At 49.7% G+C, this 70,046-nt stretch overlaps 2 protein-coding genes and 1 long non-coding RNA gene across 3 annotated transcripts; 2 read left to right on the plus strand and 1 right to left on the minus strand.

Moving 5' to 3' along the window:
- Positions 1-19,087: 19,087 nt before the first annotated feature.
- PTPDC1 (protein tyrosine phosphatase domain containing 1) lies at positions 19,088-38,287 on the minus strand. The gene is made up of 10 exons (XM_059480172.1): positions 38,214-38,287; positions 28,832-28,924; positions 26,026-26,197; positions 25,218-25,298; positions 24,877-24,995; positions 24,017-24,154; positions 22,159-23,363; positions 21,278-21,463; positions 20,460-20,570; positions 19,088-19,649 (listed from the first exon to the last, which is right to left on the minus strand). Exons 2-10 carry the CDS (start codon positions 28,914-28,916, stop codon positions 19,533-19,535), a joined length of 2,214 nt encoding a protein of 737 aa, XP_059336155.1. The 5' UTR covers positions 28,917-28,924; positions 38,214-38,287; the 3' UTR covers positions 19,088-19,532.
- Positions 38,288-56,629: 18,342 nt separating this feature from the next.
- On the plus strand, positions 56,630-60,270 carry BARX1 (BARX homeobox 1). Its single transcript, XM_059480360.1, has 4 exons — positions 56,630-56,970; positions 58,982-59,267; positions 59,398-59,482; positions 59,826-60,270. Exons 1-4 carry the CDS (start codon positions 56,766-56,768, stop codon positions 59,988-59,990), a joined length of 741 nt encoding a protein of 246 aa, XP_059336343.1. The 5' UTR covers positions 56,630-56,765; the 3' UTR covers positions 59,991-60,270.
- Positions 60,271-61,102: 832 nt separating this feature from the next.
- On the plus strand, positions 61,103-63,074 carry LOC132078355 (uncharacterized). Its single transcript, XR_009419252.1, has 3 exons — positions 61,103-61,337; positions 61,872-61,974; positions 62,448-63,074. It is a non-coding gene; the product is annotated as an uncharacterized LOC132078355 (long non-coding RNA).
- The last annotated feature ends 6,972 nt before the right edge of the window (positions 63,075-70,046 follow it).

The raw sequence follows: 70,046 nt of genomic DNA on the forward strand, positions 1-70,046 counted from the left end.
ATCAAATTTCATATTTCTTCCCACACAGTACATTTTCCTGTTCATCAAGCACATTCCCAGATTCAAATTGTCGTAACACAATGGATTCACCTGGTGATACACTACAAAAATTGATTCTGTCTTTCCCCCAACCCACATTGTTTGGTTACATTGACTGCAAACGGGGATCGACATTGGTTCTACATTTCTTTTCAGCACTCAGTGTTGATGCTTGTCTGACTGCCCGTTCAGTATCCCAGCCTTCAGATCTAAACACAGGATCTCTTTGCCCAATCTGCACAATTTGACCCGAGTGCCGTTTATCAAACAGTACCTGCCAGATTCCCTTGATGCATTTCTCCAGGGCTTGGCATGCTAAGATCCCCTTGTCCCTTCCCTCAGTCGGGACCATCTGAGTGCACTTACTGCACTCATCCATGGAGCTCTGATTTCCCACATGGATCGGGGTCTCAATGTGCAGACTCTGTGTGCTGCACATGGCTAGGCTCAGGCCAATCAGGATTCCCACCAGGCGTACTCCTCTGCCTTTGCCTCCACCCCCTGGGGTGCCACCAGCGGCAAGGAAGACCATCTTTGCGGCAGCAGGAGTATTCTTCAGGGAACACATTCTCTGACCTAGCCACATTCCTCCTCTTAAAGGAGACCCACCTCAAGATCTTGACAGCATCTGAGCTGCATGGTACTTTGATTGACTTCCGACATTCCACATCCAATATTTCTGCCTTAGATTTGAGTTTTCCATGCACGCTGTTCTGGAAAACGTGGAACCACTCCTGTGAATCCAATTCGATAATTCCTAAATTTGCGTCTAGGGTTAGATTGCGGTCAGTCAGCTCAAGCTCCTCTTCCAGACACTGGGGGCACAATCCATTTGGTGTCTGCCCCCTCCTATAGTATACAAGAAAAACCCCTTGACAATATTCACACTTGAAGTGTACAAACGGATAGCATACACAGTCAGACAGTATACAACCTATCCGTTCACCATCGGTCATTTATGAGGACGTTGGAGTTTGATCTTTAGGTCGCCTGGAGAAGAGGTGATCGTCTACTCGGGAGCCTCCTCCTGATGCTCGACTTTCTTCACCGTGGACATGTGTGTCCAGCCTTTTTCTGCCATCTGAATGGCCATGTCTTTTGTCAGGACAAGAAAGGGGCCTTCCCAGTGAGGGGAGAGGGGTAAATATTTCCATACTTTAACAAGTACTCTGTCACCTGGCTGAATTTTGTGGATCGCAAATCCCAGAGGGGCACTCTGAGATACTATCCCCTGTTCTCTCAATTCCTGTAAGTTCCTGTTTATCGCTACTAAATACGGTTGAATTTGGCTGTCCTACAATCTGGGGTGTCCCACTGGTGTCCTGTGCTTATATGGCATTCCATATAGCATTTCAAAGGGTGAGAGCCCCGTTTCTGAATGAGGCATCGTCCTGATACTAAGCAAGGCCAGAGGGAGGCATTTCAGCCAGGTTATCCGAGTTTCTAAAATTAATTTAGAGAACTGCGCCTTCAAAGTCTGAGTCATCCTTTCAACTTGTCCCAAGCTCTGGGGATGCCACGGAGTGGTATTCCCACCAAATGCCCAGTGCCTCTGCCATCTGCTTAATAATTTTCGAAGTAAAATTAGTCCCTTGATCCAAGTCCATGTAATTCACCACCCCATATCGGGGCACAATTTCTTCCAGCAAATTCCTGGACACTGTCTGAGCTGTTGCCCTTGGACTGGGGGAAGTTTCCACCAAATGGGTCAATTTGTCAACTTTTACAAGCACAAATTTGAACCTTCTCAGCTGGGGCAATTCAGTAAAATCAACTTGAATTCTCTCCAAAGGTCAGTACCCAATGTGGCGACTCCCCAGGATTGCCTGTCTTGCCTTGATTTTGTTAATTTTCTGACAGATCAGGCATCCTTGTACCTCTTGTTTGGCCAATTTATAAATTCCTCTGCACCAGAAAAATTTCCAAAATTGTTCAGCCAGGGCCTGAACCCCCCAGTGTGTTTGCTGCTGCAGTCTCCTCAAAATTCTCCTGGTAAAACCTTCAGAGGCTAGTTCTCTCCCATCCAGTAGTTTCCACTTACCTTCCTCCAATTTTTCCCCAATCTTCTCAGAACTTTCAATCTCCTTCGGGGGGAGGATGGAGGAGGGTCATTTGGGACCTCGATCCCTTTGATCTCCGGGGTACTTACCATCATCAATGCTGCGGTTTTTGCCTCCTGGTCTGCCAAGTGGTTTTCCCAGGTCTGGAACTGCATCCCTGCCTGATGTCCCTTCACATGGACAACCGATATTTCCTCTGGCTCCATTATCACTTCCAGAATTTGCCGGATCAATTCCCTGTGCATCAGTTCCTGTCCCTGGGTGTTGATCGTCCCCCTTTCTTCTCAAATTTTCCCAAAGGTGTGAACCTTTCCAAAGACATACCTAGAGTCTGTAAAAATTGTTCCTTTCTTTCCCTTCAGTTCTTTCAAGGCTCTCGGAACTGCATACAATTCACAACCTGTGCTGACCAACCCACATTCAGGAGGCCTGCTTCTATCACTTTTCCTGTTTGCCTGTCAACGACTGCATATCGTGACTTCCTTTTCCCTTCAATCACTCTGCTTGAGCCATATACAAGCCCTTTTCCTCCTTCGTCTAATTCCTCTTCTTCCAAATCTGCTCTTTGTCTGCAATTCAACTGCTTCCACACAATCATGGACGAGTTTTTCCGAAGCTTCCCCAAACAAAAACTGAGCCAGGTTTTGCGTGGTTGATGTCCGCAATTCCAAGTCTGGTGAGTGAAATCAAAGTGGCTTCATACTTCAGCAATCTAGCATCCATGAGCCATTTATCTGCCTTTTGTTGTAGTATGCCCCGCACATTGTGCAGTGCAAATACTACCAAAGGTGCTCCAAAAGTTATTTTCTTGGCTTCCTCCAGCAACAATGCTACAGCTACCGTCACTTGCAAGCACGCAGGCCAGCCCCTGCTTACAGGGTCCAAAAGCCTAGACAAGTAAGCACCCGGTTTCCTGCCCCCTGCCCAGTCCTGTGTCAGCACACCATGTGCTGTGTGATTGCTCACATCCATAAACAACTGGAATGGCCGTCTCACATCGGGGAGCCTCAGCACTGGTACTGCTGTGAGCACTTCCTTGACTCCCCTAAATTCTTCCTCATCCTTTTCTGTCCATTTGATTCTGTGCGTGGTGAGATTTTCATACAAAAACTTCACCTTCTCACTCTATCCTTCGATCCACTGCCGACAATATCCCAACAACCCCAGAAGTTGCCTAACTTCTCTTTTTGTCCGTGGGGGTGGTAGGGCAATAATCCCCGCCACCCTTTCAGGATCCAACTTCTTTTTCCCTTTTGCTAACCAATGTCGCAAATATCTGACCTCTGGCTCTGTGAACTGCAACTTTGACTTAGACACCTTCAATCCTTTTTCCCCTAAAAAGTTCAAAAGTTCAATGGTACTCGTCCTCACATCCTCCTCCCTCAGACCTGCAATCAACAAATCATCTATGTATTGTAGCAATTGTGTTCCCTCTATTGGTACAAAATGACTCAGCACTTGCTCGAGTGCTTGCCCAAAAAGTTTGGAGAATCCACGAAGCCCTGAGGCAACGATGTCCATCTGAGCTGCTGCTTTCTGTTTGTTTCTGGGTCTTCCCACTGAAACGCAAAGTAATCTCTGCTGTCCTCTGCTAAAGGACAGGTCCAGAAAGCATCTTTCAAACTGATCACGCTGTATCATGTGTCCTCGGGAGAGATGTTATTCAGCAGGGTGTAAGGATTCGAGACTGTGGGGAACAGTGTCTTAGTCCTTTGATTCACAGCCCTTAAATCCTGCACTAGCCTGTGGCTACCATCCGCTTTTCACACTGCCAAAGTCGGGGTGTTGTGTTGGGGCATGCATGGCTCCAACGTTCCCTTTTTTATCAATTCATCAATCACCGGTTTCAGCCTCCTCCTCCCTTCCGTGGGGATGGGGTACTGTTTAACCCGAATGGAGTCTTCTGGCCTTTCAATTTCAACATGGATTGGCTCTATGTCCAACTTCCCGGCCTCCCCCTGGACATACCAAACCTGTGGATTAATCATCTCCTCATCCTGAGTGGTGAGTTTATACAATCTCACTTTGAGCTGGGAATCTTGCACTGCTAAACCCATTTCCAATGCCACCATCAAATACCACCCCACCAAATTCAAGTCTGCATCTTTTATCAGTAACATTTTTCCTTTACACTTTTTACTTTCTGTCTCTATGTCAACATTCTTTATGATCGGAACCTTAAAAGGTTCCCCTTTGCTCCAATTACCATCATTGCATCATCGCTTAGAGAGCACCCTCGCAGTAACTGCTGCACCGTGGTCCGTTCAGCCCCAGAATCTACTGAAAACCAAATTTCACGCCTGTGAGGTCCAACTTGCAATTTTATCAAGGCCTCCCTTGGTGTTCCAGACCCCAAACTGAGAAGCCCCTGACACCCCTAATCTTCCTGAAACATAGTTTGATCCTTGACCTTGTTGGGACAATTCCTCCGAATGTGCCCCTTTGGCTTGCAGTAGTAGCACTTGAAGTCCTTTTTCTGTTTGAACCTTTTCCTTGGGAAGGATTTTGTTTCTTCACCGGCGCTGTTTTTGCCAAGTCTCTGACCTCTTCCTGTTCTTGTGCCTCCCTCACTGCAGCCACTAGCACTTTCGCCTGAATCTTTTGCTTTTCTTTTTCTCTTCTAATGTAGATTTTTCTGGGCTTCTCAGAGCAATTCCTGCAGTTCCCTGTCCTGCCATTCATCTATCTTTTCCAATTTCTTCCTTATGTCTTCCCATGATTTCACCACAAATTGGGTCTTCAGCAACACCGCCCCAATTGGAGATTCGGGGTCCGTCCTGGAATACATTCTCAAGCTCTTTCGGAGCCTTTCCAGCCATTCCATGGGGGTTTCATCTTTTCCCTGGCATTCCCTGAGTACTTTGCTCATGTTTTGTCCCTTTGGCACTGCCTCCCTGATACCTTCTATTATCATATTTCTCAAGTTTATCCTTTTCTGCCTCCCTTCCTCCATTCCTCGCTCCCCCTGGGGATTCCTGTTCTCCCAATCCCTGATCACGGCTTGTCTGATCATTTCTCTTTCCTCATTGTTGAACAGTGACCTCAGGATCGCACTGAGATCCTTGTACGTGTAGGTGCTGGTTCCTAGAAATTCATCTAGTCGTTCTGCCACCCCCAAAGGATCATCCATCAACTTCCCCATCTCTTTCTTGAAAGCCCTCACGTCCCCGTTGTCGATTGGCGCATGTACGAAGCCAATAACCCCTGGAGCCGTCGGTACTTCCCGTAAAGGGAAGAGTCCAGGCTTTTCCTCGTCGTCATCACTATCTCCAGTGGTTGCCCTCCTCGTCCTCCACCTTGTTCAATGGGCTGGAGGAGAGTTTGCTTTCTTTAGGGAAATTATCTGTTTCTCCTTGATTTTGGGAAGGGTCAGTGGCTGGGACTGCTCGCATGGGAGAGGAGGCGCCAATACCTGCTCACATGGGAGAGAAGGTGCTGCGGCCAGCTCCAGTGGGAGCAGCGGTTCCGAAGCCTGTCCCTGTGGGATCGATGCCTCGGGAGGCAACGTGGGCACCTGAGGTACCTGGGCTGGCACGGGTTGGGGCGAAGGGACAAGGTAGGGTGGTGGAAGGTTTTCCAGCAGTTCCCACTCCTTGCCTTGGTTTGCCAAGCATCTGAGAGCTCTGATCGGGTGTAGACCCCAACAAGCGTATTTCCACATCTCAACATACTCAATTTCCTCAAAAGTGCCAAACACCGGCCAAACCACATATTTTGCAATCTCCTTTCCCCCCCACTTTTCCATACAAAAATGTATCATCTTTTCCTTGGACTTTCCCACCCTCCTGGAGCTGTCATCCCAGTGTTCTAATATTCATCTGTCCTGGTTTAGGGCAAAGTTGTTAAAGAATCTGCAAAGGAGGGCCCCTCCAGAAAGCAAAACCCACACGGCCCTTCCCCCAACCTGTACGGGAAAAAATTCCTTGGAGAGAGGTGGAAAGAACCCGTTTATTTCAGGCACAGCACCCCCCAGAACACAAAATGAACAATACCCGATGACACCGCTCTGGGAAAGATGACAAAATCAGAAAGTCTCTTTCGGGGGTGGTTGCTCTGTTCTCGGTCCCTCCGGCGCTGGGGCAGCTGCTGCAGGCCAAAACGGTGCAAACCTTCAGTGTTCCCAGGTCCCAGTCCAGAGCAGGTTCGAGATGGTCACAGAAACAAGAGAGGAGAAACAGTCCAGGAAGGAATGTGGACTATTTAGCTAGAGCTAGCTAATAAGCAGAGGCCAAAGCAGAGCAGAAGCGAGAGCAGAAAAGAGAGCAAGCAAAGCAGCAAGCTGAAAGCAAGAAGTGAAAAACAGCCCTGTGTACTGCTCGTCTCTGTGTCCCTGATAAGAGAAATCCAAACAAAACTTCCACTCTTCAGAGTCGGTCTTAAAGGCACAGAACAGATGAATGGGGATACAAACATCATAACATCACCCCAGGACACCATCCCAATGGGCTTCCCCTCAAAATTTCAGGCATAACCTTCCCGGGATCTTGGGGAGGTTTTTCCTGGGGCTTTTTCCAGCACTTACACTTTTTCAATCCCATTTTCCCAAAAACCCCATTCACTAATTTTCTCACCTTGTGTCCTTCAGCTGGGATTCTCGACGTAAGTCCCAAGTCTTTGTCCGATGTTGATTTCCTAAGTCTGTGAAACTCTACCAGTCTACTCAGCCATGTGGAGAACCCTTCTGCGGGTCTTTTGACTGGTATCAAGCTCTCTTACCTGATTCTCTAGATCAGAAGGCAGACCGGCTCCCAGAATATTTCGGGAACGTTCTTTCCCCTCCTGACCCCAACCATGATTGATCCCCTGAACTCACAATAAGTCCCAGGTCCCACGTGTGACAAGAAAAAGCACTTGCTTCCCCTTTCACCAACCACTTTACTTGCGGGAGAGGGGAACTGCAATTGTGGTATCCACACTTGCTTCATGATAAAATCACGTCTCGCACACGTTCAGTCACACTCCACTCAACCACATGGTACTCACGGTTCCTTTTCCCAGGTGGATTCCTTCTGCACGTCAATTTTCTGAGTGAAGAAAAAGCACCACGGCCTCGGAGATCCCTCTTCGATCGTTCCGATTTTCCAAGAGCTCTGGGCTCATTTTATCCATCTTTGGCTGTGGTTCTGGCTTCGGTTTGGTATTTGATTGGTATCACCGGCCAGAGGCTGTGTACAAATCACAAAAGGGACAGGACTGCTGTGGAACATGCCTTGAGCCGTTTCATTTTTCAGCATCAGTCTCATTACATGGTTATGACAATGGGAAGATGCCACCAGCTCACATCCCAGGCAGCAGACAAAGAACTTAATAATACAACTTACCTTACTGTATATGTTTTTTGACCAATCACACAAAGCAAAAGCATATTGACAGTAGTTCTATCCAACCACTATAAGCACACATACCTTTGGTTAAAACAATGCTTGCTTATTTCGAATACAATACCTACTTGTAAGCCTGAAAATACAATGCACAGAGCTCCATTATTAAGCTTAAACTTTCTAATATCTTGTTAGATAAACTTTTCTGTAGCTTCGAGAGTTATTCTAGACAAGCGTTAATACACAGACCATTGTTCTATTTGTCCTTGCCTTTCTACTTTGCAAATAATTTTTCTGCTGACCTATCTAGTGACTGCTGCTTAGGTCTAATCACAGTTCTACTGTCTCTGAGGCCTGCCTTTTGCAGCTTTCCCAAAAGCCTTTAATTTTTGTGGATTCCCACAGATTGGTTTCGTGAACTCCCAATCCCGTTACCCCGCTGAAATCAGCGGGGAGCCTCCTAACAGGAAAGGGGTGCCCGAACCCAAAATTCAAATCACATCAGTGTGGCCCTAATTGTTATAAATGATCAATTGAAAGTCAAATTATCAAAAAATGCGAAAATATTTATTTACCTTTTCCGCAACAAAAATACGGTCCTCAAAACCACCACAGCGAAAGAGACAGCGTTGAGCCTGGGTTCAGCGCTGGGTGAACCTGGATCTAACCTCTATCACATCAGATTCCCCCTTGTTCACAAGAGCCGCCTCTAGCAAGGATGTTTTATACTGTTTATTGTGCCAGAGGTGAAGGAGTTCAAGTTTCTTTTCTAACTCTGCATATTCATGGTTGGCTGTTTCACTGTGCAGAGCCGGATAAAGGCTGTCTCCTGGCTGATAGCCAGCGTTGATCGAGTTCAGGGAAGCCATGTATGCACATGCATGTTCCTGGCAAATCTGGCTATCTTGATGGATGTTATCAACAGGGCGATGATCACTCTTAGGCGGTTTCCATGGCTCAGGATGGCAGTGATCATCGCCCTGGATGTGTCTATTCTCAGGCTAAAATGCCGATTGTTATGCTGTCTCCTTCAGGAATTTCAGAGTTTGAATAGATGTCTGCTTCTTGGGTTCCCAGTGGTCAGAGACTGGTTTGGATTTCACAATCTTTAAAAAATACAATCTTTTATAACATGAATTATTTCTAACATATATTACATTGCTGATGGGATGTGCCTTGGCTTGTCTGGCCCCCGCAGCTGAACCAAATAGCAGCAACTGTGGTGTTCCACCCCAGAGACACTTTCGGCCAGCTGGATGTTGCAGCTGGGCACGTGGGGACAAGTCCAGACATGTCGGGACTCCAGTGCCAGCGGGATGGAACTTCCTCCCCTGGAGGGTCTGCTCCTCAGGCTTCCCTCTGCCAGAGACACTTTAAGGTGGTAGTGAAGGAGAGGAGTCGGTTCTGATGGAGGGTTTTAATCTAGAGCTTTATTCTGGCCCAAAGGCCACTGAATCCAGCAACTGCTCCAATGGAACTCCTGGACCACATGGTTACTCGCCCTTTTACCCGAGGCAGTGGAGGAGGGAAGGGATAGAGAGCCCACCAACCTGGGACAGGAGAGGAGATCTCAAGGGACAAATGACACATGGATGCATGGATGGCCCAATGCCCCCCCCCCCCACCAAGGTAGAGGGCATCTTTTAAATCTGCCAATCACTCAATGATATTCTGGAATTGCAGGATTGAGAGACAGTGCTCAGCAGGGGTAAGACTGGGGAAAGGAGGGATGATGGACACACCTGGGAGGGAATCTTCAGGGGAGAAAGCCGGGGTTTTGGGGTAAACCATGAAATCACACTGCAACACTCCTGGAGCACACTGTCTGTTATTTGCAGACTTCACTGCCCAGACCATGAATGCTCTCAGGGCCAATTGCTAAAGGACACAACTACCAAAATAGAGCTGCCACATAATCACCCCAGCACTAATCCAGCACTGCTTTGATGGTGCCCAGGAGCACAGAATGGCTTGGCTTGGAAGGGACAATTAAAGGCCATCTACTCCAATGCCCTGCAGTGAGCAGGAACACCTTTAAGTAGGTCAGGTTGCTGAGAGCATGAGCTTGAATGTCTGCAGGGATGGATATCCACCTCTCTGGGCAACCTGTGCCAGGCCTTCCAGACCTAGTGTAAAAAATGGGTTTCTTTTGTCCAGTCTGAATCGACCATCTTTTAGATTAAAACCATTCCCCCTAGGTCAGCTCACAAAAGGCTCTACTAAAAGTTCTGTCCCATCTCTTTTACAAGCCCCCTTAAGGTACTGAAACGCAACAATCAGGTCTCCCTGGAGTCTGCTCCCTTGCAGGCTGAACGCCACCAGCTCTCCCAGCCTGTCTCCAAAGCAGAAGGGCTCCAGCCCTCAGAGCAATTTGTCCCTCCTCTGGACTAGATCCAACAGGACCATGGCCTTCCTGTGTGGGGAGCCCAGAGATGGATGCAGTACTCTGTCGTGGTAGAGACGGAGACAGTACAAAGCAACACACTCCGTTTCCAGAAGGCTTCAAAACCTGTTTTTATTCTAGCATGCATGCTTGTTCTACATTCTTACAAAGCTCGTAAGTTTACATTTTACTCACTGGTCATGAGCGACAAGCAAAGTGCTTCTTGAAATAAGCAGTTACAAGTTTCACTTATTTATCCTTCTTTCTTTTTTGGTTTCTATGTCAACAACCTTGGTACTAAATTCTTTCAGGGATAAACATGGATTTTCATGTCAAACTTCTCAATGACTCACAGAGGTCGATGTAAAACCTCTTCCACTGTACTCCAGGTGGGGTCTCACAAGAGCAGAGGGGTGGAATCACCTCCTTCAAGCTGCTGGGCACTCTCCTTTGCATGCACATGGCTGGCTCATGTGCCGCCTCTCATCTAGCAGCACCCCATGTCCTTCTTGGCAGGGCTGCTCTCCATCCCTTCATGGCCCAGCCTGTGAGATCAGCTGGGCTGGGACTGTGTCACAGCCCTTGGACAGAGCAGCTGGGCAGGACGAGCTCCCTGCCAAAGAAAGCAGATCCCACTCCCCACACAACTCCACCCTGGCCATGCAGTCACAGCAGGCTCTGAGGTCACAGAGGTGGCAGAGCCCCGTGGTTGCACAGCAGCACAAGGAGCGAGCAGTCAGTGCTTGAGCACAACTGTTGCGGCAGCAGCAGCGGCGGTGGCAGCAGTGGTGCTGACATTGGGACAGCGGTGTCAGGACAGCGGTGGCAGCAAGAGCTGCGGGACTGGCAGAGGGCAAGGCAGCATGGCCCTTGCTCTGCGTCTCTTCCTCCTGCTCCTCCTGGCCGTGGCCCTGCCTGCCAGGGCTGCCCAGGCTGCTCCGCTGCAAGCGCGGCGAGCAGGTGAGCCGGCAGCCTGGCTCCTCTTTCCCGGTACAGCACTCCCTGCTCCCCGGGAAGCGCTGGGGATGGTTTTCCCCAGGCCTTGAGGGAGGGTTTCCTCTGGCGGAGGGAGAGAGCCCCCAGGGCCCTGGGCAGCCCCAGTTTCCTCTCCAGGCATGTGTCACAGGGCCTGCAAAGAGGGTGCAGAGTGACCAGGAGCCAGCCCAGAGCTCCCCAGGCCCCTGTGCAGTTTGGCCTTGTCCATTCACACCTGGCTCCCATAGCCTTAACCAAGCCCCTGGCAGTGCCCTGTTCCCAAAGGCAGAAGGGGATCCCAACACAACACGGAAATGGTTCTGACCAGTGCTCCCTTCTAGACTGGAAGCATGACACGGGTGTTTTGGAAGGCCTGATGAATCATGTTTTGAAGTTCTTGGAGGATGCTGGAGGCAAGTTCTCAGTGTGCCTTTCCCGAGACAATAAGCAATGTGACAAGAGCTCACTCATAAGCCATTTCCTTTAACACAATCTTAAGGTTCAAGGATTCTGAAAACCTTACCCGGCTCCTTCTGGAGCCCTGAGGGATCCCACAGGATCGCTCTCAGTGGGAGGAAGGAGCATTTTGCTGTCCATCCTCCTCTCGTGTGCAATGCCAGTGCGTCCTTCCGTGTGCGCTGTGCAGCCACAGAGAAGAGCAGAGAGGGGAGGGATCATGCCCAGGGCTGTGCCCCGGGGTTGAGCCTTGCCTGCAGCCTGAGGATCTCCTACAGTGCCATGGGAGCTGTTTTGTCCTGCCTTTCTTTGCAGCTGAACCAGTTGGTGAAGGTGATCTGGCTTCCCAAACCACATCCAGGACTGAGCCTCTGGGAGGTGGTGAGGGTAGGTCAAGGCCTTTTCCCTGGGGGAGCTGCCAGCTCAGAGCCCAAAGCTCGGCCAGGGAGGCATCGCTGCAGGTGCCAGGACAGAGCCATGCACGTGTGTGCCCTCGCCCTGCGCGATCCCCTCACCGCTCCTGCGGCTCAGTGGTGCCCGTGCAGCTGAGCAGAGATGGCAGAAGCTTCTGTGGCTGTTGTGTTACAGATGTGTCTGAAGGGAGGAGTTTTCCTGCCCCTGTGATCATTCCTACGCGGAAGCCAGGCTCCCATCGCAGGAGTGAGTAGCGTGTCCCTGCTGACCCCACAGGCTGAGCCCTGCTTTTGTGGCATCCAGTCATGGGAAATGGAGCTACTTTCTCTTAAGGTCCTCCAAGAAGGAAGAACAAACCTAGAGGCGAGACGAAATCCCTTGAGTCAAACAACGTCTTGAAACAAATAGTGGAGGAACTGCACAAAGGGAATGGTGAGAGCATTTCCCTCAGCCTTGTCCTGGGGCTCAGCAGCCCGGGGCTTTGGCTGCACATCTGGACACGCCGTGCCCGGCACAGCAGGAAGGGATCCATGGCAGCCTCGCTGCCCCGCTGCTGCTTCCACGCCCTGCAGGGCTGTTTGCCAGCCTGGCCTGGCTGCAGCTTCTCCCCAGCCTCTGCAGGAAGGCATTGGGCGTCAGCTCACAGGCAGATTAAACATCAACAGACCCTGAAATTCCCCACAATATCCTGGTCTCCACATTAGGAAAAGGAGGTGGTTTGCAGCAGGGAGTGATCTGACCCAGGCCCAATAACCTGGCCATTTTCCTGGTCTTTAACAAATATTGCCTCCTGTGGATGCCAGCACCCAAATAGCGAACAATTCCGTCTGATGCAGCTGTCTCCCTTCCTTTCTCAAGAGATGGACATAGAGGTTCTGTGGAAAGCAGCATTTCCTGAAGGAAGCAGTCGCTCTTCGTTGCCAGCCCCTGCCACAGGAAAGGAGGAGATGCCAGACACAGGCACAGGCACAGAAGGTAACTGCTGTGCCAGGCTCAGCCCTTGGCAGGGCTGTGTGGCAGCAGCTCTTCCCCAGGGCCTGCCCTGCACAGGCCCGGCAGCAGCCAAAGCTGGAGGTGCCTCTGGAGCTCGTTCACAGCCCCGGGGAAAGGGGACTCGTGCACCAACGTCCCTCCCGCTGCAGCTGCTCCGGAGCTGGCCCTGAGTGCCCAGAGGCCCAAGGCACAGGAGCCGCCCCGAGCGGGAGCCCTGCCGCGAGCCCAGGGCCAGAGCCAGCCTTGGCACACAAAGGAAACAGTTCTCATCTTGGTTTGCTTCCAGACTGGGATACTGGGACGGCTTATCCATTAACCTGGAGGTTTGAAATTGTGAAGCCCACTGAGGGTTCTGCAGGTGCGTTCTCACTGTCCCACCAAGGCGTAATCATTGACAAGCTGGCAAGAACCAGGTGACAGAAGCTTCTGTGGCTGTTCAGTTACAGATGTGACTGCAGGGACAACTTCACCAACTCCTGGGCTGCATAGTGAGCACCAAACCAGCTCCCATCACAGCGGTGAGTAGCGTGTCCCGGCTGGCCTCACAGGCTGAGCCCTGCTTTTGTGGCATCCATTCATGGGAAATGGAACTACTTTCTGTCAAGAATCCTCCAACAGTAAAGCCCAAACACACGACAGACAAATTCCAGAAGCCATTTGAAGTCATGTGGCAACTACTAAAGGAAGAGCTTCAGGGAGGACAAGGTGGGTGCATTCCCTCAGCCTTGTCCTGGGGCTCAGCAGCCCGGGGCTTTGGCTGCACATCTGGACACGCCATGCCCGGCACAGCAGGAAGGGATCCATGGCAGCCTTGCTGCCCCGCTGCTCCTTCCACATCCTGCAGGGCTGTTTGCCAGCCTGGCCTGGCTGCAGCTTCTCCCCAGCCTCTGCAGGAAGGCATTGGGCATCAGCTGCCACACAGCCCAAACCGCACCACTGGCCTCAGATCCCCTGCAACATCCCTGTCTCTGAGCTAATCAGGAGGCACAGCTATTTGGAGGAGGGAGTGTACTGGCCCAGCCCCAACAGCAGGGGCATTTTCCCAATCTTTACGCTGACTTTTACATGTGTTGCCTCCTGCCGATGTCACCTCCCCAATGGGGAATGTTGCCATCTGATCCAGCTTTGCCTCTTTCTTTTTCAAGTGATGGACCAAAAATCTGTGCAGAAGGAGCCACAACCCGGAGGAAGCAGTGGGTCGGTGTCAGGCTCTACTGCAGGAACAAATGTGATGCCAAGCACAGGTGAAAGATGGTAATTGCTGTGCCAGGCTCAGCAGGGCTCAGCCCTTGGCAGGGCTGTGTGGCAGCAGCTCTTCCCCCAGGGCCTGCCCTTGCACGGCCCGGCAGCAGCCAAAGCTGGAGGTGCCTCTGGAGCTCGTTCACGGCCCTGGGGAAAGGGGACTCGTGCACCAACGTCCCTCCCGCTGCAGCTGCTCCGGAGCTGGCCCTGAGTGCCCAGAGGCCCAAGGCAAAGGAGCAGCCCCGAGCGGGAGCCCTGCCGCGAGCCCAGGGCCAGAGCCAGCCTTGGCTCCCGACTGGGCAGGGGCTGCACTGGGTCCTGACAGGGCCTGACTCTGTGCCCTGGGGCTGGGGGAGCTGTCACGGGGCAGGGAGGGCCAGGGCTGGCAGTGGCTGCTCAGGGATGGCTTTGGCCCGTGTCCCTCCGAGCAGGGTCTGCCCAAGCAGCTGCGCTGCCCCCGGGCTCTCCTCCCGGTCTGCTGGGCTTTGTTGGGTGGCACAGCCTGTGCCAAGGGGTGGCAAGGTGCCTGCAGGCCCCAGCTCTGGGGGAAACAGAGAACGTCCTGCCCGCATCCGCCGTGCTGCCAGCTCAGCAGTGCAGCACAGCACAGGCTGACGCTCTCATTGCTCCCACAGGTGCAGCTGGAACCACAGCACATGTTCCTGATTCCCAGAAGGGCCCTGGAGGGGGTTTCTGTCAGGGAACAGGCTGCTGGCTGGGGTTACTGGCAGGCCTACTTCTTTTGGAGCTTGTCTTCATGTTGTGCTGCTTTGGAATCTGGTATTCCTGGAAGAGAAAACAGTGAGTGTTTTGTTGCTCTCCCCTTGAAACAGCTTCTTCTGAAAGTCTACTGCAGACAGGCAACATTCCCAGTGAGGCTGCGGTGTCGGTGTGGCCAGTCCATGATTGTCCAAAGAACTCTGCTGAGGGTTCTGCTGCTGCCCAGAGCTTTCAGTGGCCTCCTCATTGCTGGGCCTTGTCCTGGGGGGCCCGCTGGGGCTGCAGCCAGTGCTGGCTCCCACTGAGGCTGCCTGGCCAAGGGAAACCCCAGGGGCACAGGGCAGAGGCAAAGCACGGTGGGGAGCAGAAAGAGCAGGGACGAGATTGCCCTTGAAAGGCAGAGGCGCCAGGCCATGCCAGCTCTGGGCCCTGCTGTGCAGGAGGCTCCCTGTGTGCCACTGGCAGCTGGGGCCTCAGCCACGTCCTGTCTTCACAGGCAGGACCTCAAAGAAAAGTTGAAAGCTGGTGGCTGGTCACAAGACCTCTACAGCCCGAAGAGCAATAGCAGCAGCTCTGAATCTGACCAGTTTACATTTGTACCTGAAAGCTCTGTGGTGCTTTGAGGCCACAAGCCCAGCCCTCCATCCAGGGCCAAAGGTGAAAGCCCCAGGAAAGTATTTGGAAGTGCTCAACTGACTACGGACTGAGAGCATCCCGAATCAGTTCTTCTATTGCAATAAAGAGGTGGAGCTGTCACCCCAGTGTCCGGGTGGCAGCAGCAGCAAAGCCCAGGCGGCAGCAGCACTGGCTCAGCTCCGTGCCCAGGAGCAGCCGTGGATGGCCACGGTGTGGGCAGGCAGGAGCCAGGCAGGGGCTGCTGTGACCAGCGGCGGGGTCCCCAGGGCTGGGGGAGCCCATGCTGAGCGTCCCTGGGCTGAGGGCACATTTCCTTCCCCGGCATCATCTGGGCCTGCACCTCCTCCAGTGGCAAGCCCAGGAAAAGAGGGAAGCCATCAAGAGCATCTCCAGGGACATAGCCTGACCAGCAATTCCAGCAGGCAAAACAAAGCCCCACCCTAATTAACACACACTTGATGGAACCTAATTGATGGGCCATCACCAATGCAGGGTGCTGCACAGGGTCTGCTCCTCTGGACGAGGGCCAGAAGGGGAGGGAAGGGAAGGGCTGTGTGGCCTTGGGGCCCGATGGGGCTGATGAACAGCCCCAGAGGCACAACAGCCCAGCTGCAGCCACACTCCCTTTCCTGGTCAGAACCCTTGCCGTAGTTGCCCTGGCCTTCCCCGTAAGGCACCTGGGGGCTTTGGGGGCCCCCATAAGGCGCACGAGGGGCTGGGGTCCCTTGTGGGACACACAGGGATATTTTAGGCTCCCTCTGAGGCACGGAGGGCGCTGGGGTCCACTTCAAGTCACGCAAAGGATTTGGAGTTTTGTGTGAGGGATGCACGGAGTTAGGGATCTCTCCCAAGGTGTGCAGGGCGCTGGGGTCTCTGCTGAGGCACATGACGAGGTTTTGGGGTCTCACTTCTCATGCGGAGAGGGCTGTGGGCTCTCATAAGCGTCCCGGGGCTTTGCGCCCCTCCTGCTGCCCGCAGAGGGGCGGGAGTCTCTGCTGAGGCCCGCAGGGCTCGGGGCCCTCCCGCGCTCCCTCCCGAGGCCCCCCGGGCCCGTCCGGCTCGGGGCTGCCGCGGCCCTGGGGCAGCCGCCGTGCCGGGACGGCGCTGGCGACGAGCCGAGCCGGAGCTGCCCCGCCGGGTCGCGCTGCACGGGAACGGCACGGGCAGCGCTGCGCGCCGGGCAGGCGGCGCCACAGCCCCGGCCCTGCCTCCTTCGGGGCCGGGCACACACAGCCCCGCAGGCAGAGCGGCGGCTCCGGGCTCCGCTCGGCGCCCGAGGGGACGGAACCGATGCCACAGGAGCCTGGGGAGCCCCGCGCAGGGCCCTGGCGCTGCCCGCCCGCCTCTCCTGTGGCCATCCCGGGCGGCAGGGGCTCGCTCTGGGCGAGCTAACGGCTCCTGCCACTGCCCTGACAACGCTGAGGGGCCTTCGGGGCCGGGACTGCGCTTGCCAGGGAGACAATTCATAGGAGACTTGCTCAGGCCTTACACAAGATTTACTGCGAAACAACTTAAAATCCCAGGCTAAATCGTGTGCTTTAACGCCTGGGGATTTGCAGTCTCGTCCCGCGGCCACAGCAGCTGACGGGTGGAGACTACCAATCCCGCCACTCCCAGGTTTGCTGCCAGGACCCCGAGTTCTGGCTCCATCTGCGGCGCAGTGACGCAGGCGAGAGCAGCACTGCGAAGCACTGAGGCGAAGGAAGGAAGGACTGGACACACGTCGGGATGCCCAGCCGATCTACTGACACAGCCGGGGCCAGCACCGCTTTCAGAGAAAAATTGTTGGGGAGGCAATTATAAAGGCGAAGGGCGTGACACGAGGGGACACAAGGGACCAATGAACGAAGCCCAGGGGAGGAGCGAGGGACACAACCGAACCAATAGCAATGGCACTGGGGAGGGAGAAGGGTCGGGGGACAAATCATGTGTTAAGTAAGGCAAGATTGACACAGAAATTTCTCGAAATGAAAGGGGGCTGCTTACAATGATGGACAGGTAACTGACGGAAGAAACGAAGTTTTATGAGGGAGAACCTGGTGGGAACCGAGGGTCAAACCAAAATCCTAATTTCCAAAAATAACCAACGTTACAATAAAACCCGTATAAAACACACAATGCCACAGGGATTCCTTGAAGATGCTCTGTAACTCGCCGTGGTGCCGGGCCAGGCTGTGTCCCAGTGAGCACCAACACCCAGCAGCTCTCATGTATGCAGCACGGCTGGCACCGGGGACACGAGTCAACATCCCTCCAGCTGCCCGCTCTGCCTGCAGGCTGTCACACAACAGCAATGTTCCAGCCAGAACAGGCATTTTTACATCCTCAGCACCACGTGCTCTTGTGGTCCTGCTAGTGCATCAGAGAGAAAAGCCAAATATGACAGACCAAACTTGACTGTAGGAGAGGGATGGCTCAGCAGAGGCTCTGGGGACCTGTGGTGCCAGCCAGTGCCCGGGCACTCGGACACAGCAGCAATACCCCAAACTGTCACACTTCACCTGGGAGGGTGTCAAAGCCCAGGGGTTCTTTGTTCAGAGCCCCCAGAGGCACCAGCTCAAGCTGCCACTGTTCCACCACCATAAAATTGTTTTAAGGATCCAGAGGTCTGACACTCTGCTATGGGGGACATTCCACTTTTCCAGTCTTTCGGGCATTTAGGACCTTTTCATTTTGCTTTGCACCCAAGAAAAATAAATCTCCAAATGTGCACAAATAACTCCTTCAGCATTTCCTCCTATTTTCAGCTGATTTTTACATTGTTCTCTGCTACCCTGTCCTCGTCTTTCCAAAATTCCTGTGCCTATTCAAGCCCTGGCTTGGCGCTCACATTTTCTTTAGTTCTGTAGGGATGTATCTCCAGCAACGCTGCCGAGCACACCCATTTCACTGTTGCACAAGCCTAACTCTGGGCTGCAGTATGTGAATCCCACTGTGGTGTGGGAGATGGCAGGGCACCAGAGCAGGCCCTGAAGAAAAGACATTCAGGGCATTAGAAGATGGTATTTGTTTGAGCCTGACTGCTAGTGCTGATACAGAACTGCCTGTCATGTTGCCTTGTCTTTTTGCAAAGCTGGATTTGTGTTGTGATTTACATGTGATATTTTCAAGTGTTCCTATTTTAAGATGATTCTGCCAAAGTAGCTGTTTTAATTTGAATTTGATATAAAATCATCCAATAATTTAGACATATATAAATTACCTGTATTTGAACTGGTCTATTTTTAACTCTAAAAATTTGTCATTTACAGAACCGAATAAAAATATTTTGGAATAGGATAAATTCTTGTTTAACTACTTGATGAACCTCTCATTCTGCAAACTGGCATTCCAGTCCAGATCCTAAGGCTGGAATCCAAAACTGTTTTAGGATGCTGGCCCAGCTGTTTCTATTTTAGTAGATAAGAATGCCTTGGCAAAGTGTATTGCAGCTAGTAAGGCTTTGATTAATATCACACTTCTTTATGTATTTGCTGGATGTAAGTATGGACAGAATCATATTCTTATGAAGATTTCATGATGAAGTGTTTTTTCACTTAAAGCTATAAACATTTAGCTAATAAAGTAAAATTTTACTCCTATTCAAAGCACTTTAAATGCCTCAATCAATTTTCTGTTAAAAACAGTTTGAAGCTTTCTCAGCCAAAAAAGTCTAAATTAGGGCTTGATGACTACTGTTCAACACAGTGCATTTCTCTCCTACAAGACCTTCTAGAAATACTTTGGTTACAATTGTTTAAGAGATCTGAAAAAAAATACTGTCTGCTGTCTATAACAGATCTCAAGATCTGTGAATCTCTCCATTATTACTGTTGGTCTCACTTCAAAATTTCTGAAAGGAAAAGCAGTTTCACAGGTGCAGTCAATATTTATTTTCTGCAAAATGAAATCAAATATCATTAATGTAAACATATGTAATACATAAATATTAATCCATTAAACCTTTGAGGATCATGGCACTGAACTTTATGGCAGTCGTGTCACTTGACAATAATGTTTCTTGCCAATAACAGAGGTTTCCACATCAATAAACACATCTGAAAATAGGAGAACCCTTGACAACATAAAAGAACAGTACCTGAAACAAAATGCTACAGAGAATGGTTACATGGAGCCGTTCTTTAAAACTATGTAGACTGAACAACTGCCACTAAAACTCCCTCTAAAAAAATAAAATTATTTGTTAATAACTTCTGTTAGGTAGATCATGCCAGGTAGCACAAAATACAGTAGCTGGAATATGCAAAATAATTCGGTAGGCCCATCTAATGCTTCAGCAGAGCTGTGTAGAAATCAAGGAGGATTCTCTGTTCCTTCTTTAATCCTTTTCCTTTTTTCTTCCAGGGCTTGTTTAAACACAGTTTTCAAGGTATTGTAAACATATGGCCCATTCTCAGAATCGAAGCTTGTCTAATAAAAGAGAGAAGTTTCAGTTCAGTTGTTAAAGAGATGCCATACAGCAAAATGCAAAGTAGATGCACAACATTAAAAAAAAAAAAAGCTTTGAGATTTATCAAAGAAAATATTTGTTTTTGATGGAGTGCTTAATGCCAAGTGTTTTCGGTTTTATGCTAACTAGACATTAAAATAAAACAGAAGAAAGAGAAATGTGGTGATTGTTTTAACAGGCAGGTTTACAAGAGATGAAGAAACAGCACAGTGAACATTCTGTTCAAGCTCAGATTTCATTGACTGAATCTGAGAAGAAATCTGAGCTGAGCAATAGCTTCACCTGTCACTGTTACTCAATGAGCCCAAAGCAGAAATTAGTTACTCACAACCTGTGGTACAGGTCTGGAACAGAACTGACTTGCAGTGTAATTTCAGAAAGTGATTTAATCTGATGGAAAGAATTCACATGGTACAGAATCTACCAAAGCCTTTGGGAAACTACTCTAGGTGATTAGTCAGTGTCACCCTGTAAAATTCTCTTTTCCCTAATTTGAAGATGTCCATGAACTGGCAGTGGTCCAGAAAGAGAAAAACGAGACTCCAGGATTAAGGTTGTAGTGATGGAATTTAATTTTTTAGAGAATATTTCCAACCCTTTATGTATGTGAGTATTATAAAATGTAAACTCTGAAATAAATAAGGTACACTGAAGCATGAAGGAATTACTGTAGCCTTTCTCATAGAGGCCTCCCTCTGTTGATTGCTTCACCCTTCATGATTTAAACCAAGTAAATACAATATCCTGGATAGTTATTTGGGATTACTTGCCTTGGTGAAAGCTTTAATAGCACGAGCAAGTAAGGCCTCCTCCACATCAGCTGGCAGCACTTGCAGTTTCGCCACACAGTGTAAAATACAAAGGATGGTCTGACACTGCTCCTGGTGGGGAAAAGGAACAGCATCTCATCAGAAGAAATATTTCCATAAAAAGCAGTTTAGCACTCAGATTTTGTTAACTGCTGTGTAAATACCAGGTTGTGCCTTCTTGTGCTGAAACTTCATGTGCAGGAGCCCAAATTTTCCACCAGCCCAAAGAGCCGCGGCATAATTATTTCAGTCACGATAGGAAAACTCTCCTGAGTGCTACAACTACTCTGGTAATTCCTCCTTATTTCTGGGAATTTCAAGATTCCCTCCATGAACAGCAGCCTTCCTTGTGAATTGGCATAGGAAGGGTGAGATTTGATCTTTTCAGCCCAAAATGCTGTGCATGTTCAGGGCTTTTTCCCCATCTTGTACCTCTCTCTGTCCTTCCCAGTGTCCGTCACCACTGGAAGCTGGCAGAGACACTGAGCAGTGCTAGCAAGGAGGAAGAAAAGGAAGAACAATCTTTGGGGTTGTTCCTTCCCAACCCTTTTCCAGCTTAATTAAGGGGCTGGAGCATTTGTCACACAAGCAATCTGCTCTAGGTAACTCTGTTTTGAGCAAGACGCTTGGACTAGAAAATATCTAGAGATACCCAGACAATTCACAGAGTTTGATGCAGAATGAATTCTCATTCTGATTTTGAAAGAGAATTAAGTGGCTTTTTTAAAGTGCAACCCTTGCCCAAAGTGAAGGAATGAACTGTCAGATTGAATATGTACCTTTCCCAGCAAGTGGAGTGCATCCTGGGATTCTGTGCATTGTTTTGCCAACATGTCAATGTCATCTTTGGATATAATAGGTTCTTTCAGCTGCTCTATCCATGACCACATCAAGCTGGAGAGGATAAAAGGATCTCTCTCGGTGCAGATTTTATCCCAAGCTCCATCTTGAGAATTCAGTTCTTTCTTAAAACAAAAAAAAATATACAAACAAACAAAACAAAACTGAAAATGTATTATCTATATACCTTTGCCAAATTCTCTTTGATTGTTGCAGTATTTGGCTCTTATGTTCCAACAATAAAAGTGTTTTCAAAAAAATTTGTATTTTTTTCCAGAGTATCAACATTAATCAACAGTAATACAAGTGATTCTTTAAAACAGAAGGATGAAAGCAGCAGTGCAGCTGAGAACCTCCCAATACTCCACTGGAATACATAAACCAGCTTTGCATTACAACTTCAAAGCAAATGTTGCTAAGAAGATCTGGGTTTGACATTAAGCAGTTAGGTTTCCACTAAATTCTTTTTATTTTACTCACAAATCCTCTGATTAGTTCTAAGAAAACACTGATGAAAACCAACTCAAACCTTTAAAGCCTGTGCTATTTCTGTGCCACCAGCAGCCACATTACAGCCAGAGGTAATGGCATCAATTTCCCCCAGTTAGGAAAGTGAACACAACCAGAACCTCCACCCTCCTGCTATAGACCAGAATGTGTAGGTGTATCTTGCCAGCCTGTGAAAGACCTGAACCCAGGCCTCATATAAATTGCTATCCTAATGTGCCATTTCAAAGCTCCATTGGCATGTTTGCCATTCCAGGAACTTACTGAGGTGAAATATGCAGAGCCCGTAGCATGGGTTTGAGTTAAAAATTACCTGCCACATTTCTACCTTCTGCTTCACTTCATCCTCTCCCAGAAATTCATTTATATCTGCAAGTGCTTTGGCTGCCAAAACTCTTCGGGCTTCCAAACTTAATTCTGACTGCAGAACAATGTGTGGAATTGTCTCTGACAACTCTCTGCTACTCTCACTTTCATATCCAGTGGAAAAGTTCACTTTGGAAGAGGAAGAAGAAGAGTCAGAGTCCTCAGAGAGATAGAATCTCCTGCCATACATATTGGTCTTGTGGTCCTTCCTGTGAGCAGTCTCACTGGCAAAGCTGTGCCTTTGCATCCCAGGTTCCTTGGGATTGTGCATGGACGCCAGGCCTGAGGAAAAGGTCCTGCTGCGTTGGACTTCTTTGGTAGAGCTCCTTCTGTGACAGGAGCCGTCCCTTCGTCCATGCAAATCAAATTTCCCTTGGCTCCAGAACGTGCACGTGTTACGCACTAATGCTTCTTTGTTTAACTCCATCTGTGGCTTTGTTTCACCTGTGGCAGAACATTCCTCTTCACTGTTCTGCTTGGGTTTGTTCTTCAATAAGATCTGCGCAGGCACTGTCCAGGCAGTGTCATCCTGTTCCAAAAGAAACTCGGTTCTCCTTAGGTCTGACTCACTGTAGCTCAGACGCCTTCTCATATGAGTAAGAGGCTGAAGGCATCCGACATGCCTTCTCCTGCAGTAGGCATCACACTCGTGTCCCAGGGAGACGTGTGAGTCCTGGCTGTCGAGAGCAGAGCAGTGGGCGTAGGACGAGTCCGACGTGTCGCTGTCGTGCCTGGCCAGCTCCCGCTCGAGCTCCGTGGCTGCCAGCTGGGACACGGTGCTCTCAATCTCAGCTGAGAGGTCTGGGATGTCCAGCAGCTCTGCCTCTACCACCTGTCTGTTCTCAGCCAGGTCCAGCAGCAGCTTGCACACCAGGTGGACGAGCTTTGGCACGTGCTTGAGGTGCCTGCTCTCGTAGCCGTGGAGCAGGTGCCTCTGGCGGGTCAGGTACTGGGCCAGGGTGACGGCGGGCGCCCTGGGCTCGCAGCACGCGAAGACGTTGCGCAGGGGGACCAGGAACTGCGAGAACTCCCTGACACACAGCAGCTGCCCCCGCGTCTGGATGGAGTTGGGCCTTTTGGCTCTGACAAACAGAATCGCTTGGTCAGCACTCATTCTGGTGGCAAAAACTAGGTAGCAAGCTATTAGAACACCTGGAAAATACAAAGACAGGATTAGTGAAGGAACTTTCAGACTCAAACACTCAGTGGAAATACGGGATAGAAATTAATATAGGTGAAGACAGAGCGTCCTCTATTATGTGATGCTGTTACTGAAACGTAATTTCCTGTGAAGAAGCACGAGACAGTGAAGCGCTGCTCACTGCACTGCAGTGGGAGCTCCCCACAGCCTCTCCAGGAGTTCCACTATTCACAAACATGGGAGTAATGGAGGCTTCTAAGGGAAGGGCACAACCAGAAAGGACTTGAAAGGGGCAAATGAAATTTTAGGTGCTCCACCAAATCTACCCAATCCAACAGTGAGTGGCAGTTTGTGAACATGTTATAAATACTGGACAAAGAAAGTGTACCAGGGGAATCTTTCTGCTCCAGAAGCAGGAATGTAATGGAACTATTATACAGATTAAAAACTTCTCTATCTTACAGGTCTTTGGTTTTAATATACTAAAACTGATCTTCTCTAGCCATTGAGGACATTTGGACACAGTAGTTTAGCACTTTTAACCGTTTTATAGAGGTTCATCTTGCAATGACACAGAATCCAGCCCAGTTATTACTGGTTTATAAGCAGAGAGGGTTGGAGTTTCTAGAGGAACCCTGGTGCTGCTCCTGCACAGGGCACATACCTGTCCTCCCCAGTCCTGCATGGCAGTGAACAGCCACCCTGCCCTCCTGCAGGGCGAAAGACATCACCTTGACCATGTCAAGGATAGTTGTGAGAGATGCCACGCCATAATCCTTCCATCCAAAATTATAGAAATAAACTGAAATAAAAACAGAGACAGTGATTTTCTGCCACACCAAATGTGAAAGGTGTAGTACCATTTGCAGAGGAGAGATTACTAATAAGAAATTATAGTACTAAAATTGCATAATGGAGCTTAAAATCTGACTGCATCTTGTTTGCAAGAGATTATTTTCCCATTTCAGTGTATGCTTGCTATTGAAACTTGATAGATACACGAAGCTAGCAAAGATTTGTCAAACTCAAGTTCAGCTAGAATGTAAAAGAGGTAACAAAACAGTGATTCATGCAAAATTGCTCAGCTATATATAGAAAGAGGGCAATTTTTCTTTTCAGAAATAAAAGCACTTCTTCAGTCAGCAGCTGCTTTTTACAGAGAGGCACTTTCTTCTCACCATAACACGAAAATACAAAGATATGGTCAGCAGCAGTGTCCTCACATGAAATAACCTTTTATAGTCTAGGTAAGAAGACATGAGTGTACCAGAATTTGTGAATACAGAAGAAAAAGCGAACTGTTGTCCTTCCTTTAGAAACACCTGAACACAAACCCTCCATCTCTCTCTATATAATACACAATCTTCAATAATGTGTTATTTGCTCTTCATTGTATTTGCCAGGTTTCACATTTTGTGCAATGTTTCCTACATAGCTGCGTTTAATTCACAGGAATTCAAGTAAAAATATCCTTAAATGTCAAAGTCAATAATTAATGAGGAACAACAGCAGGAGGGCACTTACTGCCAGCCTCCATAAAGGCTTCAGGACGGTAGGTGAAGCCACTCTCCTGCTCCAGGGGGTTCCCACAGCTCGCGTGCTCCCCAGGACGCTGAAGGTTAATTATGGTTTTTATGCCACATCTTAAGGAAGGAATAGATGAGTCAAAGTATTACAGGCAGCCAAAACCTCATTGTCCCTTATTTTCTGAAACACATATTTATTCTTAGTGGATAATAAATCTTTACCTGTAGAGCGTTAAAATGAAAGGATCTTTATCAACAATCCAAATCTATGTTGAAAGAGAAAATGGATCAGGAATTACACCAGTAATATTCACAATAAATAATGACTAAACTTGTTACCTTTCAAACTGCTCAATAATGTTGTACTTTTCAATTACTTCTGTTGAGGGTCGAGCCATAGCCAGGATGTTATCTGTTATCCTGAGAAATTAGAAAAGTAAATAAATAATAATGTTATCATTAATAATTTCCTGGGTACGAGTCTTCCAAAATAAGAATATCATTATATTCAAGAAACAGAGAAATACCTTGGTGATTAATTGGAAATTACTTTTAAAAATTCTACTATGCCACAGTGTTAATGATAAATCCTATTAAACTGATACAGATGGAACATTATCAAAAGACAATTACTGGAACTGCTTAGATGCCAGGACGTAAGTAAGAATTCCTTTGAATAGAAATCTTTCTATTCCTTTGAATAGAAATATGGACCCAGATCTCTGTTTATTTCTTTAAGGTTTGTAAATGCTGCTTAAGCATTTGCTGTTAGAAAAAAAACCCAGTAAGAATGTCAAGATATATTTCATGTGACTTTTGCTGCACATGAATGTCCTTCTGAACACATGCCCACATTATTTCATCTGCAGGAAATGCTTTTACTTTTCAATTGTATTATTAACATATTTAATTCATTTGCATCCTAATCCTGAGCAGCCCAGAACAGCTTTTTAATAATTCATGACACACAGGTATTTATTCTTTTGGATCTGACCCAAACCCACTGTAAGTCACCAGGAATCTTTCACTGTCTTTCCTGGGCTGTGTCCAGCAGCCAGCAGGTCAGGTTCTAATTGCAGATCAAACTCCCGTTCCGTGTGCCACCCGGCAGCTGGTTTTCCAGCAGCCCGGCGGTTTTGCCGCTCACCAGGAGGAGTAGAGCCCCTTGATGGCCTGCTGGTGCTCGGGCCAGCGCGCGGGGTTCTCGTACTTGCAGGCGCGGCCGCCGCAGGCCATGGAGCACTGCATGTGCCCGGGGATGACGTGGCGCAGCCGCTCCCCCACCTTCGTGTACTTGGCCGTGGGGCGCCTCGAGCTCCCTGCGACACACAGAGCCACGTTAGCCAGGAGCCCGCTGAGAAACACCCCTTCGGCCTTATGACAGAGCCACAAACACCAGAAAATATGCAACGTGTACTTCAGGCTCGTTGTTCAAGGAAGGATTCTGAGGGGAAAAAATCGCTTGCATTACTGCCAGGTATTTAGTCTGATGAAGTTAGAGGTTAGTGACATCCTTTGCAGCTGAAAAAAGTCACGGTCCTCTTTAACCTGAAATCAATATAGTTAACCGTGTCCTCAGAGTATGCATGAATGTGAGCTTCTGTTTTACCTGTTATTTATAACTGGGCTCTTAGAGTAAAAAGCATGTATTAACACCTGAATAAGGAATCAGTGAACAAAACAGAATATACAAAATACAAGAAGAAAATTAAACCCCACTATTTTATCCACACATAAAAAGTACAGTTAACAGAACAAAACTATAGTAATACCGAGAAAATACCCAGAACTGCCAACAGTCTCAATGAAAAGTACTTTACTTTTTTTTTCAGGAAAAGTGGCGTCTAGCTCCTCGGGGCTGAGCGACGACAGAGCCACCATGACCCGCTGCGTGGACGAGGAGAGCAGCTCCACCACGGAGCTGCGGCGCCGCTGGCTGAGGCGGAGAAGGGGATCGGAGGAGGAATGCCTCCGCCCCTGGAAGAAATGGCTAAAGATGCTGACGGCCGAGCGCCGGCGGGGAGAGGGCTGCATGGCTGCGCGGCCGCAGCTCCGCCCGGCGCCGCTGCCCGGGGCGCTCTGAGCGCAGGGGAAGTTGCTGAGCGCTGAAGTTGCGGGAGCGGAGCGGAGCGGAGCATCCCCGAGCGCGCTCGGCAGCTGGTCCCCGGGCTGAGCTGTCGCCATGGTAACGGAGGATGCAGGCGCTGCTGCCAGCCAGCCCCGGGCTGCTCCTTTCCACAGGGATTGCGTCTGCTCGGGACAAACTGTTCCACCGCTTGATGAAAATAGTTGCTTGTCAAGTAGGTAATTTTCAAAACGCGCTGGGAACAACCAAAATGTTTGTAACGAACAATGGGAGTATTTAGTTCCTGCTCAATAACAGGCATTCAGAACTCGCTAAGACACAAAATACTCCATTCAACAGAACAATGAAAATGTAGCTGGAGGCTCTGCCTCCTGAGAGATCTGTAAGGAAGCACATTATACTCCCCCACCTCCTGGTTCTTCATTCCACAGCCACCTCTCCTCCTCCACTTCGCTGCTCCAAAATGCATCATTAGCTGTGTAATGACTGGGATTAGTGTGTTCCTGCTGAACTGCTTTCGTACATGATGAATTGTAGACTGTTTGCCTGGACCATTCACATCTAACAAAACACAATTTGTTATCCAAAACAAAGGGCTGGGTTTTTTTCCAGGGCACAGCTTTTTTATGAAGCAAAGCTGTTAACCCTGCAGCCTGACAGAAAGCAGATCAGGAGGAGGAGAAGGTGTGTCAGCTGAGTGCTTCAGGCTTCTGAAGGTAGGTATGAGGTGGCAAATTGCCTCCCACTTTGCTTCCAGTGTGCTGAGCAGGAATGAGGTGGCCAGAAAGATTGCAGCACTTGAAAAAGCTACTGTGCACAGAAGGGATTATAGTGATGTAAAAAGCCTCTGTCATCCCAATGTCTGTGCATCAGACTGCACAGAAAGGGGAAGGCTGGGGAAATCAAGAAAATTCACTTGAACTTTGTCAATAAACAAATTAATCCTGCTGTATTTTCCTAAAACACATTTGTGTTTCTTCTTGTTCCACAAAACCAGTAACCTGTACAGAGGAATTTGCATAAGAGGAAGTTCCCTTTTGGGACAAATTAATCAGGTAAAAATGTGCTCCTTCCAGGCACTGACCAGGAACTGAAGGCCTGAACTTTGACTGCTGCTCCCCAGCTCTTACAGAGACGTGGCAATGTTTGCTGTGGGTACCAGGCCTGAAATATCAGCAGTGATGTCGTGTGAGGAAAGGAAAATGTTCAAAACCTTGACTCGTCATTCATCAGTGGAACTGGTATCAGCAGGTGAGGAAACATGGAAATATACTTTTAGTTTGGGGGTTGCATGGAAGAGAAAGGACATGAAAAAGGCTATTTCAAGTGCTACCTGTATCCAAGGAATGTGAAACATATTTTCTAATTCACTATATTCCTTTCTTGTATGTAATTATTTTTCTCTTTCTCTTCTCAGAAACTTTTCAGTATATATCAAATGATAGTGGAGATAGAAGTGAGGAAAATTAAATGCTACACATCATTATTTTCCTACTGAATCTAGCAGATTTGCAAACAAACACTCACACAAAATGGTAAGAAAGAATTGCATCTGTACAAGTTCAAAAAATTAGAAAGGTGAGTTTTGCTGAAGGCAGGTTTGTATTTTCAGAGAGCTAGGCAGTTCTCAACACAAAAATGACATCGTTTCTTCCATTAAGAGACCTGACAAAATGAAAATTACAGAAAAGGTTGACACATTATCACCATGATACACTGATGAAATAATGCAGTTTGGTTTTGTTAGAGACATTTTACATTTATAAACATGGATAATATTTCTGGGGTTTTTTAAATTTTGTGGGTATTTTTTCCAGAATTGTTCTAAGCATTTATTATGAATGGCACATCAGAGCCAAACTCTTACCTGAACTCATATTTGCCAGATACACACTGCTCTCTATCAGCGAAGAGTATGGTTGCTCATTTTGCAGCAAAACTCCTGCAGCCATTGCAGTACCTGTGGAAACAATGGAATAATCACTGAAAATCAAAGAAGCTCAAAATGGGCAGAATAAAGGCACATGCTCCTGGTGAGGCTATGGAGTCGTTGAAGATTTGGGCAGTCAGGCATGGGCTGGTATTTGACACACAGATTGTCCACAATGCACGGCCCCCTCACTGCTCTCTTGGGCTTTGGAATCACATCTGCCATGGTTCTCCTCCAACAAAAAAACTGAACCCACCACTCTCTCCAGGCAGAAACAGATTTTTTTCTCTAGTGTTATTTCTAATACAAGGTAAGTCCTGCTTTGAAAACCTTCTATCTGACAGAAAGATAAAGCAAGCTGTAGATATGAACACAGTCATCAGTCTGTGATGTTTAAATAAACCCTTTGCATGGCTCTTGAATGGAAATTCTTACTCAGTATAAGATCACCCTTCTGTTTCTCTTATCTCTATAGGAAAACAGCTGCAAGCATAACAAAAAAGAGCAATTTTTATACCAAACTAAGCACATCTCTGCTGCATCATTAGCTACAGAAACTTTGCCAAATAGACAAACCTCGGGTTCCCAAGTCTGCAAAACCTGTATTAGGATTCAGCATAAATAGGGTTTTAAAAGATAGATTTGCTAAAAAAATATATGTAAGAATAGAAGAGTCCTGCGGGGATTAGGTGATACACCAGGCCTGTGTGGTGCTAACTGCTTGCTGTTCATTGTCCAGCTTTTATCTCTAATTCTGCAAAATAATTTTTGCAGCAAATATTTAAATAAAATTTATTCATGCAGGTATTACATTATTTACTACATACTTGAATAAATTATTTTTCCAACAATGCTAATGGACTTTATTCCACAAAGCCAGCCAGTGCAGGTCTGTTCTTTTCAAGATGCTTAATGGTGGGAACGGATCACAGATTCACATTAAGAACCCTTTCACAGAGCTGCACCAGTCCTCTCGAAGGGATGAGAATTACATTTGTCAGTGAAAGACAAAAAGCCTTCTGAAACTTCAGAGATGCTCAGAAAGACATCTTTAATGTAAGTATTTTAAAAAGAATATGAATCAAGAATATGAATCAAGAACACTCTTTAATAAAGATTAAAAGAGTATCTGGAGCATTTTCTACTCAGCTACTTGACCATCTGACTGTATTCTGAAAAGTCAGTCCTTTCATAAACTGCCTTCATATAATTGCATTCTATTTGGAGAAGTTCCAGAACCTCTATTTTTTTTCAATGGATTTTGAAATCAGTAAGTGATGGCTTCCATTATCAGAGGAAACTTTGAACCTAAAGAAAGTACTTCATTTTATCCCCAGAATTTCTTTTTTAGAGTTAATAACGCTGAATTAACAAAAAAAATTGGTTTCTATTTCTCAGCAAATTCTCTTCAAAATTCTTAACAGCTTGTCCAGATAACATTTGAAAAAGATATCATACTGGCAGCAAAATCACCACCATGATGATTATTTAGTTCTCCTATTTCCTTATATTCAAATGATTAAAAAAAAAAAAGAGATTAAATATCAAGGATATTTCTATCTAAAATGATTTCCTTTTTTTTTTTTTTTTTTTTTACTGAGGAATCAAGCTGATAAGAACTCTTAACTGGAAAGGGACGTGACGGAGGTTAATGCAGAAGAGAATATACCTAGAGTATGAAAAAATACTAGCAAGCTTCTTCTAAGTGGCAGAGGTGAGGTTTTTGTTTCTTTGTTGTCTAACCAATTTTATTTCATTTATACACCAAATCTCTAATTCCTGTGCTGCCCAACTGACCTCAATATTTTTTCTGTGCCTTTCAGTTTGCAAAACTTGACTGACAGCGCAGTGTGATCAATGGGAGCAATTCCCTTATATTTACTTCGGGAAAAAAAGTTAGCAATATTGTGACAAATGACTTTGCTGAGTTACACCGCACTCCCTCAGACACGTGTAAGGTGGTAATTTGGGACAGGTCAGGGCTGATGTTCCTACAGACGGGCATTGTGTTCCTGCAGCAATAAAAAGGATGCTAGAAGTAAAGTGCTTAGGTTAAAGCAGCAGCTCTCTCCTGCTTTGCCTCTGTACCAGATATTCTTGGTTTTTAAAGACGCTCTTCAGCATTTTGCTCATCTCGTGAACGCTCGGTAGCTGCCGAAGGCACAGCCTGGAGCACTATTGCAGGTCGCGGTGCCATGAGCTGCCTGAGGATGTGAGTCACGTACCTTGGGGCAATCACGGTATCGCCTTAACCAGCTCTGCTGCTCGATCTGTGCCGTGCGTCCCTATTGCCATGACAGCAAAGAGGCCGCCCCTTAATCCCGGCTCCCTGCAGGAGTGAGAGGAGCGGCATCTCCTGCGGGGCAGCTCACCTCTGCTGCGGCACAGGCAGCGGTGCCATGCAGCGAGCGGGAACAGCCCGGCTCTGACACCGAACCCCGGGAAACGTGCCGGTGCTGCCGGCTGGCAGAGGGCAAGGGCAGCACCACGCTGCCCCAGGGATCTCCTGGAATCCTCATGCCAGTCACTCTGGGTATTTCGAGAGGTCCCCTCCAGGTGTGGGTTTGATGCGTGCTTTGATGTTTGTCTGCAGTTTTGAGTTCCTTTTCTTCCCCCCACTATTGAACAGAACAATTTCTACCAGAAGGGATTTTTGTCTCCTGTTGCACTGGATTCACACGTTGCATTTGGAAACGCGACAGCTGTCGTGCCCCACTCGCTGTGCACACTTGCAGGGCTGCATTTCCTGCAGGGGATGCAGTGTGGGCACCTGGTGGATGAGGTTGCTCCCAGCACCCACTTTATCAGCAGTGAAGCCCCCTGCCCAGGCCCTTTCCTCTGCAATGCAGGCCCTGCTCTTTGGAAGGGCACGGGGGAGCAGCAGGACAGCTGGGACATGGGGGTGCCAGCTCCTTCCACTCCTTCCTCTCAGGAGCTGGCTGCAGGAGGCACCCTGCAAACCAGCACTGGGGTTTGCAAATCAACAACTCTGCCTTGTCACAAAACATTTCTTTGTGGCGTTTCAGGATCTGAAAAGCAGTGGCTTCCAGTGGCTGGGCTGAATTTTTGCTCCAGACTGGAATGAGAGGAGCAATGTCCATAACTGCAGCAGCCAGAAAACAATTATACAGTCAAAAGTGAGGAGACAAGAAGATGCTGGTCTCACTCTATCTTGGCAGTGAGGATGGTTATTTAATAAATGCAATTGCTACCTTTCCCTTCAGAACACATTTCAAACAGAGAGAAGAGCTTGCATTCCCAGCTGGAAGGATTCCAGTTAGGGCAGTGTAGCTGCCAGCATGGCCAGTAATCCCATTGTGAGGCTCCCCACAGTGCCCTGTGCACCTATCCACGAATACTGAGGGCCCAAATCTTTAATCCCTATGGCTTTGGCAAACAAGGATGTCACAGCAGACCACACACTTAAAAAGATTACCTGTATGTATTAACATAAAAAATATAGTAAGTTTTCCATTTCAAATATCAATATATGGGAAAAAATTATTTTAAACCTCAAATATATTCACACAACAGAGGCAATGCTGATGCTTAGGCCTGTCACATGAAATTCTGAGATTATTTTACTGTTTTATTGTCTTCTAAAGTGAATGTGTTCTCTCCCTGTTGCAGTCATATGTAAGTAACTACCTAGCAGATAAATTTTTAAAGAAACAAAGTGAGCTCACTGCAGGTAGGGGCAAGGGTAGCTTAGTACCTAAGCACTTGGCTGACACCTTTCAAATTTCCTGTGGCCTAATTCTGCAAGCACTTGAGAAGCTTTGCTTTGAGAGCAGTCCCACAGAAGTAAATGGAATGTCTAAATATAAGATCACACGGGATACAGTTTCACTGCCAAAATGCAAAACCCTGTAAACAGCACTAATGGAGATGTTTCAGGCAGATGACTAAAGATAACTTCAATGATTAAGACTAAGTAAAAATAGGATAGTGTAGTGAGGACTGGGTATATTTAGTGAAGTGGTTAAGAGCTACTAAATTATAACCTTGTCTCTTAATTCAGGCTTTGAATCTGATGCTTTAAGATTGGCAGATCATGAGAATTTCTAGCAAAAAATCTTCTAAATTGGCTGAGAGGTGGTTAGTCACTAGTACAGGAAGCACTGGTAAATGAAAATGCATTTTAAATTACCACAGACTATCTAATTTTAACATTGCCAGGAATAACAAAACATTTATAAATGTTTGTGAAAAAATTATGATAACTGAGGGTTTTGCTAAACTTGATTATTATGATTAATGAAACAAGATGCAGAGGTTGTTGTTCTAATGCCTTACCAGTGAAAAAGGTCACTGGGAACAGATATTTCACGAATGCTTAAGCTACAATTTACCCATGGTTTGGAAGGCAGTTTTAGCACTGAGCACACATCTTTCAGCAGGCACACACCTCAATTCCCAAGGTGCTTTAAAAAGCCTCACTTATTTGAAATTTAAATGTTTGCTACCTGTACGAAAACACCAAAATACTGGAAAAGCAAATAAACACACGGATAAAGGGCAGAGAGAAGACTAGGTAAAAATGTAAACAAATTTTCATCTAGTTTAGTTATACACAACTCACACAGCAGGATGATACTACAGCTGCTGTGAAACTCCACTGGAACCACAACCAGAACAGATTTGTTATTTCTACATGTCTCTTACCCTCTTTGGGAAAAAATATTCCCCACCTGTCTTAGTAAAAGATGGATGTCATTTAATTATCAAGTTTGATATTTACAAAGGACTCTAACCTCTTTCATGTGCAAAAGAGACAAGAGAATATAATTCATTAAAAGATTATGTAGGTGCTGGTTTGGTGATTCAGCCTTTGCTTTTCATAGATTTTTGACATAAATAGCAAGAAACTGCAAGCTAAACCGATGGACAAGTCTCTCCATTGACTTGAGCCATGTTATTTAAATCACCTCTTTCTGTGGCAGTGCCAACCTAAGAGTTAACAGAAGGTATTTGAAACTACCTTGCACAGACTGGCAGGCAGTAATTACTCGAGAGACTCACCAAGGAGATGGCATAAAGTGAATAGATTAACTGTTCTACAAACAAAAGTGCTGCCTCTGAGAGCCTTGATCATGAACATCATGTTTACCATGAGCCTCTCAGACTCATAACACTGACTACATGCAGAATGAAATAGTCAGTAATTGTCAGCATTCTGACAGCACTCGAGTGCAAGTTCAAAAATTATCTCTGTGAGTTAGAGGATTTTTATATCTAATACAGTCAAAATCATAGTAAATTTACAGAAATTTAAATAGTTTCAGTAATTTCAGTGTAACACCTTACCTGTTACCCTGCAAAAAGAATGAGTGAGTGCTGATCCCTTCATAGCTGCAGTATCAGCCACAAGAAACAGGTGCAGGGCAGTCACGTTTTACAGAGAAGCTGAATGAATTCCCCTGGTGTTTCCTGTGGCTAATCGGATCGGGGATGGTAATCTGGGAGGAGCCAGCAACGATCTTTTCTTAACCTAAACGGTGCGGGGAGTGCCTCGGGGACTATGCAGATAATCGTCCCTAAAGTGCTTTCTGAGTCTGCCCGGCCTTTGAAGGGATTGAGGCAAACAGGCCGCACTGCCTGATGTTCTAATAACTGACTCTCCCAGCTCTGCTCCTCCTGTGCACCTCATTCCCTACCAGCAACAACCAAACAGGTATTTATCTGTGTGTCTACATGCACAACACAGAGCCGCAGAGAGAGTTTTGAGAAGTGAGATTAATTACAGTAAAACTGATACATTGATTTTGAAATGTCATGAGAAGAGAATTAGAAATGTTCCATTGTTATCTGGGCCTATCACTGTTATCTGCATAAAACATTTCTTCTTACCCAGTAAAAACACAGAATGTCACTGAAGTATTTTTAGCAAGCATAAATTAACTGCATTAAAAGTAAGGTCTCAAAACCATAACAAAAACACTAGATAAACAATGTATAGGATACAGTATCTTATTCTATCTTAAAAATAGATCTTATCTCAAAATCAATTTCAAGCACTAAGTAGTAGCTGATGAAGAAAAGGGCTTTAATCTATTCCCATCACTTCCCTGCATGTCTTGTTAAAAAATCCCTTCCATTAATGAAGCTAGGGATTAATTTTAAAAACCTCCCAATTATTTAGAATCAAAGTATCCTTAAAATTAAAATCCAATGTGATCTGACTGTTCTGTGATTCTAAGCTTTTTGGGGAAAAAAAAATAAATGGGACTTCAAAATATTTGTCCACAATTTGGGAAAATCCACCAAGGTACCTTGGCTACTTAAAAACCTGAACAGATTGTAGAGCCTAAACCCCTCTTTTGCACACCTTTCTTGTGCTGGTGGAAGTTTCAGCCACAAAGGGGCCAAGCAGCCACAGCTTCCCCAGCCTGCAGCTGCAACTGGGGGGTTCAGAATCTCCAAAAATGAACTCATGTGGCTTCCCAGAAACTTTGCCAAATAGACAAACCTTGGGTTCCCAAGTCTGCAAAACCTGTATTAGGATTCAGCACAAATAGGGTTTTAAAAGACAGATTTGCTAAAAAATATATATAAGAATAGAAGAGTCCTGCGGGGATTAGGTGATACACCAGGCCTGTGTGGTGCTAACTGCTTGCTGTTCATTGTCCAGCTTTTATCTCTAATTCTGCAAAATAATTTTTGCAGCAAATATTTAAATAAAATTTATTCATTCAGATATTACATAATCTACCACATACTTGAATAAATTATTTTTCCAACAATGCTAATGGACTTTATTCCACAAAGCCAGCCAGTGCAGGTCTGTTCTTTTCAAGATGCTTAATGGTGGGAACGGATCACAGATTCACATTAAGAACCCTTTCACAGAGCTGCACCAGTCCTCTCGAAGGGATGAGAATTACATTTGTCAGTGAAAGACAAAAAGCCTTCTGAAACTTCAGAGATGCTCAGAAAGGCATCTCTAATGTAGGTATTTTAAAAAGAATATGAATCAAGAATATGAATCAAGAACACTCTTTAATAAAGATTAAAAGAGTATCTGGAGCATTTTCTACTCAGCTACTTGACCATCTGACTGTATTCTGAAAAGTCAGTCCTTTAATAATATATATATTGCATTCTATTTGGAGAAGTTCCAGAACCTTTATTTTTTTTCAATGGATTTTGAAATCAGTAAGTGATGGCTTCCAGTGTGCAGTGCCACTGGTGTGGCAGTGCCACTGCTGCAGCAGCCCTGCCCTGCCCAGGCACACTGACACACTCACTGGTGTGCAGGGCCAGGCACACTGACACACTCACTGGTGTGCAGGCCAGGCACACTGACACACTCACTGGTGTGCAATGCCAGGCACACTGACACACTCACTGGTGTGCAGGCCAGGCACACTGACACACTTACTGGTGTGCAGCAGCCCTGCCCAGGCACACTGACACACTCACTGGTGTGCAGGCCAGACACACTGACACACTCACTGGTGTGCAATGCCAGGCACACTGACACACTCACTGGTGTGCAGCAGCCCTGCCCAGGCACACTGACACACTCACTGGTGTGCAGCAGCCCTGCCCTGCCCAGGCACACTCAGGTGTGGGTGAGAGCAGAACAGTGAATTCTCCCTGGGAATGACAGCCCTTCAGCAGGAATGTGTATTGGAAATGTGGGGTGGAAAGACTCAGAGGTCAGCCTGAATGGAATATAAATTGTAGAGTGAAATAAATCTGCTCTCTGCATTTGGGCTGTGGCTTGAGGGTTGCCCTTGGTTACCAGTCTGGGTCAATTCACAGAGCAGGAACAGCCCCATGGCAGCACTCCTTGGTTTCACATTGTTCACTCACTACAGAAGTGGCTCTAGAAATCTGATTCTGTGAATTATGAGTGAAGGGATACGTGTATTTTCCAAGTGTCAGTACACTAAAATGTGTTAACAAATGGAGCATCTGGCAAAACATTTTGTAGGAGGAGCTGGAGGAAGCTGGCATCATTTTAGTTGACTAAAGAACAAAGAGCAGCTTCAGATCACTAATAAATATTAATTAAATTCTTAATATAAGCATACTCTCTGGGGGAACTTCTGAATGTTCACATTTGAGAAGCTGACATAGCTAAGTTTTATTTCCATGTGGGTAATATAACACTATTTACCTATTTGATTCCAGAGGGGGTTAATCCTTGGAGGGTTTGGATTCCTGGTGCAACAGCCTCTGCTTCCCTGTACCCACTTGTGGGTGTCTGACTTTTGCTGGCTACTCCTTTATCTGTTCCTACATTTGTACTGCTCACTATTAATGACTTTGTTCAGCTGAAGAACTAATTTTTTCTAGTGCTCTGCAGAGTTTGGCTAATTCCAGGCACCAGTGCCAAACGTGTTTGCTCAAACAGGACTTGCCACCATGTCTGAGCCAAAACAAGGCCTTGTGCTAACTGAGAGTGACTTTTTGGGAGAATTAACCTACAGGGTGGAATAATTTGCCATTTCCAAGGAAAGAATACACAGAGTAGGTGGGATGCTAATGACTAAACTAGCAATCTTCATGTCTCTAGGCTTGACATTTTCCTGTTTCAACAAAATGAACAATCCCAAGCCCTCTGGAAAATTCTGCTGAACTATGATTGCCATTTAAAGCATTTTAAGTAAGGAGAACAGGATCACTGGGCTTCTGGCAGCTTCTCTTGCACTGCAGGAGATGCCTCATGCCTACTTCACAGCAGATGTAGCAAATCCACCTGTCCTGTGACCTTAGGGACAGTTTATCAGATTAGGCAGGCAGAAAAGTGCCTGAACTGCCTCATCAGAATGTCTGACCACTGCCTACATGCACTGTTTCCAGTGGTACATAGAAAGAATCAAAACATCACATTATCCTAAAACTTAAAGCTGACTAAAACCTGAGATTAATTTTCATTTAATACAGACTCTGTGTTCGGATTCCTAGCTGGCTTTGGGCATTTCCAGCTTCTCTTTTTGCTCTTTGCTCTTCTCATAGTTTGGATCACAAAAATCAATTAATGTTGCTTTATTTTCAGCCTGTATTGAAACTCTGTATTGAAACAGGGGAAGCTTTAACTTGGTGTAACTTTCCAACTGTATACATGTTATTGAAGAATTTCTACTTTTAGATATTTTACATATATATATATATATATATATATATATATCAATATATATAGACACATATAATTTTTTCTGTCCATTAAGCATAATGCTGTACCACCACAAATCAATCACAAAAGCAGACTCAAAGCCTTTGGCAGACCTCAGCTTTACCAGCAGTGTTACAAGTGTGGGATAAATGTACACATTTAGCTGCTTAATGAGATTCCAGAGCAGCAGCCCACCTGTGATCCCTGTCCTCTTTCACCATCTCTACTTCTGGACAGTCTCTCTTTTCCTGTTGGTTCCACTGTTACCTAAAATTGCCAGTAAAGGACAAAATGTAGTGAAATGTTAGGTAAAGGCAGCAGTGTAATATGAAAATTTCAATTCAAAAGACAGTTCCAAAACTGAAGAGTTGTATCAGGTGTTCATTCAATGGACTTACAATGCAAAAGATGACTACACACCTAGGAAAACAGTGTAGAACCACTTAAACTAGATCTAGCTAGAAAAAGGAAAGCTCTGATTTATGAGACAACTATCTCCTCCATGTCAGATTTCCCAGCTCCTAGACAATTCATTAAAAAATAAAATAGTCATTATGGTGTCCAAATGGTATAAGTGGATTTCCAAAGAAGTGAAATAATGAAACATGTGGAAGAAACGCTTTTCAGTCAGTTTATGTGTCAAGCCAAGCAGGTACACCACGGGAGAGGACTGCATTGCTCATTGTACCTGAGGTGACACCCCCACAGCAGCTGGCCCTGCACAGTATCCCTCTCTCACTTCATCTTGCCCTAGACATGCAGGTACTCCCTGTGTCTCACACAAACTACTGATGGAAACAAGAGATGGAAAAATCACAGAATCCTAGACTGGTTTGGGCTGGAGGGACCTTGAAGCCCATCCAGTGCCACCCCTGCCATGGCAGGGACACCCTCCACTGTCCCAGGCTGCTCCAAGCCCTGTCCAACCTGGCCTTGGGCACTGCCAGGGATCCAGGGGCAGCCACCACCTGAATCACAACCTGAAAATGCTTTCAAGCAATACAAAAGTGCAAACACATTTATTTTGTACACATGATATTGGGATTAATTCCTCCACAGATGTGAAGCTGCGTGTTGCTCAGTGGTGTGAAGAACTCCCAAAACCAAGTCAATGAGAAAAGCAAAAGCAAGGGATCTATGCAAAGAGAAAACACTGAAGCCTAGATTATTAACAAATCAGGTAACCATTAATATTTTTGTTATTCCACTGAAGAGTGCAGTGACAGTCCGGAACCCAAAGCAGTAATAGCTACATCTAAAAGGTACTGCTGAGTGTGTGGAGTAACCTATGTATTGAGGTCCCTCAAGCGGGACTGACTGAGCTGCGTTTTTCAGGGTGACTGATGATTAGAGGTAAGGTACAACCACTAAAACATGCAGACACTGCTGAGAAGGGGAAGATCAGTTTCCATTGCGCTACCCCGCTGTCCTTCATGGACCTCTCTCCCCCCGACAGCTGCGGGTCTTTGCTAAAGTAAACCTACACAGACCATTCCTTTAACTGGAAGCATTTTGAGGTTGTGATTCAGGGGGTGGCAGCCCCATCCCTGGAAGTATTCAAGGCCAGGTTGAACGGGGCTTGGAGCACCCCGGGCCAGTGGACCCCAGACCAGCCTGGGCTGCTGTGCTTCGGTTCTGTGACTATTCAGCAGCGGGTGGCAGAGGGGCTGTGTCACCGCACATCCCCCGGGGCACCACGGGGCCGTTCTCGGCCCGGGGACAGCGGGAGGAGCCCAGAGAGCCGTACGGGGTCGCGGCGGGGGCTCAGTCCTTAACGGCGGGGCCAGGCCGAGCAGCGAGCGCGGGGCTGCCCCACAGCCCGGGGTGCCCGGCGGGGCTGGGCGCTGTGAGGGGCGCGGGGCGCTGTGAGGGGCCCCGGGTGCCGTGAGGAAGGTGCGCGGCGCTGCGAGGGGCCCCGGGTGCTGTGAGGGAGGGGCGCTGTGACGAAGGTGCGCGGCGCTGTGAGGAAGGTGTGCGGGGCGCTGTGAGGAAGGTGCGCGGCGCTGTGAGGGGCCCCGGCTGCTGTGAAGAAGGTGGGCTCTGAGGGAGGGGCGCGGCGCTGTGAGGGAAGGACGCTTTGAGGAAGGTGCGCGGCGCTGTGAGGGGCGCGGGCGGGGCGGGGCGGGGGCGCGGACCCACCTCACCTGCAGGGCCGCTCGCGCCGCTCCGCCGGCACCGCCCCGCGACGTGCGCATGCGCAGGGAGGGACCGGGGACCGGGGAGGCAGGAGCGGGAATGGCGGGGTCGGGATCGGGAATAGCAGTGTCGGGAATAGCAATGTCGGGAATAGCAATGTCGGAACTAGCAGTGTAGGGATCGGGAATAGCACTGTCGGGAACAGCGAGGTCGTGATTGGGAAACAACGGGATCGGGAATAGCGGGATCGAGGAGCAGCGGGAGCCGGAAAGGCGGGGCCGGGGAGGAGCGGGATCTGCAAAGGCGGGATGGCATGGGGGGAACGCGCATGCGCGACCGGGAAAGGCGGGAGCAGGGGAAGCCAGCGGGGTGCGGGGGAGGAGTGGGAGCGGATTCGGGGAAGGCGGGAGCGAGATCGGGAAAAGAGAGCGGCGGGTGAGGGTCTGGTGCGGGTGTGTGGGTGGCTGGGTGTGTGTGGTGTATGGGTGTGCGTGGGTGTGTGTGTGTGTGTGTGTGTGTGTGTGTGTGTGTGTGTGTATGTATATTTCACGCTGTTTTACTGACACGGTTTAATGTTTAATCGTGAGCCATTGGCTTTTAGTGGTAAAAGGTCGGGAGCTTAATTGAAAGTGTCCCAATGATTGTGTTTTCCAGGTGAATGGTGTCTGCAGGTGGAGGTATGGTCGCACTGACACTCCAAAGGTTTCAGCTTCATCCCCCTGCCCCATCCACATCCCATCAAGCATTTTATCGAGGGGATGCCACACAGACATAGGTCAGGGCTTTGAGAGGCTTGGCTGAAGATTTTTGATAGGCATGAAAGGCATTTAGGTCTTGGACACAGAGCAGAATAGGTTTGTAATGGTTTATTTTAATACTGGAGTTGAATATACAGTCGCTGATTAAAGGAGGAGTGAGAGCCATAAACCTCTGCACACGTCAGTGAGCTGGGCTGGAACATCTGTCCGAGGGTCAGCAGGGTGTTCTTGGAGTGAGTGCCTGCTACCACGCTTGGGAAGTCTGAATTGTGGTTTTCAAGGTCCTCACAGACTTTAGGCACTGCTCTTTGTCTGCCTCGTTAGCCACATTAGTACATTAGCACCTAAAATAAGTGTCCCTAGTATATAAATTATTTAAACACTACCGAGGTTTACATACTTTTAATTGACTTTTTTTAAGGTAAAAACAGTTTTGGGAACTTTGTAGAAATGTTGGAAAGAATTCTGTCTCTCCTTCTGCTAAGCTGAAGGAGTTGTCAGCGAGGAGACACAGGGCTTTTTTCTTAAAATGTGTCAGTCCCATCAGTGCTGAAGTGTCTTAAATATGTCTTGATTTTTGGCAGCATAACGTATTCCTACAATAATATTGATTTATAAACTAAAAAAATAAAAAAGGTTGTGTGACTCTTCCTTCTGTCTTCCTCTAAAAGATTTGAATGGGGTTTCTCTGTACCTATGAGAAAATGTTATTAAAATTCACAAGTTTCATTTTTTAAATGAACTGCAGGGCACACATGAAGTGTTTGGTCCCACAGAGTGAGATTTGTGCCTTTGCCATCAATTATCATTCTCATGTGTTTAGGGTTTGGCTGGCTTGGGCTTGGAAGGCTGAGCACGGCTGTGATCACGCCATGTGATCTCTTCCCAAAATTTGTGTTTATCATTACATAATTACATGAATAAACAATCTTTTGCATGCTTCACAAAGAATTTGTAAAATTCATAGAAGAAAGCACAAAGCTCTCTTTGTTTTGTTGTAAAGATGCAACCACAAAGGCATGAAAATAAATGCTTGCTTTGCTCTTTCTTGTCTGAAATAGGGAAAAAGTTGAGGTTTTCACCACAGCGTGTCCTTGGTGCAGCTGCACAGTTGTGCTTGTGCCGTGCTGCAGAGGGGGCAAGGCTGCTTCTGTCACAAGCTGAGCAGGGACAACCCCTCAGGACCATGGCACAGAGAAATCCGCACTCCTGGAATGCTCTGAAATGTTGTCTTTTGAATTTTATGGGTTTTTTACTCCAGAGACTGGAGAAAACTCGGTGAGGCTGACCATGAGGGGCAAGCTCCCAGACAGAGACAGGAAAAGGATCTTTCCTCGGTAGGAAAAACTCCAGAGGTGCAAAGGGGAAAGGGAGACTTTGTGCTTTGCTTTCCCAGAGGTGTGACCGGGGGTCAGTGATGATGCTGGCAGCACGATGAGCCTCTCTGATGCTGCGGGGCCGAGCTGGAGCCTGGCACTGAAAGAACAGCCCCAGGAAAACTGAGCTCCCAGCCCAGGGCTGCCCAGAGCTTTCCTGGCCGCCTGGAGCTGATTTCACATCGGCCCGTGCCGCCCTGTGGCAAAGGCGCACGGTGCACAGCTCCTCTCGCAGCTCCCAAACGCCTCCTGCCCCTGCTGCCCTCTCCCTGTGTCCTGCTGGGGCCAGGGGCAGGGTAGCTTTCACCTGCGAGGTTCCTGAGCTTCCTCTCAGCAGCTCCTTGGAAATCCCACGGGCTCGGCGTGGTGCTGTTCTGCCCTGTGGTATTATTCCAGCACACAGTGTGCTCTGCAGCCAGCTTTTCTGAGCATTCCCCAATTCCAGCCATGCAGGTGACTGAAGAATAACTGTGTGGGGATAGTCCATAAAGTGGGCTATGAAACCTTTAACCTTTTGCCTTCATTTTTTCATCCAGTTGCTCAGGGTGCTTTCTTCCCTTGCTTGAGCACCAGGTTTCGCAGCCTTCCAGTGCTTTAAGGGAGAGAGGGAATTTTTATCTGGGTAGATAGTGACAGGACAGGGGATACAGACTTTAAACTATCAGAGGCAGATTTAGGCCAGATATAAAGAAATTCTTCCCTGTGAGGGTGGGCAGGCCCTGGCACAGGGTGCCCAGAGCAGCTGTGGCTGCCCCTGGATCCCTGGCAGTGCCCAAGGCCAGGCTGGAGAGGGCTTGGACCCACCTAGGATAGTGGAAGATGTCCCTGCCCATGGCAGGGGTGGAAGTGGATGGGCTTTAAATGTCCCTTCCAACCCAAACCATTCTGTGATTCCATAATTCTGTGATTTGAACACTTTATTCCACTTTTTGTTTCTTTGTATCCCAGGGGATAGCAGTGTTCTTTTCTAGCATAAACACAGCCTTTACAGAGATGATTCAGGTTTTCTCTGTGAGCCTTTCACTTGCACTGTTTATGCAGGCACATCGTGTGTTGTACAATGTCTCTCTTGTTTGCCACGAGCATCAGCGTGGTGGGAAGGCAACAAAAGACTCAGAGGCACACTCAGCAGATGTAAGGAAACAATGCCAGCAGCAGGAGAAAATAGCTGGAGAGGCTGCTCCTGGGGCTGGGCACGTCCTCAGTGGGATGTGACAGTGCTGTGGTGAGTGTGGAGAGCACCCCAAGTGGAAGCAGGTTTGTTTGCAGAGTCACTGGAACCATTGGATCTTCTCCAGACTGAGTAATGTGCTGGAGCTCTCACCTTTCCTGGGAGCAATGAACTATCCCTACTGCCACAGGTTTTCTGAGGGATTTAGCCTGGGCAGGATGCTGGTGACAGCTCCTGTGCTTTGGCACACAGCAGTGTGAGGATGGAAACCCTCTCTGCCCGCTGGCTGTGGTGTCAGAGCAGGACAGGTTCTGCAGGTGCAGTCCTGCTTTCTGTAGTGACCATTTCATATCCTTTCCTTTGGCTTTGTGTGGATTTGGTTCCTGTTCCTCCTAAAAATATGCAAACATGTCTCTGACAAGTTACCAGTCTTCTCCTGATTCTGTAGAATTTTCTTGTCCTGACTATTTTTTTCCCTTGGCCTTTTACATGGGCCTTTGTATTGAGTTTCCTTTTACTGCCTTTTTGTTCTTTCTTTGATTCACAGTTGTTAACTTCAAGACCTTGAAGCTGTGCTTTGACCTTTACAGCACTGACAGTTTGCTAAGACAAGTGAGAAGTTGTTCTAGGAGAGTTAGTTGTCACAAAAGGGTAGATGTTTCCTTAGTCCCATGTTTTACAACATCGCAGGTAAAGTAATGGAAAAAGATCTGAGTATTTTCAGCTTCAAGTGGCTGTACTTCAAAATAACAGTGAAGAAATTTGGAAGTCTGCAGCTTTGACTAGAGTGAATTCTTTCTCAAATGAGGGAATTGAGGGATTTTGATGCTGTGTGTCCTCCTTGCAGAAGGATGTTAATACACCAACGTGGCAGGAGAGGAAGGTGTAACCTACTGTGCTTATTTCAGAAACCTACTTTTATCATTCACCTGGCTGTAACTGTTTGGCTTTCTAAAATGAATACTTAAATGTTTTGCATTTTAAAAGCCTTCAATGGTTGAAGGTATATATTGCAAAAGTGGAGTGTTCCAATTTTAAAACAGATTTGTTTTGTCTGTGGGCTCATCTACCATCCATGGAAATCTGTGCCAGTAAAAACAGATGTGGAAGCTGTCTGTCCAGAGGGTGAACTGAGGAGCCTGTGCAGTCATGTTGGAGCAATGTGGACACTTGGTTCCTTGGGGACGTGAGCAGCACAATGCGAAGGACCCACTTAGTCACGACCAACTGTTCTGGAAGTGACTTCAGAGAGCGATTTTGTTTTTAATAAAAAAATACTTTAAAATTGTAATTGCACTTGAGGAAACTGCATTTGATTCAGAGATATTATGGAAGCAATAAAGAGATTTAAAAGAAATCAGCAGTTTTCTGGCAATTATTTGCTCAGCTCAACTATTAATATTGGTTTGTTTGCCAGAACATGATCAAAAACATTTGGCAGGCAAGACTTGGTCAGGAAAGTGAGCCAGTAAATTTGAGCTGTCATCTAAGTACATACAGAAAAACTGTTCACTTGGCATGAAAAACAGACTGTTTACAGAGATAATAAACATGCCCTCGAAAATTATGTTCCTTCTCTCTAAAATCACGGAAGGTCACAAGACTTTGACCTTACAGAAGGAGCATAACACTTTATGAGACTCCTGTCAAAGCACATGATAAAAAATAAATACACTGCAATAAAGAAGTGTCAGGCTGATGGCTCAAATGTGCCTTCCTGCGTATCCTGTCTCCTTCCCGCAGGATGTGGGGTGCCTGCTGCCAGGCCCACATGGAGGGGAGGGCAAACCCACCCCTTCTCCTGACACATCACTCCCTGTAATTAACTTGTGTTTCATCTCCCAAGTAAACCTTGCAAACAGCGAAACGTGTCAGAGTGACATGGAAGTTATTGGAAAGTGTAATTTGCAAAAGCCCTTCTGGTGATTCAGCTGCTGGATAGAGCCCCAGCGCTGGGTGTCCGTGAGGAATTCGGGATTTGGCCACAGCTTGCTGGTTTCTCGGAGCCCTGAGGATGGAGGAGTGAGCTCTAGGCAAGGATGGTGGGTGGCTGCAGATGGAGGAGGTGTCCACCCCTGGCCAGCTCCCCCGAGGGCAGTGGTCTCACCTGTTTGCACCTCAGGATTTCCAGGTTCACTCTTTATGTGGATTCTAAAACTGTTGGCTTTAAGAGTGAGCTGTGGCCCTGGGAGGGAGGAACACCACTCACTCTGGCACACCCATCAACTGGGGTTATTTAGTGGAAGAAAAGGAGGCTCAGGGGGCCCCCATCACTTTCTGTAACTGCCTGAAAGGAGGTTGTGCTCAGGTGGCTGTCAGCCTCTTTTCCCAGGTAACAAGTGACAGGACAAGGCAAAGCACCCTCAGGTTGCACTAGGTGAGCTTTAGGTTGGGTGTTATAAACAGTTTCTTCACTGAAAGGGAGGTCAGGCTTTGGAACAGGCTGAATGTGTAGGTGTGGCACCTGGGGATGGGGTTTAGTGGCAGCACTGGGTGAACCATTGGTCTCGATATTTTTCCATCTTTAATGGTTCTGTGGTTTTTCCCTCCCCTAATTCCTTGCACAGCCATCGCCTTTCTGCTCCTCCTGCTGCCTCTGCTGGGGCTGGCTGTCACTGTGCAGTGCCACAGGGGCACAGCCAAGGGGCTCTGCAGCCCAGGTGCAGCAGGGGCTGCGCTCACCTGGGGAAGCAGCGTGGGCTGCAGAGCCAGGGAAGCACCAGCCCAGGACTGCCACAAAGACATTGGTGTCACTGAGCAAGATAGAAAAAGAAAGTCAAGAAGTTCAGCTCTGTTTTTTGAGGGCAGTTCAGACTCATGGTCAGTGCTGCTGTGCTTCCTGGAGATTTTACAGACTGACATGATGTCATGCAGCCATTCTCCCTTCTTCCAGCATCCCTGAGTTCAGAGGGAGCAGAAGAGTTTCCTCACTGCCTTCCTCAGTTGCCTCCTCCCAGCACAGCACGAATCTAGCCAGATAAGCTGTATTTTGGAAGTCCCCCAGTAGAGCTTATGCATGAGCAGAACATAAAAGATACCTAAATTTATAAAGCCTGAGCTCTCTGCGTGCTGAGGTTGAGTGTGCAAGTATTTGGCTTTGGGTCTGTCTGCCCCAGCCCCACAAAACAGCTTAATCCAGAAAAAACAATCTAAAAAAAACTTCATTTGCTGGCAGTTTAGATTCTGTTTAGTTATAACTCACAACCTCAAAACATAGAAATTAAGTTTAATTGTTCATAAATTATACAGCACACAGCACATACTGTTATAATCTGCGCTGCACATATCTATATGAAGTATTAACACCAATGTTTAAACAATGTTTAAACAAAATACAAAGTCACCACAGGCAGCCTTAAACCTCATCTGTACCATTTTGCTAAACTATTTTGGCTATGGATGTGATTTTTCACCCCTCTACCCTCATATGGTATTAATTCAATTGTTTTAGATGTTGTACATGCGTAAGAACTAGAAGGGATTTCCTCAAACAACAAACACTGAAGATAAAAAGGTCGATGTTTATAAAAATGTCAAACTCCAAGGCTCTTCCATGAGTTGTTAGAGGATTGCTCTCATGAAGACTCCGAGCCAGTCTCTCAGGAGTCCTTCAGCGAGGGAAGCTAATCCTGAGTTTCCACTCCTGCGCCCGTGCTCGTCCCTCAACACAGCACCAGCAGTAGGAGTGCTGAAGGGAGAGCAGGGAAATTTGGACGTGGTTTAAAAGATCCCAAAAGTTCTTCATCACTCTGGTTTTGGGTTTGTGCTCAGGAGCTCTCTGGAAGCAGCTCCCACACGGTGCTGCTGGTGTTCCTGCAGGGGTCTGTGGCTGCCAGGTGCTGAAAGGGCCCTCCCTGTCACAGCTGAGCTGCTGCTCTTCCGCAGCAGGGGGGCAGACAAGAAACCTTTAAAAGACATTGTCTTAACCTTGTTAAAGGAGGGGTTTGTATGTCTCTTCTCTTTACTTGCAGCTCTAAGCATGTTCTGGAAGGCCATGCTCTGTCACAGGATGAGGTGGGAGAGCCTTTGGAGTCACTGGGCCGTGCTTGTTCCCTGGGGAGTCTGTTCAGTGCCCCAGCAGCTTTTCCTGCCACCCAAGCTTAGCCCCACCTGACACAGCTCCAGCCGCTCCTCAGGTCCTGTCCCTGGTCACTGAGAGGGGAGCTGTTGGCTGTGCAGGTGTCCTGGTGCTGCTGGTTAGGTACCAAACCTCCAGTGCCCTCCACAGCCTCCATGGAACTGGCTCCAGGAGCTCCAGACCCCTCCTGTCCCAAGGAGCTCAGCATGGGCTCAGCACAGCAGCTGCAGCAGCCCCAGGAGTGGGGAGAGAGGCAAGGCCTGCTGGCAGAGCCCCCCTCAATATTCCCCCTTCCTCTTACCCTCTGCACTCACCTTCTCCTTATTCTGCAGATCCCTTCTGTGGATGCCTTCAGGGCAGGCCGGGGAGCGGCTCTCAGCTGGCACCTGACACGGAAACCCTGAACGGGCGCCCTCCCACCCCCTGTGCCCGCGCTGCCACAACCCCTGGGGCCGGGACACGGCTCTGGGACCCCCAACACACCCTGAGCCGGGACACTGGGAACGGGGACCCCCCAGGCACCCCACACCCCTCAGAGCCCTGTCCTGCGACACTCGGGGACACTCCGGGACACCTGGGGACACTCGGGGACAGCCGGGGACACTCGGGGACAGCCGGGGACACCTGCGCTCTGACCCGCCGCCGCCAGGGGGCGCTAGCGCCGCGGGACACGGGAATGGGGAATGGGAGATGGGGACACGGGAATGGGGAATGGGACATGGGGACACGGGAATGGGGACACGGGAATGGGGAATGGGACATGGGGACACGGGAATGGGGACACGGGAATGGGGAATGGGAGATGGGGACACGGGAATGGGGACACGGGAATGGGGACACGGGAATGGGGACACGGGAATGGGGAATGGGAGATGGGGACACGGGAATGGGGACACGGGAATGGGGAATGGGAGATGGGGACACGGGAATGGGGACACGGGAATGGGGACACGGGAATGGGGAATGGGAGATGGGGACACGGGAATGGGGACACGGGAATGGGGAATGGGAGATGGGGACACGGGAATGGGGAATGGGACATGGGGACACGGGAATGGGGACATGGGAATGGGGACACGGGACAGGGAATGGGGAATGGAGAATGGGAACACGGGACAGGGAATGGGACATAGGGACCCGGGAATCAGGACACGGGAATGGGGAATGGGGGCATGGGAATGGGGACATGGGAGAGGGGAGTAGGGACACGGGACAGGGAATGGGGATACGGGACTGGGAATGGAGAATGGGGACACGGGACAGGGAAGGAGGACACGGTAATGGGGATATGGGAATGGGGACACGGGACAGGGAATGGGGAATGGGGACACGGGAATGGGGAATGGGGACACGGGAATGGCGACACGGGACAGGGAATGGGACATGGGGACCCGGGAATCAGAACACGGGAATGGGGAATGGGGGCATGGGAATTGGGACACAGGACAGGGAATGAGGAATGGGGACACGGGACAGGGAATGGGGCATGAAGGGTCTGGGAATGGGGACACGGGACAGGGAATGGGGACACGGAATAGGGAATGGGGTCACAGGAATGGAGAATGAGGGATACCAGATACGGGATATGGGGATGGAAGATACGGGATGGGGGGCACAGGGTGAGGGAATAGCGGGTACAGAATATGGGCCATGGAAATGAGGGCTATGGGGTACAGCCTCCAGGACATGGAGGAGGGAATGGGAGGTACAGGGGATGGGAATGGGGATATGGTATAGGGGTGTGGGAATGGGGGTGTGGGAATGGGGGATAAGGAGTGCAGGATAAGGGTATGGGGGGGTGGGATACAGGGCACAGGATAGGGTGCAGGGTGGGGATGTGGGATGCAGGGTGTGGGATGGGGATGTGGGATGCAGGGTGTGGGATGGGGGTGCAGGATAAGGGTGCAGAGTGGGGTGTGGGATGTGGTGTGCAGGATCACCCCAGCTCAGGAGTGAACTGGGGAAGAGGCTCCAAGCCCAGCAGGATGAGCAGGCCGTGGTCAATGGCTCCATCTGGAGCTCGGCAGATCGCTATCAGTGGGTCTCGGAATGTCGTGTTAGAGTCCAAAAATTTGCAAGTGTCATAATATATGTACAGAAAGGGAAATTGTTTAAACTTCTTAATCAGCCGTGGCCATATATGGGTTTGAAATGTAGTTCTGAGCACAGTAAATAGAAATTTGCCATATCAGATGTAGGAATTGCAGTGTAAGCAATGTGAAACTCAGGTCTCATCTTGCCTCAAGTGGATGGCAGATCTCCTTCTGGTGGCTTCAGTGTCAGCAAGGGTTTCTCCCTTAGAATTTAAAATCCCTGCTGCAGGGTCAGGGGCCTTAAATGCTTGTGAGGGTCCCTGTCTGTGTGTGAAAGAAAAATAAAAGACCTAGTGGACATGGCAGAATCACTGAAAGGAATGGTTTGGAAGAACCCTTCAACACTGAATTGTTTTGTATGGTTTGGCCTTCAGTGAGAGCTATTTGATGTTATGAGCTCTCCAACTCAGGGAGTTTACCCACAGTAATGGTGCTTATGAGGGACAGGGAAGCTAGCTTTGATATGATTTTAATATGTATAAAACATCTTGTTATTTTTTAAATAAAGTGTTTCAATTAGCCGTTATTATGTTTAATGATTTAAACATCTCCCTGCTGATCTATAAACCCAAATCATCCAGATCTGATGTAGCACTCGAGAACTGGGAACCAGAAGTGACTGGAGGCAAACCATAAAACTGAAGAGTGTAAGGATTTTATTCTGCTTCTTCCCTTTTAAAAACCGAAGGCCCCAGCTCTGCACAGATGTAGTCATTAAGCGAATTTTATGAACCATAAACAGCCCTGCTGCAGTCACCCACGTGCACACTGAGGCTGTTTACAGCACGAGGCTCACAGGGTGCCAGCAAAGCATCCTTGCTTTCTGCACAGATGCAGGGCTGGGCTGGATTTCAGCTCACACAGGAGTGATAAGGACAGATCGTTGCTTTCTGCCTGAAACTCCTTTATCACCTAGAAATGAATGGAGCAGCCAGGTGTGCTGTTTCAGGTGAAGTATGGTTATTTACTGAACCACTGCACTGGTGTTCAACTTGCTCCTTTATGTGTGTCCCGTTGTTTCAGGATGTGTCACCGGCAGTGTCACCTGCCGGGCTCTTGGCCATCGCTCCTGGGGTGGCCAGGGTGGCTTTGGTGTGGGCTGGGCCTTGGTGCTGGGCACTGAGCACAGCCCCAGGCCGTGGCACCCCCTGTCCACAGCAGAGCAGGACAGAGGTACAGCTGTCACCAACGGAGGTACAGCTGTCACCAAGGGCGGTGCCACTGCACTCATCTCTCACTGGAGCCTGGTTTCAGGGGCAGCCACCACCCTCTTGGCTGGGCTGGGGAAGGAGCTCTGAACCTACAGATCTGTTCATGGCCAAGAATCAGTTCACAGAGAAGAGGCTGTCCCAAAAGTACTGCCTGGCCTGAAACCTAATCATGTATGCGACAGCTTGCTGGTTTGTACTTCCAAGCATTGCATCCCTTGTCCATGAACTAATTAAAGTAAAAATAAATGAATAAAAATTTTAAATTTTAAAGAGAGAGAAGGGGGCTTTCACAGAGTGTGCCTTACTGTTTGTGCTGGTTTGGGGCCCTGCACAATAAAAGGATTTGGGCAAGTGTCACAGCTGGGTACGTGCGTGGCACTCAGTGTGTGGTACCTGATGGCAGCCGTGGGGACAGAGGTGGCACATTTAGGCAGCTGCTCGTTCTGCTGGCTGTTCCAATGGAGATAAATGAAATGGATTCAGACAATAGTGGTTTCAGGGATGGTTTCCTTATGCTTGGACAGAAACGGAGAACACCCAGTTTGTGAAGAGCTGCTAGGGTGTGTGTAGGAGGGAGGAGGATGGACCATGGACCTCGAGAGGCAGGGAAATAAAGGGATTGCAGCCCTCACTCAAACCAAACTGCATCCTCTGAACGTGACTCTCAAAGATAATTCCATAGTCTGACTTTCTGACAAAGCCAGGTGTTCGCAGAAAATCATTTTTAGGGGGATACGTGTTAAATGGCCGCTGATGAAGCTTTACCCAGCCATTAAACATAACTTATTACTCAGGCCTGAGCTATTCCCTCAGCCCGAGCGCTCCTTCCCAATTAGCCCGTGATGTCACGTTTTCCACTCTCTTCGTTGCACTTTGTGGATTTCCTGAATATTAAGTGCCGTGGGGAGGGAGCGGGAGGGAGGCGGCTGTGCCTGACCGCCCTCCTCGGGCCCCGGTGGGAAGGGCAGGGGCTGCGGGGCGATGCCCCCGCAGGGCACCGGGGGCCCGCAGTGCCCGGCAAGGCGGGCGGGCACAGCCCCGAGACCCGGGCACAGCCCCACAGCCGGGCACAGCCCCGAAATCCGGGCACAGCCCCACAGCCCGGGTACAGCCCCGAAACCCGGGCACAGCCCCACAGCCGGGCACAGCCCCACAGCCCGGGTACAGCCCCGAAACCCGGGCACAGCCCCACAGCCCGGGCACAGCCCCACAGCCCGGGTACAGCCCCACAGCCCGGGTACAGCCCCACAGCCGGGCACAGCCCCAAAACCCGGGCACAGCCCCACAGCCCGGGTACAGCCCCACAGCCCGGGTACAGCCCCACAGCCGGGTACAGCCCCACAGCCGGGTACAGCCTTGAGCCCTGGCACAGCCCCGAAACCCGGGCACAGCCCCACAGCTGGGCACAGCCCTGAGCCCGGGAACAACCCCACAGCCGGGCACAGCCCCGAAACCCGGGCACAGCCCCACAGCCGGGCACAGCCCTGAGCCGGGCACCGAAACCCGGGCACAGCCCTGAGCCGAGCACAGCCCTAAGCCGGGCACAGCCCTAAGCCGGGCACAGCCCCGAAACCCGGGCACAGCCCCACAGCCAGGCACAGCCCTGAGCCGGGCACCGAAACCCGGGCACAGCCCTGAGCCGAGCACAGCCCTAAGCCGGGCACAGCCCCGAAACCCGGGCACAGCCCCACAGCCGGGCACAGCCCTGAGCACTGGCACAGCTCCACAGCCTGGACAGAGCCCTGAGCACAGGTGCTGCCGTGAGCCCTGCACAGCCCCACAGCCAGGCACAGCCCTGAGCCGGGCACCGTTGTCCCGGCGGGCTCCGGGCACCGCTGTCCCCGGCGCTGGGGCGCCATGGGAGAGACGGGGACATTTTATCGGAGTTTTAGAAAAGGTGGTGTTGAGAAAACAAAGAATTGGTTGTGTTTAAAAGCCTCTGAGAGCTTTGATACAAGTTTTAAAACACCCTCCCGAAAGCGCCCCGGTGTTTCATTGATGCGAGCAGCCCCGCGGCTCCGGTGTGATCGGGTGTGACCGGCACCGGGCCCCGCTGCCCTGAGCCGCCACCCGGCTGCGAGAGCCCTGCCTGGGCTGCCCCCGGTACCCCAGTATTTCCCCGGCTGGGATATTTCCCGAGGGATCCGGGAGCCGAGGAGTTTGGGTTTCGCTGTTCTCCCCGTCACGGTTGTAGGAGTCGGGAGAACTGCGGGAATTCAGAAAAATTCCTCGTCAAATCGGGGATGAATCAGCGCAGCAAAAGTATTCCCACCCCAGGGAAGATTTTAGAGCACTGGGTGAACTTGTTTCCTTTCTCGTAGCAAAGTTTTCACGGGTGGAAGTGTCATCCTTCTCGGAGTTACTCAGCCGAAACAGACACATCAAAATATCTGAAGCGTGAAAGTGAGCGAGAGGAGCCTCTAAAAAACGCGTTCTGCTTTTATGCAAAACGAAGATCAGAAGAGTCTCGTAATGTGATAAATGCATCGATAGTTTCTGAAATCAGTTAGGAACATTTGTATAAAAATTATTTTTTAAAAAAGCTAAAAAAGCTAACTAGAAATAGTCTGTTTCTAGCAGCAATTTAAAGCCTGTACCTCGTGCAAGGAAAAAAAAATCAACAAAACAACCCAACCCTAAACAAAACAAATAAACCAACAACCCCCAAAATAACAACAAAACAAGAATTTTAAAAAGCCACTCGGTAAATGAGGAGCGATTTTGTAAATAAAAGTGATTCCATTCTGGTTGCTGGGAGGAAAAAAATTTGGAGTCTGCAGTTTGTTCACGTGGTTGGTCCCTAAAACCCCACGTATGTTTCTGAACTCCCACTCTAAGATGCTGCTTTTTATAAAAGTGAATGAATCTACCACCCAAATCAATGTGAAATAAAAGTGCGGGTTTACATGCTCTGTTAGAGTACAGGAGATCAGACACTACTGCACTAAAAAAAGTAGTAGTAGTAGTAGTAGTAGTAATAATAATAATAATAATAATAATAACAATAACTTCTGTCCTTTTCACTACAGGATTTGTTTTTCAACGATTTTAAATTCCTGACTGTGAGTACGGCCAGATGGTGAAGTTCACCCTCTCTTTCTTCAGTGCAGCTTCGAAATGTTTCAGTAGGAGCTTTTTCAGAGGTGCTATTTTTTTATTTTATTTTATTGGTGACCTGGGGGGCTGTAGGCCTGCTCGCGGGAGGATGTGGGATCCGCCGACCGTCCGTCCTGAGCAGCCTCGGGGCAGATGGATCCCAAGGATTACAAAAACTTAAATTATCAAAGTTGATGGAGTATGATAGGAAATTATTCCGGGTCTGTACCACTCTGATCCTAACCTGCTCCGGGGTGGGGATAGAAGTATTGTTATTTACAGTTATTCTTGAGCTTTGATTTATTTTAAAGAAACAAAAAGCTCAAGGGAGGCGTGGGTAATTTCTTTTACGTGCACTATTTGTTTATGAGCGCGCTGGTCTCGGGGGTGAGGTTGTTTAAGCAATACGATGTGGATTTGCCTTCTCGCTTGGACGTGTCCAAAGTTCTTCTCACTTTACTCATAATTATTCTCCTAGTTTCATGGTAATAGCTCCAGTGGCCTCTTTGGCCTCGGCCGTAGGAAATCAGCACTTTGGCATGGAGCGCCTTGTGATCTCAGCAGAGCAGATGGACAAAGCACGGCAGGACGGAAACGGGCATGGTTTGGGGTTGGGATTTTTGGTTTTTCGGGGGCCCCGTTGGTCTCGGTCGGGGCTCCCCGGAGCGCAGGTGTGCACGGCTGCCCCGAGATTCCCGGCGGGCATTCGGGGAGCTGGGGCGGGATGGAGGCGCCCGGTCCCGCAGCATCTCGGAGGGTCCCGGTGCCGGCCCCCGCTCCGCCGCGTGTCACCAGCCCGCTGGCGGTGCACGCACCGAGATGATGTCTGAGCAAATGACAACCCGCTAACAGCAGGGAGCACCCGGGCAGCTGACGGGGCTTCAGCCCGTTAGCGTTTCACAGAGCGAGTGGCGTAATTTCAAATTGAAGAAATGTGGAGAAACCAGAACGAATCCGCGCGGAACTGCTCCGTACGAGTCGCAGTTACCATATGGAACAGGTTATGTGGGCAGGCAGCGAAGTACAGAGCATAAATTAATTCGTTGTTGTCGCATGCAGGGGTGAGTAGTACAGAGAAACAGCAGCAGGACTCAAATAGCGCTGACAGGAGCAGCAGGGCGGCCTCGTGTTCTCCGCAGTTCCCTGAGCGCCTCCGCCTGCCCCTACCTCGATATTTAATTCAAGTTACGGGGCCGGGGGCTCCTGCGGGATGCGGGGCCCCGGGGCTGTTGGCCGGCTCTGGGCCGTGCCTGCGGGCCGGAGCGGGAGCCACGAGGAGCTGCGGGGCCCGCCCGGCTCGGGGCAGCCCGGGGCCGGGAAAGGCGCTCGGACACTCGGGCCCCGACGGCAGCCGAGCGCTGGGACGTGTTCCCCGAGTGCTGAGCCCACGGACGGCGCTGGCGGGTGACCTCCGTGGCCATCGCATCTCGCTTAGGGCTTCCGAAACGGGGCCGGGCGAAATCCCGCGGCTGCTCCGCTCGGCCCCGCGCATCCCCCGGAACACGGGAGAACACGGGCAGAACCCTCTTTTTTTGGTCTGAAATGTTAAAAAAGGAGGCTGAGCTTCCCTTGCCGGAGGGATGAGCCCCGCTGCCGTCGCTCTGCGCGGGCCGGCCTGGCCGTGCCCTGGGCGCCTCCCGCGATCACCGCCCGGTCACGGTCACGGTCACCCGTGGGCAACCCCAGCCGTGGGCAGAGGCCGAGCGCAGCCGAAGCCGCCCCACGCCGTGGGACCCGAAACGATCTGCCCGTAATCCATTAGCGCCGACGTTTTCGGGAGGGATTTGGGCGCTCGGGCTCCTGCAGACGAATCTGGCTCGAAGCAAGGCAGTAACGAGCAGGGGCGGCTCGTGGATCTCCGCTGTCGTGCGTGAAACAGGCTAAAGGGAATAGAATGAATCACGTTGTACCGAGCAGAATGTCCGTGTAAATGATCTAAAAGTCCAGGGAAGTGCTCCGCTTTGTGCTGGGTTTTGTTTCCTGACCAGCTCCTTTTAGATGTTTACACCGCTTTGACCAGGGCCGGGGGGGAGCTCGGAGCTGGGGGCATCGGGGCCGGCTCCCCCCTGCCCTCGGCCTGCCCGGGCTCCGCCGGGCCCCGGACACCGCCCCGGGGCTGCCCCGAGGGCTCCGAGTGCGGCGGGGCAGGGCCGAGAGGATGGGCCCAGGCTCCGTGTCCGCCTCCATCGGCCGAGGAGCCCCAGAGCCGCGGTTAGCCCGTCGGGGGACCTATGGGGAGGGGGACGAGGGCTGGGACGGGAATGGGAAAGGGACGGAAGATTGGTGTGGGGACGGGAACGGGGATGGCGATGGATACGGATATGGCCACGGGAATGGGGCTGGAGCCGGGAACAGGGACAGGGATGGTCATAGGAATTAGGCCGGGACTGGGAGCGGACCCGGGGCCGGGGCTTCGAGGGGGCCAGCGCTTGTTTGGGTGTCTGCTCTCCCGCAGCGAGCAGAACGGGTAATTTGCTTTATATGGCGGGGGATCAAATGCTGGGCTGTAACCCCCGCCGCAGGTACTCGCCCGCCCCGGCCCCTTCCTTCCTCCGCAGCCCCTCCCGCGCCCTCCCCCGCCGCGCTGACGGCCCCGCGGGCCCGGCCGTATAATAGGCGGCCGCCGCTGTCCCGGGGCGGAGAGACACACGCTGCCCGGTGCCGCGCCCCGAGTGCAGCGGCGGGGACGGCTCCGGGCGGCCGCGCAGGGCCAGGGGAGGGGCGGCGGGGCGATGGGCAGAGCCCCCGCTGCCCGGCTGCCGGCCGGGGGGCTGCGCTAGGGCGGCCCCGGCGGCCGGGGGTCCCCCCGCGCCCCGGGGGCGGCGAGGATGCAGCACCCGCTGGAATTGGGCGCCGCGCGCTACTTCCCGGCCGAAGCCTTCCCCGACCACCGCTCGCACCGCTACCGCAGCTTCATGATCGAGGAGATCCTCACGGACCCCCCGGACGCCAAGGGCGCCGCGCCGGCCGGGGAGCTGCTCAAGTTCGGGGTGCAGGCGCTGCTCTCCGCCCGGCCCTACCACAACCACCTCGGTACGTGCCGGGGGGCTCCCCGCGGCTGGGGGGCGGCTGGGGGCGGCAGGCGGGGAGGCATCGCCGGCCGGGGGTCTGCAGCGCCTTTGGGAGCCGGGTTCCTCGGAGACAAACTCAGCAATTCTGCAAAGCTGCCGCGGGCTCTGCCGGCCGTGCGCATCCCCGGCGTGCCCGGGCCCTCCAGCCGGCAGCAGCCGCGAGTTTGGGGCCTAAAAGCGACGAAAGCGGCTCTGCCGCTCCGGCTCTGCACAGAATGGCGTTTGGATGGCAGGGAAGAAGGTTGTTGTCGATAGCTTTGTTTTGGGGTTTCCCCCGTGTTTTTGGATGAGGTGAGAAGTGCCGGAGCCGAGCAGCGGGGTCTGCGCGGGGCTGCGAGGGGCGGCAAGAGGCCCGGCGGTCACAGATTTAGCTGGAAACCCGACTTATGTGTAAACAAAAAAAAATTATATAATATGCAGAGATATTTTATATAGTATATAATTATATGCTATGTTTATATAATAATAATAATATAGCAGATGAAAGGCATAACATTATGTTATAATCCATGTTTGGATTTTTCTTTTAAAAGGGGTGCCAGCATTGTCTGCCCAGTCAAATATAGCATCCAGGACAAATGCAGTTTATTAACATATTCAAATAGGTTTGGGCGTTTTGTAATTGTAATTGTTATTGGTTTTATTGTTTGGGAGAGTTTTTTGCGGTTCTTTTTCTTTTTCTTTTTTTCTTTTTTTTCTTTTTCTTTTTCTTTTTTTTTTTTTTTTTTTTTTTGTATTTTGGGTGGTTTTTGTTTGGTTGGTTTGTTGGTGTTTTTTTGTTTTGGTTTTTGTTTTGTTTTTTTGTTGTTTTTGTCTTTGTTTTTGTTTTTTTTGCAGTAGTGTTTAATGCATTTTGAAGGCTATTACTTAATATACTTTAAAGGCCGATATTTAAACGGATGATGGCGAACGCTTTCACTTCGCAAGCCATCTTCAACTGCAGAGCCGTAGCTCTTCATCCATTGACCTGAACAGAAAAAGACTATCCCAATCTCATTTTCTGCCTTTAAGAGAAAAAGCAGAAAGCGTCAAGCCCCTCTGAGCTTGACGGGAGCAGCATGCGTTAGAATATCTAGAAATTAGTATTATTTTCAGGATGAAAATAATATTCAGAACCGCTCGGAATAGCGGATCAGATGAAAGGCTCTTTACACCCCTCAGGCTCAGTTCCGCTGGGATAGGTGGGAGCGGGATGGGGCCCGGTAGGAAGGGAGGCGATTTCGGGCAGGCCGAGGAGAGGACCCCGCAGACGCTCCCCCAAATCCCTTCCCCGGTGCCGAGCTCGCTCGCGTGGGAGGCCGGGCCGAGCGGGACCGCAGCCCCAGCCCACCCTCAGGCCGGGGAGCGGAGCGGGGGCGTCGGGAGGGACCCAGCCGGGCCGGGCCGAGCCGGGCGAGGGATTTGAGCCGAGCAGAGCCGGGCGGGATCGGGGAGAGCTGAATGGAGCCGAGCAGAGCCGGGCGGGATCGGGGAGAATTGAATGGAGCCGAGCAGAGCCGGGCCGGATCGGGGCGAACAGAATCGAGCCGGCGGAGCGGCGGCCCCAGCCCGCTGGAGCAGCATCCTCGGGATGGCTCGCTGTCCCCTCCCCGGGCGCCCCTTCACAGGCTGCTCTTCACGGAGTGGGATAGAGATTATCGCCAGGTCGAAAATATCCCGAAAACTCCTAGGAAGGGAATCCTGGGACCGTGGCCGCCCCCGCGGGTGGCCGAGCTCAGCTGGGTCCGGCACTGTTGGGTGGCACCGAGGGGATCGCTTTTGGGTCGGTTTGAGTTAATTTAACTTATAACCACCAAGTAACTCCGTGATTAGCATGCGCTGGTGGAAGGGTAAAGCGTGTCTGTGCTGTGGAGGCGGCAGAACCGGGGGGCTCGGGGCCGAGGATGGAGGGGAAGGGCCCGGGGCTCCTTTAGGGGCCGCTCCCCGGGCAGCCCCCGCTCCCTGCCGGCGCTGACCGCCGCTCTCTCCCGCAGCGGTGCTGAAGGCGGAGCCGGCCGCCGTGTTCAAGTTCCCGCTGGCTCCCCTGGGCTGCTCGGGGCTGGGCTCGGCGCTGCTGGCCGCCGGCTCGGGGCTGCAGGGCGGCTCCGCCTCGCCGCATCTCCCGCTGGAGCTGCACCTCCGCGGGAAGCTGGAGCCGGGCCCGCCGGAGCCGGGCAAGGCCAAGAAGGGCCGCCGCAGCCGCACCGTGTTCACCGAGCTGCAGCTCATGGGGCTGGAGAAGCGCTTCGAGAAGCAGAAATACCTCTCCACGCCCGACAGGTAGGCCACGGCCGACCTCGGACCCGGGGCGCCACGCCACGGGACGGGGCTCATTTTGCTTGAAAAAGTCGGGAATCTGCCATCTGAGAGGGAAGCTGCCGGCCTGACCCCCTCTCTCTCTCGCCCGCAGAATAGACCTGGCCGAATCGCTGGGGCTCAGCCAGCTCCAGGTGAAAACCTGGTACCAGAACAGGCGCATGAAATGGAAGAAAATAGTAAGTGCCCCTTCTTAACAGTCCTTCCCCTGGGCGCGCCGTGTCCGCGTTCGAGCCCTGCCCTGCGGGCTTCGTCCTTCTGCATCTCGGCCCTGGCACGTTTAGCGATAACGTTAAGGATAATTATAATAGTAATGATGACGATGGCCGTAATAATAATATGGCCCTGGTCTTTAACACCGCGTCCCCGGTCCAGCATCTCCGGGGCTCCGGCCGGCCGTCCCTCCCGCCCTGTTCCGCTGGGCCCCGGGGCAGCCCGAGCGGAGCCGCACCGGCCGGGGCACGGGCGAGAGAGGGGCTGCTGAGCCCCGGGCCCTTCCTCCGCCCCCTCCTCGCCTCGCAGGTGCTGCAGGGGGGCGGCCTGGAGTCCCCCACCAAGCCCAAGGGCCGCCCGAAGAAGAACTCGATCCCCAGCAGCGAGCAGCTCTCGGAGCAGGAGCGCGCCCGCGATGCCGAGAAGCCGCCCGAGAGCCTGGGCTCGCCGGCCGAGGTCAGCCAGGAGGAGTGAGGGGCAGCTCGGGGAGCACGGAGGGCAGCTCGGACCGTGGCTGCGCCGCCCTCGGGGCGCTCGGACGCTTTGGCCGCACTCCGGCCCCGCCGGCCGCGCCCTCTCCGCGCTGGGCTGCGCCGCGGCCCGAGGGGCCAGCAGGACACTGGATCCCACCATCCACATCTACTCGCGCTCTAAAACCCTGTGGTGCCCCTAGTTATTCGAAAACTGCATTTTATGATCAGTTTTATTCATGCGAAGATATTTACTTTATTTCAATAAAGTATTTTATGAACTATTGCTCTGAGTAGCGTAATGCTTTGAGGTTGATTTTTAAAAAAATTGTTGGGCTCTTTTTTGTTTTTTTTTGGGGGGGGGATTTTTTTGGGTTTTTTTTCCCCACGGAGGCAGATTAGAGATTAAAAACGAAGTTCCAGGCAGAGCTACAGAGAAAGTGCAAAGCGCAGTGGTACCGGGAGGATTCTCCCGTGATTTTTTCGCCACGGTTCGGCTGCCCGTGGCCGGGAGACGCCAGACCCTCGGCCTTCCCTTGGTCAAATTCGGATGCTTTCGGACTTTAAAGATACATTAGTTGGTGACAGAAGGTTAATTAAGTTCTGCACTACCCATCCTGAACGGTACTTTTTAAAAAAAACTCTTAATTGCTGCTGCGATAAAGCAGCAAAAATCCTAGTACGAAATCGTGGCTCTTTATTTTTCGGGTGGGGGTTTTAAAATTTTGTTTTATTTTTTTCGCTTGTTTTCGCCGAGTCTCTTCTCCACGTTTTCCGCTGGGATGTTAAATTACAGGCCATCCACCGAGACATGCAATTACTGCTATTCTGCTAAGAAAAGAAAAGAAAAGAAAATAAAAGAAAAAAGCAGCAGCGCAGGGAAGAACGAGAGGCGGAGAGCGAGGGCCGGGAGCGGCGGGATAGCCCCGGGCTGAGCCGCTGCTGCGGGGCCGCCTCGCAATTAACGGCGGTAATTAACGGCGGTAATTAGCGGCGGTAATTAACGGCGGTAATCAGCGCTCTGGGCTCAGGGCTGGTCTCTGCCCCCCTGTCCCGGCGGAGCGGGATCCCCGTCCGGGACAGCGGCTCCGGGAGGCTCCGGCCCGTCCGTGCTCAGCGGCGGGAGCGGGGCACAGGCACAGCACGGCCGGGCTTTCACCCCAGACCGCCCCGCATCGCCGCGGAGGAGCCCTCGAGGTGAATCTGCTGCACTCCTGCCGGCCGTTCCAGTTTTCCTCGTTTCTCTCTCCGGCCCCGCTGCCCAGCACGGCCCGGCCCGGGAGGTGCCCCGAATCCAGCCCGGGATAAATCAGCCCCCGGGATGAGCGGTGGAGGACACGGCCAGTGCCAGGTAAACAGGAACCAGCCTCGTATCCTTACACTGAAATGACTTAGATATTTAACCAAGCAATTGATTGAAAGTGTTTTTTTTTTTTTAATTTGAGGATGAGGACGGGTGCTGGGAAGAGGGAAAGCGGCGGTGGGGCTGGCAGAGCCGGGGTTTGTGGGACCCTTCGGCGCGGTCAGGACGCGCAGGGCGAGTGCCTTTGTCACTCCCTGTCACCTCTGGCTGCTGTTTCTGGGGCTTTCAGAGCGCACGGGAGCAGCACCCGGTTTTAATTAAAAGAGAGATTGGCTGGCGCATTAAGCTAAATTAAGAGGACGACAGGCTGTGTTCGTGTCACACACAGGGCTGGAACAGCCGGGCTTCACTCGGTGCTAGCGCCTTCGCTAGAGAATGTTAATATTTTCTTTTCACAGCTGAGCAAGTGACGGAGCAGCGATTGTATTTTCTCAGATCATAAGGTGATGGGGGTTTTTTCAGCACACCAATCGTTAAATAGAGTAAGTGGTTTTTATTTTCATTTGTGTTTTTCCCTCGTAGGCCGCCAAGAGCGGGCTGGGGATGCTTTGGTGAAGCCGCGTTTCTGCCCAGCCGGGTCCGGCCGCTCTGTCCGCGCACGGCGGTCCCGGGGCAGCACACGCAGGTAAAATTCCCTTCAGGTTGTGCCGCGGCAGGGAAACCTCCCAGGGAGCTCGGGCGGAGCTTCTCTCGGCCCGGCAGGTCCCGAGAGCCCCGCACGCAGCGGGTGGAGCTGAGCCCGTGCGGGGCAGCGGCGGGCACGGAGCGCTGCGGGAGCGCTGCCCGTGACATCCCCGCGGCAGCCCCGGCCCAGCCCCGGCCCCGCTTTAGTGACACATTTCTGCTCCGGGAGGAGCCCGCTACAGCCCCGAGAGGCTGCGAGCCGGCTGGCGCGAACGAAACCCGCAGTCCTCTCAGGCGCGGAAGAAGCCTGTGAGAATTATCGGACAACATACCTGACTAATGGGATTTCTTTATTGGCTGGTTTGGTTTGTGTTTTCTTGTAATACGTATATACACGTACAGTCACACGCAGGCATTCCGATTGTTTTTAACGATTTTTTGTGTTGCTTTCTGTCCAATTTGAATTCCCCGCAGGTTCTCCAGGTCGGCTGCGGGCTGGGCAGGCCGGGGTGCAGCAGCCGGGAGCCGGCAGAGAGAGAGGGGCGCTCAGAGGGATGGGGGCGCTGCCACGGCAGGGCTGGAACGACAGCATCTCCGATGTCCCTTCCAGCCCAAACCACGCCGAGATTCTCTGATTCTCTTTGAAAAGCCAGGATAAATGCCACCGGCCGCCAGTGACAGCCCTTCCAAACGCGCTCGATAATATCCCAGTGTATTCAACAGCAGGGCTGGGGCTGCCCCTGAGCAGCGCGGATAAACCTCGCTGGGCCACGAGCGACCAAAGGAAAGCACAGCAGGCCTCTCCTGCACACAGGTTCCGTGCTGATGGATAAATGTGGACAGTGCAGCATAACCACTTCACTTTCCGATTGCCTTTCCCAGCTGTGAGGAGCCCGCGCGGTGCTGCCGGGCTGCGGTTCCCGATTCCCGCAGAGCTGCTCAGCCCGCAGCAGCCCCGGGAAGGGCTGCGTGGTTTCGGTCCCTGCTGCGGCTTCTCCTCAGAGCCCGGCTCTGCTGTGGGAATGATCTCGCCCGGCAGCACCCAGAGCTGCTGCAAAAGCCACGAGTATGATTTGCCGCTGCTGTGTAATTCTGGAGCCAGTAAAGGATATCTGTAGCTAACACACCTGATGGTTGCTCTCTGTCTGTGTGTAAATAAGCTGAGTTACCACACATTCATGCTGGGAGAAATGCGTCCACACTGGGAAACTGCACATTTTAATTACACCTGTATAGGTAGAACAGCATGTGTTTTCTCTGCAAACAAAGTGGAAGGGTGTGGATTGAAGGCTGGAAAAGTGGGTCCTTCCATATTTGACTGCTCCTCGGGTCACAGGTAATCAGCAAACGTTTTGATGGTTTTCTTAACAAAAATCCTTTTAAGGCGAGTTTCCATTTCAAACATTTCCTAAAGTCCCTTTTAATGAAGCATCTCAAAGAAACCCGAGAAAAGTTCTGCTTTTTCATCAATGTCAATTTAAATATAGCTGCACGGAGCCAGGGGTGTGAAGATGAATGCCGTGGGTGTTTATTCAGAGGCAGCTCTTGGGCTGGGGGCCTGCAGGGGCCGTGGCCTTGCCCTGACTCCTGCCCCACACCTGCAGGCAGGGGAGGTCTGCTCTGCCCCTCTGGAAGAAAAAATTCACCGTAGAGCAATGCTTTGTGGGTGCTTCTCACAAAAAAAACCCCTAAAGCACAGAGTTGATGCTGCATTTTCCCCTCCAGGGGTGGGGAGTGGGGATGTGGATGGGGGGGTCAGTGGGATGGGGAATGAAGGGGGATGTGGGGGGATTCAGGAGGAAGCATGGGGGCTGTGAGGTGTGTGGGGATGGGGGATGATGGAGGAGTAGGGATGCAGGGGCTCTGGAAGGATACAGGGTGTGGGCAGGGGGTGCAGCATGCTGGGGTAAGGAGGCTGGAGGGGATGCAGGGAGGATGGAAGGGTGGGAAGGGACATATGGGGGTTGTAGGGAGCATGGGGAGGATGTGGGAGGATGCAAGAACACGAGTGTGAGACTGTGGGATGGGGGAATATCGAGGAATATTGCGGGGTTATAGGGGAAGGAGTGCAGAGAGATTTTGTGGGGCATGGAGAGCAGGGAGGGGATGCGGGAACCCGCACCCCCGTGTACTGATAAAAGGCATCACCCAGCATCATCTCAGAGTGCTGGGGTGGGCCAGGCCTTCTTGGATTTGGGGTGAAAAATTAACATCTATCTGGGACTTTTCCTCACCATTTTGGTCCAAAAGGAACCGAATGCAGAGGCTGAGATGACCTACTGAGTTCAGTCAAATCCTCTAAAGTTCATTAACCAACATGTGATGTCCTGTTATCAGATGTTTGTCTTAAGCCTCATGTTGGGTTGAGGTCATTGCACACTCCTTAGATTTGGTTGTTTCAGCTGAGTTGTAGAGTAGATAAAATCTAAATGCTAAACTCCCAATTCCCTGAAATTTGGCCCAGCAATGTGTAAATAAAGCTCAGGGCAAGTTTGCATTATCCATGCTAACACAGCTCTCCATGCTGTTATGTCTGCTTGGCTGAGCTTTGCCATGAAATCTGCAGGAAAAGCGCCAGGAGGAAAGCTTGGGGACAGGGATGGCTCCCTATAATGAGGCTGGTGGTGACCACTGGGTCAGCAGGCAGCAGTTTTCATGGCAGACTTTAAAAATACATCCCTTGCCCCCCAGCTCTGCGTGGATGGAAAAGTCCTGGTTGTGCATGGGTTCATCTGTTTATAAACAGAGTCCATTAAAACATGATTATGTACATCATGGGCTCTTCCTCTGCTGGGTCCCCAATCCATTGTTTATTCTGCACCTATATTAGCCAACCACAAAATGAGCTTGTGGTGTTTTCAGAACGTGTTTCTCTTTAGGATGGGAACGTGGGAACTTTCCGAAATTGAAATGGGACACAAGGCCAATGAGAAAGGGCCAGACTTGTGCCTGAAGTTGGAGTATCGGTGGAATGAGAAGATTCCACTTTCTTGCAGTGGTTTTCCCCTGAGAGGAGCAGCTCAGAGAGCAGGGGGCAGAGCCCACTCTCTCTCTGAAGATGCTGAAGTCAGGGGGTTTCATTTAAAGGAAGAATTACCCCTGGAGGGGGAAACCCTTGGGTCAACTTGAAGAGCTCAAGTTCAGATGTGCCTGCAGCCACAGCCCAGCCCTTCCCACCCCGCAGCTCCCCAGGCATGAGCTGCAGTGAAAGTGACACAAAGCCCATGAGTTTATGGCAATTGCTCCCCAGCGGGTGTCCCGTGAGTGCCCAGCTGGGAGCTGCCTGTGCCCCTTCCCCACCTCAGCACACCCTGCCAGGAGCCAGCAAACCAAGAGTTAACAGAGCCCAGCGCAGATGTGCAGGGGAAAACTGCATGTCCTGGGAGCTCTGGAGACACAGGACTGCAAAACTGGGAGAGGAGAGCTTCAAAACCTGCACTGGGCTATTTTACATCAATTACGGCATTTTTACGTGGATTAGATTAATTTATTACGAACTGTCCTCTCCAGCTCTGAAACTTTTACTTTGTGAAGAATGACTGTTTTGTCAGGGAAGAGTTCTGGGTAAAAATCTACGTAAGGCAGGAGACGTCAGCAAAGCACAAGTCTGACTTTGGCTGGCAAGGAAGGTGCTCCCAAAATGCTCCTTTCTCACCACAGTGAGCTCTCTGAGGGAGAAGCTGGCTCTTAATTTTGAGCTACCAAGCTTTTTCCTTCTCTGCAGCTTGACAAGGTTTTAGAGAGATCCCACGCTGTTATTGCTGCTAGAAACATTTTCTTTCTAAGGTGTTTACTAAAGATTAAAGACAAGGAGTACAAATCCCAAATATTTTCAAATTATATTATCTCTTAATTGTATAATTTGCTGAAATATGGAAGTGAATAACATCTTGTCTGAGTCAAAATAACTTTTAACGGATGTTTAAAGGAACGAATCATCTCTGTGCCTTGTCCTCTTCTCCTTTTTGGGAAAGTGAGAGCTGGGTTGCTGAATATTCCCATTTATTAAACAGAAATTCTCACATGCTGGATGTCTGTGCCAGTCCTTGCAGATGCTCAGAGCCTCCTCTCATTCCACTCTCTGAGGCTCAGTGCTGCCATAGGTAAGGTTTAAAGGGTCCCACAGGGGTTTTTTTGAATTCTGTGGTGTGCTGTGAACTTTCCACGTTAATGAGTGTGTCAATATTTCGTGTTCAGATTTCATACTGTTAATTTTAGAAGTCACAGAGTGCTGCTTGTTTCCTGGCTTGTCTCACCAGGCGAGTGTTGGTGTACAGACCATGGTGTAAAACAGAACAGAGCACGTTGAGCCCAGCGCTTATTTGAAATTAAAATTCCTTACTCACCAGGATTTGTACCAGTAAAGTACAAGTGTTCAAATATTTGCAGAAAGTGCCTGTGAAGCAGCTGCAAATTTGGCTGAATTTGCCTCTGAATTCCAACGAATATTTGCAGATTTTGGGCTAAGCTGTGCTGCATGGAATGCTGCAAGGGCACAGGTTTGTAGGTGCCAGTGCTTTACAATTACCCGCGTGCAAATTGCAGCTAAACCAGCTGGATTTAACTCTTACTGATTTAAAGGGAAAAGTACAGCCAAGCCTGAAAAAAATCCTAAACCAAACCCCTCCAAGCAAACGCAGAGAACAGCAGAAGCTTTAGACAAATACCCACATTAGCGCTCTGCAGCTCTCACTGCAGCTTTCCCTGGCTCCTGTCGGAAAGGAGGCAGCAGAGTGTATTTAACCCCTTCATTCCCCGGTGGCAGGAGGAGCCTGCTGGGCAGGGCTCGGTGCTCAGGGGTGACTCCTGCAAGCCCAGATCTCCCCCTGAGGCCCCAGAGGGCTCCTTCTCTGGGGGGAAGGTAAGGCGTTCACAATCGTTTTCGGAAAACCTCATTTTAGCAGAATTTTGCGTTTTCAGCATGCAAATGGGTTCAGTGTGATCAGGACTCAGGAGGGAGTGCTTGGCTCCAAAGGGATGTAGTTTGCTGAGGTTTGGAAAGCTTGGCAGGGATGCTGGGCAATGAGCTCCAGAGGCTGGCATGGTGTCTTGAAACACAGAATTTCCAGTCAGTTTTGCTCCTCTTGCTGCACCAGGAAATATCTGGATGGCAAAACTTCCACAGATTCCTGTGATCTTCTCTTGCCTGTCTCCCTGATGCTGTTGCCATGCTTGTTCCTTTTAGGAATGGATTTATAAGACATCCTGACAGACCTTTCTGTGACCAGACTGAGACGTGATCTGTTGGATATTGGAAAAAAATAGCAGTAAAAGGTATTCCTTTGTATCTAAATTTTTTGATTCTCTACAGTCCCTCACATTGTCTTCTCCCATTGTCTTCTTCAATCCTCTGCTTTCCATCACTTGTGGCACAGGTGGACACTGCATTAGCCTTTAGCGGGCAGTTCTTGTGTTTGCTTGGCATTTCCAGCCAGATTAGCTGGGAACAAGCTCTGTTGTCCGTGCAACAAGAGCTACTCCCCATTGTTTGCTCTGCTAATTGCCACCTGCTAATTTCCCTTGTCCCAAGTGTTGCCCCAAGGGTAACAGCCTCTTCTCCTTTCCCCTGCAAATCTTGGCTTTGTGGGGCTCTGCCATCATTCCCTCAATGTTTCCCCACTGGGCTGTGCTGAGCTCTCCACTCTTTCATCCAAACCACGATGGGTTTCATTTCTGGCTGAAGAGCATCAGTGCCTTGCCTGTCCATGGCAGGGGGGTGGAAGGAGATGATTTTTGTGTCCCTCCCAGCCCAAGCCATGCAGGGATTCTGTGATTCTCTGCAGGCACGTGCAGTGCTTTTGGAACCAGACCCTGGCACGTTCCTTTCTGCCTGGTGCTCTTCCATGTCTTTCATCAAGACCTTTCTCAGAGTCCTGGATGCACACCCATGGTGCCTAAATTCCCTGTATCCCTGTTTTTGGAGAGAGTCTCAGTCCTTGAGCCAGCTCCTGTTGTCAGGTTGCCCTCCAATGGTTTGCTCAGGGCACTCAGTCTTTCTGATCACCCGAGGAATTTCACTTGGATTCCCATGGAAGGTTTTATTCCCTGAATGTTTTACTCCATGAGGATCTGGAACTGGAAGTGGAGCTGTGCTGCACAGAGGGAAAGGTGAAAACCTCCATGGAGACTGTGGTTGCAACCCTGCTCATTTATAGGGCTGGCTTTGATTTCTTTTAATTGAACATGTTAAGAGTTGGCGTTCAGAGATGTCAGGGCTCATTACTGAAAAGTGTTGGTGGACTGCTTAAAAATTTGGACTGAAGACAGAAGAATGAGAACTTTTTCTTATATGGCTAAGGTTTCATCCTACCCCTGAAGATTTCCAGTGAATTCAGAGATGTTCTCTAAAGTCAAATGGCACAAAACCCCCATGAAAACCAACCAAAAAGGAGAAAATATGGAAAAAGTATCTTGCATAGGTAAATGCAAAAAAAATATTCCCTCCAACAACGAAAAATGTTGGAAGGTTGTTGCGATTTGATTTGAAATTGAAATACTTTAAAAAAATTAATTTTTTTTGTTGTTGTTGTTGTTTTAAACCTAGGTCATATGGTGCACTAAAAATCTGCTGAGGAAGATGGCAAATTTTAGCCCATGGGAGTTTTTTCATGCAGAGTGCTTAGTTCAGCACTGCTCTGAGAAGAATAAACTTGGGGGGTCTGGCAGTACCCTGTGCTTCCCATGAACCCATTCTGGTTGGACCCAGGTGATTCATTCAGGTTGATTTTTCTCAGAAGATGTAACCGAGGATCTGAATTTAAGGAAAAACTTCTCCTTTTTCATTAGAAGAATGCTGGCCAGCAAGACTGGGATTGGGAGAGCAGAGCAGTGCCAGGAGCTGGGCTGCTGCACCCAGGGCGTGTTTGAAAAACTGAGATTTCTCACAGCAACGGAGTTCCCCTGCAGATACCTCACGTGTCTGGGAGGAGGCTCCAGGACCACAGTGTTCCATGGAAATTTTGGTGGTCTGGAGCACTGACAGCCTTCATTCATCTGCAAGTGTCTGGCCTTGTCCAGAGAAACAATCCTGGGGTGTCCAAATTGGTAAACGTGACTCAAATCATGGACGTGAGCGCTGCTGGGAGGGTAAAGGGAGCAGAAGGAATCAGTAAAGGTGCCTCTGCTCTATCTGTTTTTATTTAATAGACTGCATGAGTTTCAAATCTGCTGCAAACTTAAATCAGGGTGAAATTTTGCAGTGCAGGGACACCCCTCAGTGGACCTGGGTATTAGTGTATATTAAAGAAAGAAAGGGGAGGGTGGGGAAAGAAGGAAAAGCTCCCCAAGAGTTTAGAGTGGGATTCTGGTTTGTGTTGGATCCTTGTCCTCTAAGCTTAGAGCACTCTGGTAACCTGAAGGATCAAAAGTGTCCTCAAGCCCTTAAATAGATGGCTCGGAAATACTTGAAATGTGTTTCATTTTATGGTGAGTTTAATGTTTCTAATCTCGGTGCAATTTACAATTACAATAAATATCACAAAAAATTAATGTGGCCACTTCAAATACAAAGGAACGACCAAGTGTAATCTGAGAAATTTTTATCAACATGCAATTTCCTTAACAAAAACATCAATGTATCATTTCAGAATGCCAAGAAATATTTATCTTTTGGGACAGCAAAATCATTTGCAGAACGTTTTAACTGCTAAATAAATATTTTACTGGCAACTTCTGAGGCATCATAAATGCAGTCAATATAAACAAAGCAATGTGGAAAGCAGCTCCAGCCTCAGTTCAGAATGTGCTGGGCTGGTTCGTGGCAGCACAGGACTCTGGGATGCATTTGGCTGAGCCTCTGTGCTTGGAAAAATCTGATTTCTTCCTGCTCTTATAAGCAAGTTTGCTTCGTTTATTTGGAAGTTCTGGCAGCAGGAGCCACAGTGAGCTCTTAGGAGTGGTGATGCAAGCAGTTAGCATTGAACTGAAACTGGCCTTCAATAGTTAAATTTCATTTTTTTTTAATTGAATCCAGCGCCCATGAAAGCTACAGGATTTGCAGCCTTGGAGGGACAGTTTGTGTGCGTGGCTGCAGAACAGGAACAAAAAGGCTGTGGGGGCTCCAGCTCCCTCAAG

Source organism: Ammospiza nelsoni, chromosome 11 (genome assembly GCF_027579445.1).
Source record: "Ammospiza nelsoni isolate bAmmNel1 chromosome 11, bAmmNel1.pri, whole genome shotgun sequence".
Taxonomy (NCBI): Eukaryota; Metazoa; Chordata; class Aves; order Passeriformes; family Passerellidae; genus Ammospiza; species Ammospiza nelsoni.

What these genes read in the sequence shown, in the direction of transcription:
- BARX1 (XM_059480360.1), top strand. Translation starts at nt 56,766, where the DNA reads ATGCAGCACCCGCTGGAATTGGGCGCCGCGCGCTACTTCCCGGCCGAA. An exon ending in GCCCTACCACAACCACCTCG is followed by an intron (nt 56,971 to 58,981) that starts GTACGTGCCGGG and finishes TCTCTCCCGCAG; the next exon opens with CGGTGCTGAAGGCGGAGCCG. An exon ending in GCATGAAATGGAAGAAAATA is followed by an intron (nt 59,483 to 59,825) that starts GTAAGTGCCCCT and finishes CTCGCCTCGCAG; the next exon opens with GTGCTGCAGGGGGGCGGCCT.
- PTPDC1 (XM_059480172.1), bottom strand. Translation starts at nt 28,916, where the DNA reads ATGGCTGCAGGAGTTTTGCTGCAAAATGAGCAACCATACTCTTCGCTG. An exon ending in AGCCTTTATGGAGGCTGGCA is followed by an intron (nt 24,155 to 24,876) that starts GTAAGTGCCCTC and finishes TTTTTATTTCAG; the next exon opens with TTTATTTCTATAATTTTGGA. An exon ending in CACTCCACTTGCTGGGAAAG is followed by an intron (nt 20,571 to 21,277) that starts GTACATATTCAA and finishes TTTCCCCACCAG; the next exon opens with GAGCAGTGTCAGACCATCCT.